Source organism: Perissodus microlepis, chromosome 4 (genome assembly GCF_051167445.1).
Source record: "Perissodus microlepis isolate ML-2025 ecotype Zambia chromosome 4, ASM5116744v1, whole genome shotgun sequence".
NCBI lineage: Eukaryota > Metazoa > Chordata > Actinopteri > Cichliformes > Cichlidae > Perissodus > Perissodus microlepis.
The window spans coordinates 22,568,915-22,629,862 of NC_140464.1; the positions used below are offsets into that span (position 1 = coordinate 22,568,915).

Here is a 60,948-nt window from a genome sequence, read left to right on the forward strand (position 1 = left end):
TTGAGGCACAGATAGAAGAAAGAGCAGACAAACCTGTTAAGAGGTGCTGGGACTCAAGGTCTGATGATTGTCGTTTTCTTTTTTTTGGTCTATATCCTGTAGTGGTTAGGTAACCTTTCTGTGATAAGTTAATTCAACAGTTTATTTAGTGAAATCAGATTTTTGTAGATTCACAGAAATGCAAAAAAAAAAAAAAAAAAAAAAAGTACCTTGAACCAAAAGTGCAGAGGAGCTTTCTTGTGGTAAATAGATGACTTCCATTTTCTACATGAATCTTTTCCTGCAAGCTTCTCAAACTCAGGTGGACTGTAAAAGGAGCCTTCAAACTCAATACAATCCTTACCTATAGTTATAAAGGAAAACTTAATCATTTTCATGAAAAATTATTTTTTTATTTATTGATTTACATATTTCACTGTATGTACAAAAATAGAAAAGGAAAGACTGGTAAGAAAGGTAAGACTGTACTTACCTTTTCTCAACTTCTCTACATCCATCCAACCCTTTTTGTCTCCACATTTTACACGCCAGAGGTCTGTTTTTTGCAACACCAAAAAAAGGAAGAAGTAATTTCTCCATTAAAAAGAATATTGTAAATGTATTTTCATGGTCAATTTACAATGTACTAATAATTTGCAATTGTAGAGGTTGTATAAAGAGAGATGCCAGTTGTGGGAGTATTTCCTACTTTCATTGTAATAGTTGTGATAATGCAAATATTTATAATTCAATTCAGTTTTATTTATATAGCACCAAATCACAACAACAGTCACTTCATTGCATTCTGTTGGAAGGTACAGACCCTGCAATAATAAAGAGAAAACCCCAACAATCAGATAACCCCTTATGAGCAAGCACTTTGGTGACAGTGACAAAGAAAAACTTTTTAACAAGAAGACTCGGGCAGAACCAGGCACAGAGAGGGTCAGCCATTCTGTCACGACCAGTTAGAGTGAGGGAGGGAGACAGGACAAAAGACATACTGTGGAGTTGGTTCTTGTCTGTCTTATTGTCACTTTGGATGAAAACTTGAAATACATCAGTTTGCTCCATTATCTAACAATCTTTTGGGGGGGTTTCCCCTTACATTTTACATTTTGATAAAGCCAAAAATATTCTCCAGTGAAGGTAGGATGCAATGCTAAGATCCTTGGAGAGAGTTTCCTAAACCTATATCTGCCAAAATCATGCAATCACGTAAAAATAATTTTAATGTAATTATGCATGTCTTTATCTGAAGGAACAAAAGACAGGCAGTTTCATTTAGACATATATATCATATATATGCATTTAACAACTAGGAGGACAATAAAGAATAGGAAGTACCCTCAAAACTGCCATGTCTCATTATAGCCTGCAACTTCAACAGCTTCAGAAAAATTCTAGTGCGTACACAGAAATATATTTTAAATAAATAGATCTTCAGGGTAAAATGACCCGAAGGACTTACTCTTGTCATCTTTATCATCCCCGACTCTCTTTCTTTTCTTCAGGCTAGTTCTTCCTTCTTCCATTTTGTGATTTTAATCTATCAACACAGATAAATAAAAAAGTTAAAAAAAATAAAATAAAATAAATATGCACCACACCATGTGGCATTTTTTATATGAGAAAAATCTTGCATTTTCTATTAGCTTTTAACATTTTAATTTAATTGTAAGTAATTCTGTTGTTCCTCTGTGGGTGACTGGAAGGAAGGAAAAACTGCCTGTCTAGGCAATGAGACTGAAAACATCTGAATACAAAGATGAAGTCTCGGTACTTTTTCCATATTATCCATATAGCTTAGCCGTTTAGACTTAACTGCTATCACTATCCAAATCAGAAAATCTACTGTATACACAAATTCCCCCTATATAGATATATGTTCTATATGCTTGCTTCTGTCAGTGCGCCCCAGGGCAGCTGTGGCTACAATGTAGCTTGCCATCGCCAGTGTGTGAATGTGAGTGTGAATGGGTGAATGACTGAATGTAGTGTGAAGCGCTTTGGGGTCCTTAGGGACTAGAAAAGCGCTATACAAATGCAGGCCATTTACCATTTACCATATGTGTGTGTGTGTGTGTGTGCATGTATATGTATAAACAAAGTTACATTCTGTAATTACAGTAACGCTAAGGTCTATAACATCAGAAACCACAGGAGAGCAAATAGAAAGCACATCTGTGCATAAGTTCTAGCAATCATACATCCGTTATCCATGTATAAAAACACTATATATAACTTTTAAAAAAAAAAGAACAGAGAGGCGAAACACCAGAATAGGGACTTACCTCTGTCGCCGACTAGATAGCAGATGATGTTCCAGAACAGGAAAATGAAACTTAACTTTTCAGTTACACTGGAAAAAATAAACCCTCCCAGTCGTTAAGGTGTGTACATTGACTTCCGGTAAAGACGGCAAGTTTTACAGGTAAGACGATTTAAACTGACATTTACAGTCGCTATTTATATATGGAGAGAAACCTAAAAACGGTCGCAAGTGCACGTACGGTATGATTTACAAATTTGTATAATATGTATAATTTTGAGACAAATTTCACACTGCCAGCTTCGCCGAGATCAGCAAACTTGAGCTGTGTTCATGTCCCAGTGTAAAACTGGGACATTTGAGTTTCCTCCTTCCTGCATTTTATTTATTTATTTATTCAAATAAAGTGGTCGTCCCTTTTTCTAAATACAGCAGAAAATATAATTTACCAATTACACACAGTACACAGTTGCCTATATAATAATCTGCTGCTGCATGCTGGACGATCTTCTGCTGGGAAAAGTCAGTCAATGCGCGGTTGCAGAACACAATGGATGCACATCACTGTGGATCATCCTCTGGAGTAAACATATGCTAACTAATCTCTTTATATTTCTGAATATAAATATAATCCAGGTAACGTGGAATAACACTGATGTTAATTGACCTTTCTCTAATTAAAGCAGGCTAACATTAATGTTAGCATAATAAATAACCAAGGACATTTGAGTGTGTAACAGGTTAGTGTTTGTAATTGGTAAATCTATGTTTTCTAGTAAAGTGGCCAAGAGCTATTCTGTTTATTTAGAAAAGAAACGTCAGGAAGCTTGTATGTCTCAGTTTTACACTTGGGCTTAAACGTTACGTTTGTGCCTCGACTACACAGTAGCCTATGGATATTTCTCTCCATATCCATGTAACAAGATACATCCACATTAAAGGAGTATGTATAGGTTTCAAATAAACTGAGCGAAAGTTTCTTCATCTTAACAACCTCTGAACTATAATGTGTTTAGTCCGGTTAAATTTTTTTTTTTATGTAAAATGAACTGTTGTGACCGGTCGGAATTAGCCCATGATAACTTCATAAATCTTGCCTTTTAGTTATTTAGGAGTTAATTTATGTAATAGTAATAGTAAAGGAGGGGCAAGATGTCTAGGCAGGGTGGCACACCTCTTCAGTGAAGTAGGTGAAATTCTCCTATATGTAAATGGAATTAACAAAATATCCACAAAAACACTTAAAAACTATTTATATGCATCATTGCCTCTTCTAAGAAAACAAAGCGAAGCTGATTTTTACAAGTTTTATAGTAGAAAAATTATTAAAAAACTGTGGCAGTACAGTGTGCTGATTAGAAATGATTGTGTGGTTCTTTCACCTATGCTGAGCCACTACACAGACTCACCTCCTGAGTTTCACTTTAAACCCTGACTGTACTCATTTTACTTTCACCCACAATCAGAACAGAAAATAGTTATTTTTTAAAATTCTTTTTCACTGCATTTAAAGTACATCCATTAGAATTAAATCAGAATATTTTTTATTATCATGTACTAATCGTATTTTAGTCATATATTAATATAATATACCATGGTTCAGTTACCTTTGTACAAATATGATTAGTTGAATTGTGCTTTAAGGAGATTATTTTTACTTTCATACTTTGAGTACATTTCAGAGCCTGTACGTTTTCACTTTTACATTATGGAACGCTATCACGTTAATACCAGAGGATGCTCGGTACTAGAGTTGGATGTCTCGAGACCGGTCTTGGTCTCTAGACCACTTTTTACGTGGTCTTGGTCTTGTCTTGGTCTCGACGGACTTTGGTCTTGGTCTTGGTCTTGTCTTGGGCTAGGATCCCTCGGTCTTGTCTTGGTCTCGCTGTCTTGGTCTTGCTGTCTCAGCTCGACATCGTGGTCGGGAGATTTGGAGTCAACAGTATCCATGACACACAACATAACGGTAGATAATGTGTCATGCGCAAAAGCATCACCTCTAAGAGCCGTGCTTACAGAGTGCTTTGTAGTGAATCAGAAGAGTCGACTCCCATTGAGCGAGAGCCGGCTCCTCACTTAATTTCCTTTCGCTGCTCAGCTCTCACACAGTGGCTCAGCTATGCTCCCAGCAATATATATATATATATTCAGCTCCAAGCTGAAAACATATATTTTTTTTTATTATGTTTTGTGCTGATATTTTATCTTCATAGTAGAGGAAAGAATAAGTTGTTCCACGCCCAAAAAACACTATCTACACCAGATGAGCAGCATCTGAAAGTCATCTCCTTAAGGAACAAGAAAAAAGCAAAGACCTGACACATGACCTGAGAGATCTACTGTTCATTGAAGCCACATCAGGAATGGTCTCGGTGGAAAAGATGGCTGTCAAGATGTCATTTTTAAAGAAGGAAAAAAATCTAAAAAAGACTGAGGTATGCCAAATTACACAAGAACTGGACAGATGGAAAATCAGTGGCAACTGGTCATATGAAGTGATGAATCCAAAAGTGAAACTCCTGAGTTGAGTTAAATCATTTGAAATTTGAACAAAGAAAAGTACCATCAGATTTGATCCATCATGTGTCAATGTGTCAATCAGTGCTTCATTTTATGACATGACAATGATCCCAAACACACTGTTATTCCAGAAAAAGCATACCCGAATAGAAAAACACAATAAATCATTATCAGTCATGGACTCACCTCCCTAGAGTCTGTACCTCAACATCATTGAAGCAGTGTGAGATCATCTTCACAGAGAGCAGAACAAAAAGCAGTCAGCATCCAAAGACAGTAAAATATAAAGAAAACGTGGTGGGCCGAGACTTTTGTGTAGTACTTTAAATATTGTTTTCATTAGCATTTTTACAGTTCTGTTATCTGATTAAATATGAGATTAATGAGATGATATTAGATGACAATATTTTCTAATTATGGACAGAAAAATTTGTATGAAAATTATTTTTGTTAATTAAATCAGTTCGATATATCATCTGTCACACATTTGAATGATAAATCACTAACACAGTAAACACCACATCTATTTCTTTTTCTTAGAAAGACCTGGTATTTTTCCTGGAATAATTGGAAATGTCTTAAAAGACACCACAATCAAAATGATTCCTATTCCACAAAGCCATTTAGCTGCTACCCCACGATCGCAACATAACAGTAGACACAATACAGCCAGTAACAGGATGCTCTTCATGAGGTAGGGCTTGCTGCCCAACTCCCCCTCTGCCTCTTTTCTTGCCCTTTCCTCCTCTTCTCTCCACAGCTTTGTCTTCATCTTCTTTAGCTCTTCATTCTTGTAATGCTCCCTCAGATATTCCTCCTTTTTGCTGATTTCTTCATGTCTCTCTGCAAAGATGCTTTCCTGTCTTTTTCTGATTTTCCTCTCCTTCTCAGGATACAGCTCTGTCTTGTAGTAACTACCTCCATTCAGGGCCACCAGGGTCTCGATCTTCTCCATAAAAGTTGTGACCTGCTTCTGGTCCTCCGGGGTTTTGTTGTTGAAGACGTGGAAGCCACCGCTACACTTGCGTATAAAGTTGCGGAGGTTCTCGTCACTCTCAGTAATGATGTTGTTTATTGTTTTGTCTTCCAGGCGATCCCCGTGGGTGAACAGCACGATGGTGTAGTCCCACACTCTTGGGCCAAACTTTGCTTCAATCAGCGTGTGGGTGTCTTGGTCTTCCTGAGTCAGCCTTCCTAAAGGAACAACATATGCAAAGACGTGCGGTCCTGGTTCCTGGAGTTTCAGGCGTTGAAGAATCTCTCGGATGATGTCCTCCTTGTTGCTTCCCTTCTCGAAAAGCCCAGGTGTGTCAATCACATGGACAGGTACATCTCCAACCACCCCGGACTCTTTTTCACAGTGAACAGTGATGCTGACCAGCTTCATCTCTGAACAGAACACCTTTTTATTGAGGATGGTGTTCCCACTCGAGCTCTTGCCTGCACCACATTTTCCAAGAAGCATGATCCTCAACGCCTCTGTCAACCCAACAAAAAAGCATTTTTAAACACTATTCAGAGTTCATGAAAGTTGTTGTGCCCTTCATTCTGACTTCTGATATTATTATTGTTTATTTGTAGAAATTCGTGGCTTTCACATATTAGCCCAGACTGTTGCATCCCAGGGCACAAACAGTATGAACTTTTTTATTATGTTGTTACATTGTGGCAAATACAAAGCATTTTGGATAGCATTTGTTGATGAATATAATAAAAGTAAAGATTAATACACTGTATGTTGTCTCATGTTACCATTTGGGGTTTGTTTTGTTTCTATATGCCTGTTGAAATATTTTTTCTTATCTTACGTTTTCAAAAAATAGGATTTTGTATGATTAACCAAAATGATCCAGGCATTAATGATTCTTTTACTGCAGAAATTGCTATTACGAAATTTAACTACTAATTTCAGTCATGTTATACTGTTATTATTCTGGTTATTTTCCAAAATTTGGTAGCTTTTTGGCAACAGATTCGCTACTGAGCAGAGATCCAAGAGACAACAGGCTCCAGGTGGCCAAGCCGAGACATGTAAGGCGAAAGTCAAAGTTCATTTAGAGAATAGAAAAGAGACTCAAAAAGTGACCTAAAACTATCAAGGTAAATATGTTGCAAAATGTGAGAGCTTGAAAATTTTTAGTTATATATAACAACCAGCTGTACGTTTGTGCCCTATCCTCTCATATAAAAGGCATAAAGAGAACTCTTATTTACAGCTGTGATTAGAAGTTTATATTCACTCATCGTGGGCATGAATATCATGGTAATTTGGGGGCATTTAACAATTTTTTAAATTGTTCTTTCTCCAAGGTGAAATGATTGTACAGCATACATATTTAAAGTTGAATTTCTTTTGGATTTTATCGAATATGCACAGGGTCAAAAGTTTACATACAGGGTCAAATATAAAGGTACATGCCTGCTAATCTTTTCTTAACAAGTTGCACCTCAACCAGAAACTTTTGGTAGTCATCAACAAGCATGTGGCATAATTCCGGCTGAATGTTTGACCGCTCTTCTTTTCAGAGATGGTTATTAAAATTATTTGGTTTGTTGGCAAAGAACCGGGTTTTAAGCACAGTCTTGTTGTTGCCGACCGAAAGTCTTTGATTGAGGTGCAACTTGCTCAGAGTCATTTAACCAAATATCACTGGGAGTGTATCTGTGTATATTTTAGTTTCTATGTATACTTTTCACACAGGGTCAAATATTTAGGTATATAAGCAGGACGCAGATGCAGGCAAAGCAGACAAAACAGACAAAAGTAAAAAGACGCCTTTGTTCCAAAGATATGTACACTTTTCACCCTGTGTGGATTGGAGAAAATCCCGAAGAAAATCAGACTTGTACACCTAACTCTTTGTTTGTTTTTAGGTCATTAAAGATGTACAATCATTCCACCCTTGGAAATGAAGGGTCCAAAGAAATCACTGAAAGCCCAAAATTATGAAGACATTCAGTAGATGTAAACTTGACCACAACTCTATCTGTGGTCTTGGGCTCACTTGCTCAAAAACCCATTGCATTTCTTAATACTTATCGATCCTACAAACCTTAATTAGTTAGCTAAGTAACTTATTAAATGACTAAGATACTAATCTAAGCTTCGCAACTTTGTAACTACCTAAAGTATTTATATTTGTAAAGTTTAATCACACATTTATAATGCTGGTGTACAGCTTAAAGAGTCTCTTGGTTTTGTGATATACCGTTAGATTTGCAATCAGTGATTGGTTTATTCTAAAGATACAAAGACTCTAAAGAGCAGATAAGTGGGAATAAGGAACACGAGAAACGAGATGCAGACATTAAATGAACATTACATCAACATTAGAGGCTAAAAGTGCACTTCTCAAAATCACTGTTTGCTAACTCAGTGTTTGTGTGTTAGTTAAACACACACACACACTTACAGGAAGAAGGCAGATAAAAATAGTCACTGCCATTTTGTTTTGTTTTTTTCTTTTTATGAAAGTACTGTAAAAAAACATCATAAAACTTATGTGGTTTTGTTTTCCCCCCATTGGAAGCTTATATTTTAGATAATGGCTTCAATCTTCAAACATCTGAAATAAGCCCTGTAAACTGCAGTAGCCAACAGCTCAGCTAAAGCACCAGGTTGAGGCACACTGCTTTCTTTTTCTTTCTACATGTATCAGCTGAACAAAGGAAGACACGTGATTAAGAACATGCTGTGACAGTAAGAAGGAAACGCCGTCCAACGACACCCACAGGGGCAAAAAAACATACAAAAAACTAAACAGAAAAACATTAAACTAAAAACTTTTAACTCAACAGCATTTCCATATTTCATACTGACCCTGCTCCTGCTCACTTTCTGCTGGACCAGGTATGCTATCAGCGTCCTGAGTGCTCATGGTGGACGAAGACAGAAGTATCACCAAAACTCAAAGTCTGTTAGGTGAAGCTTCTTTCACCACAGCTTCCTCGGTGCTTTCTGTTTTAAACTGAGGGTGGGGCTCTACAGCCAAGTCACATACTGGCTGCCCTACGAGAATACCGCATCCACCAAGTTACAGTCAAGTCCACATACGCTGAATAATTAGGTCAGCAGCGACAATCGGCCGCTCTGCAGGACATTATTATTTTTTCTACCTGTTTCGAGCCAAGACTATTTCCACCCAAATGTTTTAAATAAACCTCTGAACTTGGCACTCTACCCGCGTCTTATAGAGAGTCACTGGATGGGACACACCTTTGTGGTGTAAGGGGTCAAAGATCTGATGACTTCTTGCATAACAGCTTAATGTGGAATAAAGTTATGATTTCAAACGGAATATCATTACTTTCATTTTGACTGAGAAGTAGACTTTGATTCGTTGGTATTTTATGGTGAGGCTGAGAAGCAATGCAACGAGGAAACAATTAAACTATTACATTTAAGGATATGGCGATTTTTATATCACTGATCCTTTTACAAAACACACGAACCGCCTAAAGTGTGTTAAGACAATTGCGCTTTAAAAGTTTGAGAAGCAATACAATGAACGGTCTCAGCGCGCCATCTAGTGGTCAGTATACTTTAATGCTTCATAAAACGTCCTGATCAGGGATAAAGCTTCGATAAATTCACCCTGGATTGACAAAATGTAAAATGAAAATGTTTTAAAATGAGAGTATTTACTTTCAGCAATGAAAAATAATCAGCTACACTTACTCAAACACAGGACCTATGTAGTATTTTGAGAGAACATAAAGTAAATGGTTCATTTTTCAGCTACATTTCAATGAAATATTGTAGTTTTAACGGTAATACTTATCTGAACATTATGCTCATTATCCAAAATAAACCAAAGCCTGGCTCTCAGTCATTTATTCATTGTTAAATCTTAGAACAAATCCTCAACAAACATCGGCTGACTCAGACTCACACAGACTCATTGAAGGGTTTAACAGGATGCAACTAATCTTACTGGCTTGTACTTTATTTTAGGGTTGACTCTGTGATCATAACATTTGCTTTTAAGACACATACAGTTAACATCCTACAAGCCTACATGGAACCTGAGATTATCTGTTAGGTCAGTCATGAGGATTTCCTGTTAAAACCTAAAAATGAAAAGTAACAGGGATGATTCAGAGCCCTGCTTATGAAGATAAAACCTTGTTGTCATTTAAGATTCTTTATTAAATAAATTTTGGGGGATTTTCTAGGCCTTGATAATATTTTAATGGTTGATTTGATTGCATGCAAAGTTTATTGCAACTTTTTAGTAGTTAATCGGTGTTTTATTCTTGCAATCTGGGGACAAAGTGTTCAAATGACCACAGCTTTAAGGTGCATATCCAAAGAATCTTTTTATTTGATGTTAGTGAAGCAAACTAACATATTTACAAAGCACAACAATTTAAAAGCACGGAACAATGACTCACCTTTGCGCTTATCTATTATTTAGTTAAGAGTTTGTCAAATTCACATTTATATTAAATTATGCTCATTAAAGTAGCATTATAGTGCAGAGAGCTTCATACGGAGGATCTCAGGTGGGGAAAAAAAACAAGGTCAGGAGATTCTACTTTCCAAGCTTTCACCGTAGATTATTTCCGATCAGCCAGCCTCTGTAGGAGGGCGATGACTGTGTCCTGTTTGGAGGAGAGCAGCTCCAGGGCCGTGGCTATCCTTCCTAGGGACTCGGACATTCGCACCTCCCGCCTCTCGCGCCTCTTCTCTCTGGCTTCAACCCTGCGGCGAGCCACTCGATCGAGGTAGGTCTGCTCCTCCTGTCGCTTCAGAATCTCCTGGAACAAAGTGGAGCCGCCTTGCTCCGCTTTCGCCTTCTGGTTCTGTCCTTCAGTTCCAGACACAGTTGTTGTAGACAAAGAGGTGGCAGCAGAGGAAGTGAGGCAGGAGGACGTGAGGGGGAATGAAGAGGAGAGGCCGAGGAGATTCTGGCTTTGGGTGAGCGATGTTGTACTCAGGCGAAAAGGGATGACACCTGATGAGATGGATGGAGCTTTGCGGCTCGTGTAGCCCAGTGTGTTGAGGTCTGTGTTGCTGGCTGAGATGAGGGAAGGGGATGTGGTGGCTGTTTCTGTAAAACAAGGCGAGGAGATAAAAGAAGGAGCCGGCACAATGGTGGCTGGGTGAATACTAGTAGTAACAATGTCACCATTGAGGACGATCAGGGGCTTGAGGTCTGGGGCATTAGCTGAGCTAATGGTCGCTGCAGTCACCGACGTACTGGCAGCGGTGCCAGCACTGGAGCCCAGACCTACTGAGTCCACACCACCACCACCAGCAACAGCAGCAAAGTCACTGCTAGGACGGATGATGGTGGACGTCGGCTGTGGAAGCTGCAGTGGCTTTGCAGCGATCTTAGCCAAAGGAGCAGGCAGTGTAGAAACCGTGCTGCCGCCTTTGTTTCGTTTGTTGTTGACGATCTGAGTGCCAATGGTGTCGCAGAGGGTGGCGTCCATCAACTAGAGTGGAACAAGACACACACAAAGATATGGAGAAAGTACACCAATAAATACATCAAACAGCATTGTAATCCATGACTTACAAATACCAGTTAACAATGTAACCGTATGCTGTCTTAGGCTGACATTAAACCTTGTTACTTTATGTTATAATCCTAGTTATTTCTGCTGTACTTCCTCACAGTTGTTCAGATTAAACATCCCTGTACAAGAACTATTCATCATTTAACCCTGTGAGGTTCTTAAAGTCTTTCCATCTCTATATTGACTCAGTTCTCTTATGGTATTAAAAACTGTATAAATTCAGAACCACTCTTTATGATACAGTTTTTCAAATGCACAAGAGTAAGGATTTGGAGGGTGACAGGGTCACGGGCAGTTAAGGGGCACTGATCAGGTGGGGAACAAAAGCTGGGCCCATGTGGTCTGATCCAACAGATGAGCTACTGTAGCTCCAATTGCAAAAAAAAAGTTAATACTAATTCTGACAGAAAGGTGTCAGAATTCACAGTGCATCACAGTTTGGTGCACATAGGGCTGCATGGCCACAGACCAGAAGGTGCCCTTGTCTGAGAGGTCTAGTGGAGCCCATGCTTCGATGGGTCAGGGATGTTTTGGCAGCAAAAGGGGAAAAAACACAATATTAGGCAAGTGGTTATAATGTTATGGCTGGTGGTATATCGCCAACAGCAGAAGAATGCTTCTGATTTCTAGCCAGTAACCCTGAGTTTTGAATTTTGTAAGATAGACTAGGCCTGTACTCTACATCGACCACACCTTCCAAAATATATAAAGCAGCCGTTTCTTCTTTCTGCACAATTTTTATATATATACACACACACACACACATTATCCACAGATGCAGAGTGCAGCTGTTGAACTCTGACTGGATGATGATTATTGGTGGCCGCGTTTGAGGTCAGTTACATTTGTCCTGAGGGGAAATTCACATTTCTACAACTGGAAATTTCAAGCGTCTCACTCTATAGTAGACTGTGTAGTGTACAAAGGCAGACTATGCTAAAGCACTTGAAAAAGGAAAAGGAGAAAAGGAAGAGGGCTAAAAAATTTCATAGCAACTATGTCCAGCTGTGAGGTTTACTTAAACCAGTACTTAATGTCAGCAACTATTTTTTGTCCCCAGGTTTGTCTTCCCGTTAGACTCACATCAAAGAACTCCCAAGACGTCTTAGCATGTCCCGTCTCCCGGCTGCGGTCTTTAACCCTCTTATATGTCACAATGAGGTTGTTCCACTTGCGACGGATTTTCTCAACAGGCAGTATGTGCCCCTTGGAGGCCATCTCCTCTTGGACACTCTGGAAGAGCTGCGAGCGTTCCCGAGTCTCATAGAGACCCCAGCGACGCCCAACGGCCTCAATCAGACACAGAACGGCTTTGGAAGAGAAATCCGAGCCAGAGCAAAGCGTCTTCTCGGAAGGAGCAGGGGGCATTACTGAAGCTGGGAGAGAAAGAAAGCCACTTGTGGTGTCACTTCATATGTAAGATAAATGGGTTAAACTGGGGAAAATCTTATATACATACAGTTGTTATCAAACGTTTAGATCCACTCATCATGGGCGGGAATATCCTGGTAATTCTGGAATTTTAATGATTTCTTTGAACTACTCTTTTTCCAGGGTAGACTTACTGCACAAGATTGAATTTATTTTGGATTTTATCTAAAACACACAGTCAGTAGTAAACATACAGGTGCAAATATATAAATATACTCAATTAATTCTTTTAATAAGTGGAAATTCTATAAAGCCTTTAAACTTGAGAAGGCTATTAGTGATTGACTATAACTGGTAGTTTCTCTTTGCCGTCATAAAAAGGATTTGTTTAATAGCACTCACAGGTTTGAACAATACAAGACAGTTATGTACAGATACCAAATACTGTACATAAGTGTGAGTTATTTGGATGTGTCAGCACTTTGCTAAGGTCTGGAAAAAGACCCAAACTGTCACCCTCAAATGAGAGAAAAGTGGTCAGGATGTTTAGGAACAATCCAGGAACAACCAGTGCTCACACACCAGCATCACTGTCCACAGTGAAACGAGTTTTACATTGCCATGGACTGAGAGGGTGCTGACCAAGATAAAAGCATCTGGTCAAAAATCAGCACCTTCAAGCTTATCTGAAATTTGCAGCTGCCCACATGGACAATCCAAATGTCTTCTGGAGAAAAGCTTCGTTGCCAGACGAGACAAAGATTGAGCCACAATAAGGTATGTTTGGAGGAGTAAAGGTGAGGCTTTGAAATCTAAGAGCCCTGTGCTAGCTGTCAAGCATGGTGCTGGTAGATTCTTACTCTGGGGCTGTTTTGCTACCAGGGGTAAATCAGGATTTGAGGTAAAACTTGAAAATAGAATCTCCAGTTCTGTTTGAACATACAGTTGAAACTTGGACCCAGTTGGATGTTCCAACTGGACAATGATCCCAGGCACACAGATAAACTGGTTTTGGAATAGATACAGTAGACAAACATTAAGCTTCTGAGAGCCCCGACCTCAACCCTGCTGAACATCTGTGGACAACACTTAGAAGTTGAGTCTGTGCCACGAAACCAACCGATTGTACCAATTCTGCCAAGAAGACTGGTCAAATATCCAGCCAGAATTATGTCAGAAGCTTGTTGATGCTGGTCGAGGTGCAAGTTGCAAAGAGACATTAGTGGGGGTGTGTGTAAATATTTGAGCCCGTATGTAATGTTTGATCCTGTGTAGGTTGATGAGTGGATGTAAACCTATGACCACAACTGTGGTCCCCACAAAACAACAACAACAACAACAACAACAACAACAACAACAACAACAACAACAACAACAACAACAACAACAACAACAACAACAACAACAACAACAACAACAACAACAACAAAACATCCCACCAAGAGCAATGTCAAACACTTTGGGGGTGGCTGTAGCTCAGGTGGTAGAGCAGGTCATCCACTGATCGGAAGGTTGGTGGTTCGATTCCTGGCTTCCCCTAGTCTACATGCCAAATATCCTTGGGCAAGATACTAACCCCAAATTGCTCTCTGATGCATCCATCGGGTGTGGGTGAGTGTTACCTATGAAGCACTTACAAAGATTTGCTTGTGCGAATGGGTGAATGCACAAGTTGTGTAAAGCGCTTTGAGTGCTTAGAAGAGCACTATATAAAAACCAGTCCGTTTAACTGTATTTGCAGATACAGAAAAACTGCATTTTCTGTATCTGTAATTCCTAATGAGAGATTTTCAACATTTCTGTTTTCCCTCTTGTCGTTGGTTTGACGTGTGCGGGGGTTAGTTTCAACAGCCAGAGTCAGAATTTAGCAACATTTGATGATGCCGATCAAATCTGATCAAAACACACACAATCCCAGTGATGCAGAAAGTTTTTTAATTGTGAAGGATAAGAACTGAATGGCTAAGACTTGAACCCTAGTTTTTGTGGACCTTTTCAGGTGCGTGAAATAGGGAAAAAAAAAAACCCATGGTGTATCAAAAAGAATCATCTAATTTCAGAAGGCTATATGTTTTTTTAACTATTAGACATAGAAGCTTTCAGTAAATTTTAAAATACATGAGCGAATGTAAAGTTATACACACAAAATTTACAATGTTGACAAGGGCTTAATATGCCCACCTCCAGACCAGCATCCAATTTCAAAATGCTTTAATTCCACAATCATTCACCTAAAGAAACATGTACTGGCTGCAGTGACTCCAGACATGGTCATGGGATGAGTTTGACATATGCTGTGTATCCACGGGGGGACTTATTGAGCACTTGTGCACACTGTAAGTTTATATTTAGCCATTACTTGCATAAAAGTATAGCCAGAAAAAGCATACCCAGATAGAAAAGCCCAATAAAACACTATCAGTCATGGACTCACCTCCCTAGAGTCTGGACCTCAACATTGTTGAAGCAGTGTGAGATCATCTTCACAGAGAGCAGAACAAAAAGCAGTCAGCATCCAAAGACAGCTTTAAACATTCTTCAAGAAGCCTGCAGAACTATTCCTGAAGACTACTTAAAGAAATGAGAACAAAGCTGCATAAGCGAGTTTAGACTGTGTCGAAGAAAAAAGGTGGTCGTACCAAATATTGATTTTCAAACTCGTTAGGATTTTAAAACTCACTTCCTTGGATCTACTTTTTTTCCTAGTAAAATATAAAGAAAAAGTGGTGGGCCGAGGCTTTTGTGTAGTACTTTAAATATTGTTTTCATTAGCATTTTTACAGTTCTGTTATCTGATTAAATATGAGATTAATGAGATGATATCAGATGACTATATTTTCTAACTATGGACAGAAAAATTTGTATGAAAATTATTTTTGTTAATTAAATCAGTTCGATATATCATCTGTCACACATTTGAATGATAAATCACTAACACAGTAAACACCACATCTATTTCTTTTTCTTAGAAAGACCTGGTATTTTTCCTGGAATAATTGGAAATGTCTTAAAAGACACCACAATCAAAATGATTCCTATTCCACAAAGCCATTTAGCTGCTACCCCACGATCGCAACATAACAGTAGACACAATACAGCCAGTAACAGGATGCTCTTCATGAGGTAGGACTTGCTGCCCAACTCCCCCTCTGCCTCTTTTCTTGCCCTTTCCTCCTCTTCTCTCCACAGCTTTGTCTTCATCTTCTTTAGCTCTTCATTCTTGTAATGCTCCCTCAGATATTCCTCCTTTTTGCTGATTTCTTCATGTCTCTCTGCAAAGATGCTTTCCTGTCTTTTTCTGATTTTCCTCTCCTTCTCAGGATACAGCTCTGTCTTGTAGTAACTACCTCCATTCAGGGCCACCAGGGTCTCGATCTTCTCCATAAAAGTTGTGACCTGCTTCTGGTCCTCCGGGGTTTTGTTGTTGAAGACGTGGAAGCCACCGCTACACTTGCGTATGAAGTTGCGGAGGTTCTCGTCACTCTCAGTAATGATGTTGTTTATTGTTTTGTCTTCCAGGCGATCCCCGTGGATGAACAGCACGATGGTGTAGTCCCACACTCTTGGGCCAAACTTTGCTTCAATCAGCGTGTGGGTGTCTTGGTCTTCCTGAGTCAGCCTTCCTAAAGGAACAACATATGCAAAGACGTGCGGTCCTGGTTCCTGGAGTTTCAGGCGTTGAAGAATCTCTCGGATGATGTCCTCCTTGTTGCTTCCCTTCTCGAAAAGCCCAGGTGTGTCAATCACATCGACAGGTACATCTCCAACCACCCCGGACTCTTTTTCACAGTGAACAGTGATGCTGCCCAGCTTCATCTCTGACCTGAACACCTTTTTATTGAGGATGGTGTTCCCACTCGAGCTCTTGCCTGCACCACATTTTCCAAGAAGCATGATCCTCAACGCCTCTGTCAACCCAACAAAAAAGCATTTTTAAACACTATTCAGAGTTCATGAAAGTTGTTGTGCCCTTCATTCTGACTTCTGATATTATTATTGTTTATTTGTAGAAATTCGTGGCTTTCACATATTAGCCCAGACTGTTGCATCCCAGGGCACAAACAGTATGAACTTTTTTATTATGTTGTTACATTGTGGCAAATACAAAGCATTTTGGATAGCATTTGTTGATGAATATAACAAAAAGAAAAGTAAAGTAATACACTGTATGTTGTCTCATGTTACCATTTGTGGCTTGTTTTGTTTTTATATGCCTGTTGAAATATTTTTTCTTATCTTACTTTTTCAGAAAATAGATGCCTACTAATCTTTTGTTAACAAGTTGCACCTCAACCAGAAACTTTTGGTAGTCATCAACAAGTGTGTGGCATAATGTTTAACCGCTCTTCTTTGCAGAACTGGTACAGTTTATCAAAATTATTTGCTTTGTTGGCAAAGAACCGGGTTTTAAGCTTAGTCTTGTTGTTGGCGACTGAAAGTCTATGATTGAGGTGCAACTTGCTCAAAAACGCCCCTCCCATCTTCTTCAAATGCAACAAGAATGGTGTCAAACGTTTGCGCTGCAAAAATTTTCTTTTCTGCCACTATCATTTTAAATATATTAATAAAGGTTTCTAGAGGTCATCAGAGGTCAACCATTCATGTGATGAAAATCTCCAAAACATTGGAAATGTTTCTATGCAGGCCCTTAATGAAGGTCTTAAGGTCTGTTGCATCATCTTGTGTGGGTTAAAGGTATTCTGTTTATAAACAGCCTATAATTAAATGAAGTGTTTTTAGCTCAAATGAAAAGGCTGCGGATCACTAACTATCATGTTTCATAACATTATATTACTCCAGCAAATAATTTTTTTCTCTGACAGAATGCATACTTTATTCTAACTAATATATGTTAACCTAGTTTTTTAATTTTAAGAGTGTGATAATGATAAACAATATCCAATACTGACATTATGTTTCGCAACCTTTTCACAGGTTAGACCACCAGTAAAGAAAGGGGCTGGATGACCTTAGGTGACCTCTACAAAAGTGGGAATAAGGAGCACGAGAATGAGATGGAGACATTAAATGAACATTAGAGGCTAACAGTACTGTAGCTTAATTACGCATCTCAAAATCACTGTTGGCTAACTTGGTGTAGGTGTGTTAATTAAACACACACACACTTACAGGAAGAAAGCAGATAAAAAGAGTCACTGCCATTTTGGAATTTTATTTTTTATTAAAGTACTGTAAAAAAAAAATTAACATATCATATTAATTATATTATCTGGTTTTGTTTTCTCCCCATTGTAATGTCATATTGTATATATTGGCTTCCATCTTCAAACATCTGAAACAAGCCCTATAAACTGCAGTAGCCAACAGCTCAGCTAAAGCACCAGTATGACTCACACTGCTCTCTTTTTCTTTCTACATGTGTCAGCTGAACAAGGGTAGACACGTGCTTAAGAACATGCTGCGTTAGTAACTACAGCAACTACACCCACAGGGGAAAAATACATACAGACATACAAAAAATAGAATAAAAACATTAAACTAAAAACTTTTAACTCAACAGCATTTCCATATTTCATACTGACCCTGCTCCTGCTCACTTTCTGCTGGACCAGGTATGCTGTCAGCGGCCTGAGTGCTCATTGTGGACGAAAACAAAGGTATCACCAAAACTGTAGACGTCGGTTAACTTGTCCTCGCTGGCCTGACAGTCCTGATTGAATCTCAAAGCAAGTCTGTTAGGTGAAACTTTTTTCAGCACAGCTTCCTCGGTGCTTTCTGTTTTAAACTGAGGGTGGGGCTCTACAGTCACGTGACCTGCTGGGTGCCCCGCATCCACCAAGTTACTGTCCAGTCCACATACGCTGAATAATTAGGTCAGCAGCGACAATCGGCCGCAGTCCTATGTCCATAGGTGTTATTTTTCTACCTGTTTCGAGCCAAGACTATTTCCACCCAACCTGTTTTAAATACACCTCTGAACTTGGCACTCTGCCTGCGTCTTATAGAGAGTCACTGGATGGGACAGACTTTTATTGTGCAAGGGATCAAAGATCTGATGACTTCTTGCATAACAGCTTAATGTGGAATAAAGTTATGATTTCAAATAGAATATCATTACTTTCATTTTGACTGAGAAGTAGACTTTGATTCGTTGGTATTTTATGGTGAGTCTGAGGAGCAATGCAACGAGGAAACAATTAAACTATTACATTTAAGGATACTGCGATTTTTATATCACTAAAACACACGTGTGTTAACACACGAACCGCCTAAAGTGTGTTAAGACAATTGTGCTTTAAAGATTTAAGAATACAATGAACGGTCTCAGCGCGCCATCTAGTGGTCAGTATACTTTAATGCTTCATAAAACGTCCTGATCAGGGATAAAGCTTCGATAAATTCACCCGTTTAACAAAATGTAAAATGAAAATATTTTAAAATGTGCGTATTTACTTTCAGCAATGAAAAGTAATCAACTACACTTACACCGGACCTATGTAGTATTTTGAGAGAACATCAAGTAAATGGTTCATTTTTCAGCTACATTTCAATGAGATATTGTATTTTTAACTGCAACATTTGTCTGAAAGGTATAATCATTATCCAAAGATCAAATGATGCCTTGGTGGCAGTCATTTTATCATTCATTAATGAATAAATAAAGCACCTTGAGGCGACTGTTGTTGTGATTTGGCATTATATAAATAAAATTGACTTGAATTGAATAAATGAATTTTGTCTCCAAATCCTCATCAAACATCGGCTGACTCAGACTCATTGAAGGGTTTAACAGGATGCAACTAATCTTACTGGCTTGTACTTTATTTTAGGGTTGACTCTGTGATCATAACATTTGTTTTTAAGACACATACAGTTAACATCCTACAAGCCTACATGGAACCTGAGATTATCTGTTAGGTCAGTCATGAGGATTTCCTGTTAAAACCTAAAAATGAAAAGTAACAGGGATGATTCAGAGCCCTGCTTATGAAGCTAAAACCTTGTTGTCATTTAAGATTCTTTATTAAATAAATTTTGGGGGATTTTCTAGGCCTTGATAATATTTTAATGGTTGATTTGATTGCATGCAAAGTTTATTGTAACTTTTTAGTATTTAATTGCTGTTTTATTCAATCTGGGGACAAAGTGTTCAAATGACCACAGCTTTAAGGTGCATATCCAAAGAATCTTTTTATTTGATGTTAGTGAAACAAACTAACATATTTACAAAGCACAACAATTTAAAAGCACAGAACAATGACTCACCTTTGCGCTTGTCTGTTATTTAGTTAAGAGTTCATCAAATTCACGTTTATATTAAATTATGCTCATTAAAGTAGCATTATAGTGCAGAGAGCTTCATAAGGAGGATCTCAGGTGGGGAAAAAACAAGGTCAGGAGATTCTACTTTCCAGGCTTTCACCGTAGATTATTTCCGATCAGCCAGCCTCTGTAGGAGGGCGATGACTGTGTCCTGTTTGGAGGAGAGCAGCTCCAGGGCCGTGGCTATCCTTCCTAGGGACTCGGACATTCGCACCTCCCTCCTCTCGCGCCTCTTCTCTCTGGCTTCAATTCTGCGGCGAGCCACTCGATCAAGGTAGGCCTGCTCCTCCTGTCGCTTCAGAATCTCCTGGAACAAAGTGGAGCCGCCTTGCTCCGCTTTCGCCTTCTGGTTCTGTCCTTCAGTTCCAGACACAGTTGTTGTAGACAAAGAGGTGGCAGCAGAGGAAGTGAGGCAGGAGGACGTGAGGGGGAATGAAGAGGAGAGGCCGAGAAGATTCTGGCTTTGGGTGAGCGATGTTGTACTCAGGCGAAAAGGGATGACACCTGATGAGATGGATGGAGCTTTGCGGCTCGTGTAGCCCAGTGTGTTGAGGTCTGTGTTGCTGGCTGAGATGAGGGAAGGGGATGTGGTGGCTGTTTCTGTAAAACAAGGTGAGGTGATAAAAGAAGGAGCCGGCACAATGGTGGCTGGGTGAATACTAGTAGTAACAATGTCACCATTGAGGACGATCAGGGGCTTGAGGTCTGGAGCATTAGTTGAGCTAATGGTCGCTGCAGTCACCGACGTACTGGCAGCGGTGCCAGCACTGGAGCCCAGACCTACTGAGTCCACACCACCACCACCAGCAACAGCAGAGAAGTCACTGCTAGGACGGATGATGGTGGACGTCGGCTGTGGAAGCTGCAGGGGCTTTGCAGCGATCTTAGCCAAAGGAGCAGGCAGTGTAGAAACCGTGCTGCCGCCTTTGTTTCGTTTGTTGTTGACGATCTGAGTGCCAATGGTGTCGCAGAGGGTGGCGTCCATCAACTAGAGTGGAACAAGACACACACAAAGATATGGAGAAAGTACACCAATAAATACATCAAACAGCATTGTAATCCATGACTTACAAACACCAGTTAACAATGTAACCGTATGCTGTCTTAGGCTGACATTAAACCTTGTTACTTTATGTTATAATCCTAGTTATTTCTGCTGTACTTCCTCACAGTTGTTCAGATTAAACATCCCTGTACAAGAACTATTCATCATTTAACCCTGTGAGGTCCTTAAAGTCTTTCCATCTCTATATTGACTCAGTTCTCTTATGGTATTAAAAACTGTATAAATTCAGAACCACTCTTTATGATACAGTTTTTCAAATGCACAAGAGTAAGGATTTGGAGGGTGACAGGGTCATGGGCAGCCAAGGAGCACTGATCAGGTGGGGAACAAAAGCTGGGCCCATGTGGTCTGATCCAACAGATGAGCTACTGTAGCTCCAATTGCAAAAAAAAAGTTAATACTAATTCTGACAGAAAGGTGTCAGAATTCACAGTGCATCACAGTTTGGTGCACATAGGGCTGCATGGCCACAGACCAGAAGGTGCCCTTGTCTGAGAGGTCTAGTGGAGCCCATGCTTCGATGGGTCAGGGATGTTTTGGCAGCAAAAGGGGAAAATACACAATATTAGGCAAGTGGTTATAATGTTATGGCTGGTGGTATATCGCCAACAGCAGAAGAATGCTTCTGATTTCTAGCCAGTAACCCTGAGTTTTGAATTTTGTAAGACAGACTAGGCCTGTACTCTACATCGACCACACCTTCCAAAATATATAAAGCAGCCGTTTCTTCTTTCTGCACAATTTTTATATACACACACACACACACACACACACACACACACACACACATTATCCACAGATGCAGAGTGCAGCTGTTGAACTCTGACTGGATGATGATTATTGGTGGCCGCGTTTGAGGTCAGTTACATTTGTCCTGAGGGGAAATTCACATTTCTACAACTGGAAATTTCAAGCGTCTCACTCTATAGTAGACTGTGTAGTGTACAAAGGCAGACTATGCTAAAGCACTTGAAAAAGGAAAAGGAGAAAAGAAAGAGGGCTAAAAAATTTCATAGCAACTATGTCCAGCTGTGAGGTTTACTTAAATCAGTACTTAATGTCAGCAACTATTTTTTGTCCCCAGGTTTGTCTTCCCGTTAGACTCACATCAAAGAACTCCCAAGACGTCTTAGCATGTCCCGTCTCCCGGCTGCGGTCTTTAACCCTCTTATATGTCACAATGAGGTTGTTCCACTTGCGACGGATTTTCTCAACAGGCAGTATGTGCCCCTTGGAGGCCATCTCCTCTTGGACACTCTGGAAGAGCTGCGAGCGTTCCCGAGTCTCATAGAGACCCCAGCGACGCCCGACGGCCTCAATCAGACACAGAACGGCTTTGGAAGAGAAATCCGAGCCAGAGCAAAGCGTCTTCTCGGAAGGAGCAGGGGGCATTACTGAAGCTGGGAGAGAAAGAAAGCCACTTGTGGTGTCACTTCATATGTAAGATAAATGGGTTAAACTGGGGAAAATCTTATATACATACAGTTGTTATCAAACGTTTAGATCCACTCATCATGGGCGGGAATATCCTGGTAATTCTGGAATTTTAATGATTTCTTTGAACTGCTCTTTTTCCAGGGTAGACTTACTGCACAAGATTGAATTTATTTTGAATTTTATCTAAAACACACAGTCAGTAGTAAACATACAGGTGCAAATATATAAATATACTCAATTAATTCTTTTAATAAGTGGAAATTCTATAAAGCCTTTAAACTTGAGAAGGCTATTAGTGATTGACTATAACTGGTAGTTTCTCTTTGCCGTCATGAAAAGGATTTGTTTAATAGCACTCACAGGTTTGAACAATACAAGACAGTTATGTACAGATACCAAATACTGTACATAAGTGTGAGTTATTTGGATGTGTCAGCACTTTGCTAAGGTCTGGAAAAAGACCCAAACTGTCACCCTCAAATGAGAGAAAAGTGGTCAGGATGTTTAGGAACAATCCAGGAACAACCAGTGCTCACACACCAGCATCACTGTCCACAGTGAAACGAGTTTTACATTGCCATGGACTGAGAGGGTGCTGACCAAGATAAAAGCATCTGGTCAAAAATCAGCACCTTCAAGCTTATCTGAAATTTGCAGCTGCCCACATGGACAATCCAAATGTCTTCTGGAGAAAAGCTTCGTTGCCAGACGAGACAAAGATTGAGCCACAATCAGGTATGTTTGGAGGAGTAAAGGTGAGGCTTTGAAATCTAAGAGCACTGTGCTAGCTGTCAAGCATGGTGCTGGTAGATTCTTACTCTGGGGCTGTTTTGCTACCAGGGGTAAATCAGGATTTGAGGTAAAACTTGAAAATAGAATCTCCAGTTCTGTTTGAACATACAGTTGAAACTTGGACCCAGCTGGATGTTCCAACTGGACAATGATCCCAGGCACACAGATAAACTGGTTTTGGAATAGATACAGTAGACAAACATTAAGCTTCTGGGAGCCCCGACCTCAACCCTGCTGAACATCTGTGGACAACACTTAGAAGCTGAGTCTGTGCCACGAAACCAACTGATTTAAATGAATTCTACCAATTCTGCAAAGAAGACTGGTCAAATATCCAGCCAGAATTATGTCAGAAGCTTGTTGATGCTGGTCGAGGTGCAAATTGCAAAGAGACATTAGTGGGGGTGTGTGTAAATATTTGAGCCCATATGTAATGTTTGATCCTGTGTAGGTTGATGAGTGGATGTAAACCTATGACCACAACTGTATTTACAGATACAGAAAAACTGCATTTTCTGTATCTGTAATTTCTAATGAGAGATTTTCAACATTTCTGTTTTCCCTCTTGTCGTTGGTTTGACGTGTGCGGGGGTGAGTTTCAACAGCCAGAGTCAGAATTTAGCAACATTTGATGAGCTATCAAACACCCCAACAGACGCCCATCAAGTCTGATCAAAACACACACAATCCAGTGATGCAGAAAGTTTATTAATTGTGAAGTATAAGAACTGAATGGCTAAGACTTGAACCCTAGTTTTTGTGGACTTTTTCAGGTGTGTGAAATAGGCACAAAATACATGGTGTATCAAAAAGAATCATCTAATTTCAGAAGGCTATATGTTTTTTTAACTATTAGACATAGAAGCTTCCAGTAAATTTTAAAATGCATGAGCGAATGTACAGTTATACACACAAAATTTACAATGTTGACAAGGGCTTAATATGCCCACCTCCAGACCAGCATCCGATTTCAAAATTCTTTAATTCCACAATCATTCACCTAAAGAAACACATACTGGCTGCAGTGACTCCAGACATGCTCTTGGGATGAGTTTGACATATGCTGTGTATCCACGGGGGGACTTATTGAGCACTTGTACACACTGTAAGTTTATATTCAGCTATTACTTGCATAAAAGTATAGCCTTTTCTTTTCGATGCACCCTGTGTAATAGCATTTTTATGCAAATGATTAAAAAATGACATGTTTGAATTTTTAGGTTAAATTCCTTTTAACAGTCATGAGATTTAATGTGTATATGTGCGGATACATCATTCCATATCATCATTTTATATGAATTATTAAAAGAGGTTAATGTATCCAAGTGTTGCCAGTTATTACTTCTGCCAGAAAGACTTCAGTCAGTCAGGTTATGTGTTTTGTTACATTCTTGCTGGTGCTCTCCTCTCACTTTGAATCTTACTTACCTGGAGCTATCTTCAGGTATGTTTTTCCATCCCCAGATGTGGTGAAGAACCGCTCTGTGCTAACAGGGTCTGATGACAGAGCAGATAAAAGCTACATAATCTACTGAAAAGCAACAGATTCTGAGTGGCCATTAAAAAAACAAAACAAAAAAGGAAGCAAATAAACGAGGCCGAATGGCCATAAATCATCTCAGGTGAGCACTCACACAGTAGTACAGGAGTAGTTGTCGTGGCAGCTTGCAGCTCTGTGTCAGCCAGCTCCTCTGCAGTCTGTTCCCCTCCTCCTCCTCTGCATGCGGTATCTCCGCAGGGCGCAGGCGACTCCTGCCTGCCCAAAACCAGCGCAGATGCATTTTCATCCACCGCTTCAGTTTTCACATGCAGCGCTGCGACGTGGTTGCTGCCTCCTTGCAGATCTCCCTCCATGGCTGACACAGAAACAGAAAAAAAAGGGAAAAGGAGCAGGAGCTGAAGGGAGAGAGCTTGTATTGTCTGCGCAGGCGTTGAATTGAGGAGAAAGTTTGGAGATCTCGGCTGTTAATCGATGATGCAGACTTCAGCGTGAAGTCGTGCAGCCAAAGTCATGACTGATTTAGCTGTGCGCGTGATGGACAAATGCCACCCCCTGCATGTTTTTCCGTGAGGGGCACGGAAATGGCTGCGCTGACCACCTCAGCTCAGCCGACGGATGCGCAGAGCGGCTGCGCAGCTCTCAGCAAGGATTTGCTGCTGGCAACCGTGACGGTGACGTCAGCTGACCGCACGTTTGGCACATGTTTAGTAACAAAAAACCAAAAAATAATTTTCAAAATAAGAAAAAATAATCCAGATTTAGCTGTCAACGTGCCAACGTAGGGCAAAATTCTGCACGTTTTATTGCATTAATAATAATAAATATTAATAAATTAAAATAAATAATACTAAACGAGGAAGAAAAAAGGCATTTTATTCTTTTCTGTATTATTTCTGTACACCAACAAACATTTTATTAAAAAAAACCCCACATGTTACAGATAACAGTAAAAATAAATTGTACTGTAGTGACAATAGTCCTCTTTGGACCAACAGATTCAGATTTTAATGGTATATACAACATCAGTTATATGTGAAACAAAGTTAGGGCAAACAAATGAAACTGGGAGCAATATATACATATATATATATATAATGATAATTTTAACTTGACTTTTAAATAGGACTAGAGCTGTTTTTGGTTTCACTGCACAAACCTGGAGAAAAACATTATTACAATTCCCCTTTAGACATTTGTCTTTGTTTTCAGTGTGCATTTTATATGTAAACAACGCACACTATGGAACTACTCTATTTAATATTATACTGTAATGGGTTGTACTATGATGAGGATTATCCAATAATAGCTTTTCCATTAGTTGCCAGCACATGAACACAGAGTATACTGTATTTGACATTCATACTGTGTGCAAACACTGATATCTAGTTACATTTTGCTACAGTGCCATCACTGTAACACCCGTTTTTGATTGTTTTCTCAGCTTTGAAGTGTTAAAAACTGTCACACTGGTTCGAAGTCACTGATCTTGGATGTTGAAAGCCTTCTTAAACTCGCTGTCAAATAACTCCCTCAGTTGGTTGCCGATGGCAAGGATTTCTGGATTTCCCTGAAAAAGAAAAACAGCGATTGTCATTATGTTATTTTCAAAACTTCTATTCTGTTTAAAAAAGTTGTGTTTGTAATCCAACAGATGTGTCAATGCACTTTTAAGAACCTACAGTAATTGAGGGGGAAAAAAACAATGAGCAAACACTTGGCGGTGGTGGGAAGGAAGAACTCCCTTTTAACAGGAAGAGACCTCCAGCAGAACTGAGAATAAAAGACAGTAAGACAAAAGTTTTCTATTTGAGATCCACTGTGAAATTGCAGGTACCCATGAAACTGGTCAGACCAGGACCCCCAGGGACCCAAATGCAGAAGAAGCACTACATGGAAGCAAAGGTGAAATGGATGGTAGTTGTTTTTGATTATGCCTTGTAAAAGCTGAATAAGGCAATTTGACTAAACTTTGAATGGCAGTCAGAAGAAAGTGAAAGCTTAAAGTCCTGCAAACATTTAACAACACAACACACGGAGTCCCAAGTCCCAAAGGAGATACAGAATCAGATTTTTTGTCAGGATAAGGTGTAATTGAAGTTTCCAAAACTCTCAGTGAATGTAATCTAATTCTTCTTTTTTACATGCAGATGCAAACCTTTTAAAATCATATAAAAAAATAAAAACAAGCACTTAATAGACTATTGAGAGCACTGAATGCTATTATCACACTTTCACTAAGAGTTTCTTACCCGGTTGAATGTCGCACAGTTGGCAAAAATAAGCTGGATATCAGAAACAAACTCGCCGACAGTTTGATACTGTTTCTGCTGGAGTTTCTCTGTTACTTTGCCCAGCCACATCGGACTCTTGATAGAAGTGTTGTAGTTTGCCAGCTGTGGGTGAAAGCAGACATCCAGAAAACCAGAGTATTCTAGTCAGAGTTTTACACATACAGTGCTGTGAAAAAGTATTCGCCCCCTTCCTGACTTCTTAGCTTTTTGCAAACTTGGTACACTTACATGTTTTACATCAAAGCTAATTTTAATTTTAGGAAAAGATAATACAAAATGCTGTTTTTAAATGCAGAATTCAGGTTCACTACTGTTCCAAATTTTCAATTTGTGGATAATGATTCTCACAATGGTTTGCTTGAGTCCCAAAGCTTTAAAATTGCTTTGTAACACAGACTGATCAATGTCGATGACTTTGTTTCTCATCCGTTTCTTTAGATCGTAGGATGTTTTGCTTTTTGAGATCATTTTTCCTACTTTTCTCTTTCAGACAGGTTCTATGTAAGTGATTTCTTGATTCGACAGGTCTACCAGCAATTAGTCCTTGGTGCTGCCAGTGAAGCTGAACTGGTTAGTTACTGATTTAACAAGGGAGAGCGGTTACTTTTCACACAGGGCCAGGTAGGTTTGGATTGCTTTTTTGCCTTAATAAATGAAATCATCATTTAAAATCTGCATTTTGCGTTTTCTGAGCTTATTGTTGTCTAATATGAAACTCTAACTGATGATCTGAAGTGTGACCAATATGCAAAGGCTAAGATAGCTCATGTTTTCAGTGCACTGCACTTTATTTTCTATGAATGTTTTAAAACTTGATTCAAATGAATAAAAATTTCTTGCTTAAAAAATACTTACATAGCCCACTGGGTCTGGAGAAAACATTTGCTCCTCGTCAGCACTGCGCAGACTCAGGAGGAGATACTGGCATTGCTGTTGATGAAACAACAGAGGGGCAGGTCACAGCAATGTCACAGGGAGACGGGTAGTTAGAGGGTTACATGGACAAACTTGTAGACAGAGAAAATTCTCACCATCATGTGTTGAGATATTTGCTGAGACATCACTGCGTTCACTTCCAGCTGGTCAAGGCAAACGTGATTGGCTCTAAAAACGCAGAATGTGCACAACCAGGGGCTGTCGTCGCTGCACACACATACACACACAGATATATATCAGTCTTAAAAATATAAACCCTTTTGATTTTTGTTTCAATCAGCTATATCCTTTTTATTTTTATCATACTGACAGCTGAATGTCTTAGCTTCATGTTATCACATAAAACAGGTACATTTTAAAAAAGCAGAACGTATGCCAGGATCACATACAGTAGTGTGTAATTCAATACAATATACGTGGATAATAGCAGCACAAATGTTGTTTTAGTAGAAACTACACTGAAAATGATGTCCACCTGACTTTAGCTAGTACCAGTTTTAATGTGAAGGTGAAAAACATTAAAACAAAAATCAAATGAAATGATGTTAAAATTTAACGCTGAGCTAGAATTTAGTTTACAGAACTAGAAGATCTGGAGTAACACTCCACTTATTTGGACTCATGGTACAGGTCAATTTGCAAATGTCCTGTTTTGTTATCTACCAGGTCCAGAAGGAAATATCCTTAGCTCCTTCACTCTCTTTGCCAGCTGGCACCTAACTTTGTCTTTTCATTATAAGACTGTCAGTTTGTTTGGGAAAAAGTACTTCTACTTAAACGATGGAAAAACAATTAAGCAAGTGTGCTATTTTACACTTGCTTAATTGTTAAGAAGTTCACAGACAGCACTGTGCAAAAGTCTTCAGCCAAAAAATTATTTTTCTGGGAAATAAAGGGAAATAGGGCACGGTGGTTAGCACTGTTGCTGCACAGCAAGAAGGCCCTGAGTTCAATTCCACCATCAGGCCGGAGTCTTTCTGTGTGGAGTTTGCATGTTCTCCCCGTGTTTGCGTGGGATCACTCCGGGTACTCCGGCTTCCTCCCACCGTCCAAAGACATGCAGCTTGTGGGGATAGGTTAATTGGATAATCCAAATTGCCATTAGGTGTGAATGTGCGAGTGAATGTGAGTGTGAATGGTTGTCTGTCCCTGTGTGTTAGCCCTGCGACAGACTGGCGACCTGTCCAGGGTGTACCCCGCCTCTCGCCCTATGACAGCTGGGATAGGCTCCAGCACCCCCCGCGACCCTGAAAAGGATAAGCGGAAGCGAATGGATGGATGGATAAAGGGAAATAGATGCAGAGATTTGGAGAATAATTTTTGACTGTCTTTAATTCGGTTTTCTGTCAAGCTGATCACACACTGCTTCACTAATGTTGAAGTCCGAGCTCTGGGGAGGCCAATCCATGACAGACAGTGTTCCACTGTGTGTGTGTTTTTTTGTTTTGTTTTGTTTTTTATTCAGGTATGCTTTTACTGCATTGGCAGTGTGTTTGTGATCACTGTCATGCTGAAAAATGATGCTGCTCCTGATGAGATGCTTTCCAGATTCCATCTGACCGTACTTTTTTGTGTTTATAATTCCTCATTTTCACAAGATTCCCAGCACCACTGGATGAACTGCATCCCCAGAGCCTCCACCATGTTTTACATTTAGCTGTAGAATCAGTGTTGGACCCTCTCATCCTCCTCCATAAATATGACAACGATTTGGACCAAAAATATCAATGACATTATTATATAAGACTTTTTGCCACTAAATTTCAATCCAGTTCTTGTGTAAACTGGCATACCTCAGCCTTTCCCCCATTTTCCCTTTGTTTAGTGTGGATTCTTCAGTAAACCTGGAAAACTGTTGCTCCAGGCCAATTTAAAATATTACAAGAAAGTCTGGTTCATTGAAAGCAAATCATACAGAAATGAGAAGTGACTCGAGACTTTTGCACAGAACTGTAGGGATATTCATTAGCGCTGCTTTAAAATGCTGAGTTCAGTTCAGTTGCAGGACTGTATAATGGGAGCATTTCTTTCACCCTGTTAAAGCTGATTAGGTTTCTTTCCTGCCAATGCATTCTGTGTTGATACGACAAATTCATGCAGGTTTAAAATATAAGAGACTCAAGCAAAACATACAAAAGGACAAAAGAGAAACAGCTGATTTAAAAAATCTTTTTTAAATGGCTGCTCTCCCAGTAAGGCTCACTTCAGAATGATGTCGTCCACGTGTGGCAGGTGGCATTTCTGGTGGAAGGATCGTGGGCATCCCTCGCACACTACCAGCTCTTGGTCTTCTTCTTCGTTTTTACAGATGCAACAGTCATCATCATTTTTCTCATTCTCCTGGCAACACAGACAATAAATCACAGAAAATCTGTTTGTACACAAAACTGCTCCAAAGCGCCTTTCAGACCCAGGAGATGTAAAATAGCTGACTTCATCAAACGGTAACTTGTAACTGCCATCTATAAATTAAGAACACAGCACAGCCACAGCACACATTGACAATAGGCATGTTATTACTGTTACTTTTGAGAGGCCACATCTCACGTGTGGTTACAGTAATGCATAATCATAAACACTTTAGTAGATTTCAGCCAGTAGGTGAGATCAGACTTTTACTAATAGCTAAATTAAATATCTTAAGTATTGTAATGGAGAGTGATGGCTTCATAACAAATTATTTTTCATCTGCGTAGTGACAGTGTAACTGCAGATCTATCTGAAGTGAAGATGAGACTCACTGTCTTTTACTTTTTTATTAATCCTGTAGAATTTAATCCACCTCTGCTGTGCCTTGTTGGTAAATGAGCTCTCTTTCTTTGGAAGCACTCATGGATTGATCTGTAGGTATATAAAAAACTCAGAGGAAGGGACTACTGCAATCGGCTGCATCAAGCTTCAGCTGCTATTAAAGTTTTGTCAAAACCAGGATTAGGTTGAATCCATTATTGGTCAGACTCATTAATCTGACCTGTCACAGATTTTTCGTTTAATGCGGTAAAGGCTTTGCCACGTAAAGTCCATTTTTAAGGCCCTTCAGTCTCTGATGGATGTGAAATTGCACAGCAGAGTGAATAATGAAAAACCCAAAGGTATTTTGGAGATGTCTGCGTGCTCCTCTGGTCAGCGTTGGTGTGGAAATGTAGAAAGGTCTTAATTTTTAGACTTTAATCCATTTGCAAGCATTTTTTTACAAAGTTGTGCTCTGTTAAAAGCAACAAGTAAATGTCTGGTCTGACCCACTGAATGTACAGTAAAGTGACCGAGGGCAGAGAATATCCATTGCTGTCAGAAAGAGAAGGAGTCCCACTGCTGTATGTGATGTTAGGCTACAAATACAACTAAACTCTAAATTGGGGTTGGAATCGCATATTTCTGCACCAGAACAAGACAACTGAGAGAGGAAAAAAGTTTCTTGTTTGTGGAATTATACCACAGATTTAGAGAGACAGATTTTGTACTATTTAGAAAAAACAGCATTGTGCAAGAAAGTATTTTTCAAACCAGTGTAGCACGAGGAAATGCCACTTGTCTGAAACTTACCAGGTCTTTAGGATCTGGTTTACACAGATGGCAAGCACACAGAAGGGAATGGATCTTCAAGATCTCTGCCTGAAAGAGACAAAGTAACAATGTATTCATTTTTCAATCATAAGTTCTCACTTTTGGTTTAACAAAGCTTGTAACGCTCATATTGCCTCCAGACTAAAGTTGCTATTGGGTTTACAGGTGAGACACAGTTTCATGCAAAAGTCCTGTAATTTTTTGGGCACGAGTGGCAACTTCAAAGTTATAATTCAAAAAGATCCTACAAAACCAAACTGGCACTGACCCAATTCATTTTTCCTGAAATAGCCCCTAATTGTCTTTATATTCTTTATTACTTGTTCATTCTCTATAGCTGGTGTTAATAGTAACAGAAGAGTCTTTGGTTCTGCTGTACGGTGCTGAAACATTGATGTGCATTTGGTGTGTGCTTAGGGCTAACTGTGGTTGTTCATCAAAATGTCACCACATGTTAGCTTTCTGCATTTGGATATATATATATTTTTTTTACCATATTAACTGCTTGAAGATTGATGACCGCAAATAAATACGAGTGAAAATGTAAAGATTGTAATCTTGGAGTGTAATTTTCCTCCCTCACTCTCACAGAGTACCTCACAAAAATACCCAAAGGCGTAGAGATAAGTTGCAGTGAACTAGGAACCTGCAGTGTAAACACACCTCCATGAGAGCACTCAGAGGTTTTCCATCCCATCTGATGTCTTTCTTCCAGGAAACATTTGTCAGACCAGATTCCTTACAAAAGTCCACTGGGGTCATCCAGCTTGTCTCAGTACGAATACTCTTGCCAAGTGTCCCTGGTGGGGGAAAAACATTTTGAGAAGAAAATTCCCTCAGCTTAACTAAAATCTTTCCATTTAATTCAATTCAAAGTAGCATTTAGCAGCACCTGGATGCTACTTATCCTCTTAATTCCAATGGAAGTAATCAGAGTGTACTTTGTTTTTTTAAAGAACTGTTTAAACTTTTTTCAAATGACTGTATCTGTATCACAGTACTTTCTTTTTTTAAGATACCTGATGCAAAACGTTTTTTGTGTAACGTCCCAGCTAAACCACCACATGTAACTTTGAACACTTTGGTGTTGGAAAGACCAGCCTCTGGCTGCGGCACCGTCTGCTCTTCTGCCTCTTCTTCATCTAAAACAGACACGTTATGAAGATAATACGTAACACAACCATGCGTAACTAAAAGAGCTTCCATCATAAATATTACACTGTAGAAACCAGCACCTGTGGTGGTTTTATCGCTTGATGAATCCTGGTCTTCCTCGTCATCTTCTTCTTTCTCCGACTCTAAAAAAGAGGATTTTATCCATGAAAACAAGCGGGAAAAAAGCTTGCCTTGCCTGTGCATGTTTGTCTTACACATGTATATTTTAAATTCAGAGTTTTATGAATATAAATATGTGCACAATATTAATAGAATGGGAGAAAAGATTTTAGTGACAATCATTATGCTCAGAGAGAAACTAGAATCACTGCCTCGCGGCTGTATGCCTTCACCCATTAATATTCTTGTTTTTCATTTTGGATCTTAATGGTAGCTGTTCCTCATCCAAGTTGAGGGTCTAAGGAGAAACAATGTTGTTTTCTGTACAGATTGGAAGCTCCTTGAGGCAAATTTCAGTTTTCTGATATAAGGATACACAAATAAAATTGTTTTGACTTCAGTTCGTTGGGCTTTTCCTGTTCTGCTCTATTTCTATTATACTGGAGCATAAAGGGGGGGGGGGGGGGGGGGGGGGGGTTATAAATATCTGCAGTGCCTGCCTGCCTCAATTGATGCCATTAGTTTTAAATGCTTTAATATTTAATGTGAGATAACAGAAGCTCTTGTAACAGCTAGTGGGAAAGTGGGCTTATATGCTGTTAGGAACACTCGAGTTTGATAAAAATCGGTGTTTTTGCAGTAATAGAACAAACCTGTGGTTGCTTCTTCGAGTGAGAACAATTTTTTCTTAGCCTAGCAGCAAAAAAAGAAGAATGTGGCTTAGATTAGAAAAAAAATAAAACAAACTAATTTACTTCTGAGTAAGAAATACTCTACCAGTCAAAATCTGGATACACACTTTTCATGTAATGGTTTTTCTTTACTTTTACTACTTTCTACATCATAGATACAAACTGAAGACATCAAATATATGAAGCAAGATCAATGGGATTATGTAGCAAAGAAAAAAGATAAATAAGTCTAAATATGATTTCTATTTTAGATTCCTCAAAGTAGCCACCCTTTGCTTTGTTGACAGCATTGCAAACCTTTGGCCTTCTCTCAATGAGCTTCATGATCGAGTCACCTGAAATGGTTTTCATTTCACAGGTGTGACTTGTCAGGGTTCATTTGTGGATCAGTTGTGTTGTGCAGAAGTCAGGTTGGTACACAGCTGACAGCCCTATTTGACAACTGTTAGAACTGATATTATGGCAGTGTCCCCAAGAGCAGTCACAAAAACCATCAAGTGCTACGATGAAAGTTGCTCACATGAGGACCGCCCCAGGAAAGGATGCCCAAGAGTCACCTCTGCTGCTGAGGATAAATTCATCCGAGTCACCAGCATCACAAATTAGAGCCCAGATTAATACCACACAGAGTTCCAGTAGCAGAGACATCTCTACATCAGCTGTTCAGAGACTACATTAATCAGGCCTTTATGGTCAAATAGCTGCTAAGAAACTACTACTAAGGAAAATCAACAAGCAGAAGAGATTGTTTGGGCCAAGAAACACAAGGAGTGGACATTAGACCAGTGGAAATCTGTGCTTTGGTCTGATGAGTCCAATTTTGGGATCTTTGATTCCACCCGCCATGTCTTTGTGCGATGCAGAAATGGTGAACGGATGGTCTCTACATGCATGGTTCCCACTTTGAAACATGGAGGAGGTGTGATGGTGTGGGGGGGGGGCTTTGCTGGTGACGCTGTTGGGGATTTATTCAAAATTTAAGACACATTGAACCAGCATAGCTGCTACAGCATCATACAGCGACATGCCATCCCATCTGGTTTGCGTTTAGTTGGACCATAACTTTTTCTTTAACAGGACAATGACCCCAAATACACCTCCAGGATGTGTAAGGGCCATTTGACAAGAATGATGGAGTGCTGCACCAGATGGCCTGGTCTCCACAGTCACCTGACCTAAACCCAATCCAGATGGTTTGGGATGAGATGGAGCGCAGAGTGAAGGCAAAAGGGCCAACAAGCACTCAGCATCTCTGGGAACTCCTTCAAGACTGTTAGAAAACCATTTCAGGTGACGACCTCATGAAGCTCATAGAGAGAATGCCAAGAGTGTGCAAAGCACAAAGATTAAAATAAATTATAAAACAAGCTTTGAGTAATTTCACACTTTTTTGTTTACTACATAATTTCACGTGTTCATTCATAGTTTCCATGCCTTCAGTGAGAATCTGCAATGTAAATAGTCATGAAAATAAAGAAAAACATTAAATGAGAACGTGTGTTCAAACTTTTGAGTGGTAGTATATATATCTGTTTTTACTTTTTTATTTCCTCCTTTGTAGGCCACAGTTTTCAGGTGACCCTCCTGTGAAAAATGACAAAAACAAAATAAGTGAAATTCACACTGGAAACTGCCGGAACATTGATCAAATAAGTTCAGATTTTCTTTTTGACAAACCTTTATAAGTTTTCCCAGCGGCGTCCCCCCACATCGAATGCTCAGCTTCCAGTTCTTGCAGCTCTGCTTTCCTGCAAACCTCTCAAACTCACCTGGAGCAAACCACTGCTTATTAGCCAGAATGCACTTCTCTCCTAAGAGATGCAGAAGAGGAGGAATTCAAAGAAATGTTTTACACACACAGAGTTTAAATCTCAGTCATAAATGATCTCTTGTTATCTCCCAACTGCCGCTTTTTCTAGCTTGTACATTTTTCTATTATTTCACAGCTGTTGAACAAAGAACATGCAGCTACAGTAGACTGCAATGTAACAATGAAAAGACTTTGCTTATCTGACCTTTAGCCAGTTTGTCACGTTGTAGCGTTCCCGTCACCTGTCCGCACGTCACAGGCAGCTGGGACTTGTAGAGGGGCCAGGTCCAAATTTCACCCTTCTCTCCCTTCTTCATGGGAGGAGCTGAGAAATACAAAATTTTATAAATGCCGATTCAAACATGCTGCAGTGTAGTCAATATACATGTTGTGGCTTTGGAAAAGACTTATGACCACATTCCCTCAGACATCTTGCAGTGAACGCTGCAGGTGTAGAAGCAAGAGGGGCTGTAGCTATGCTCCAGTTTTATAGAACTGAGTGAGGCCTGTATCCATCTTGGCAGGGAGTCAAACATGTTCCGGTTCATACTGACCACTTGGGAGGTACCTTTCCACGGATTCAGGAGAATGATTGGAAGAACCAGAGTTCCTTTTTAAGGGACCTCAGTTCTTTGCAGGTGAAGTTGGTCCACTGAAGGTTAATGTAGAGCTTGATTAATGTGGTATTCTCCACCTGCTATAACACTATTTACTCAGATGGAGTAGAGGAGCTGTAATGGTGTAGCTTTGTACAAAACATCAGAGAAGAATTCCGCTTCCAACATAAAGAGAAAGTAATGAACATACGGCAAGTTTTCACACAACTCTATGCAGTCCTGTGAATAACTCGAGCCCACAGTTCATTGAGGTTTGCGGGCATTTGTTTATGCACAGCTGTCTTAATTTCCCACCACACCAACATTTCAATCACGTTGAGGTCTGGACTTTGACCAGTCCATCGCAACACCTTCATGCTCCGCTATTTTAGCCATTCTGTTGTATATTTGCTGCTGTGGTTGGGATCATTGTCATATTGCATGACCCAGTTTCAGCCAAGCTTTAACTGTCAGACAGATGGTCTCACATTTGACTCTAGGACACTTTGTTATACGAAGGAGTTCATGGTCGACTCAATAATGGCAAAGTCCTGGCCCAGGTCCACCAAATGATCGTCCCTTCACCACATACCAACTGTGATTGACAGCTGGTATGTGGTGAGTTTCGGTTTTCTCTAAATGTGCATTATGGTCAAACATCTCCATTTGGTCTGATTTATCCAAATGACATTGTTCCAGAAGTCATGTATTTGTAACCTTTCGAACCTAAGTCATGCTGCCATGTTCTTTTTCAAGAGAAGAGGCTTTGTTTTTGGTTGGGTCTGGCCTGGGGTAGAACCAGGGCACTTTACCCCAGTGAGAGCTGCTAAAGTTTAGAGGATTAGAGATGTCTTTTTAACTGTATAACTCCTGTTGGCATATAGTCACGCTGAGAACAGTAAAGCGTAAGTGAGGAGTAACTTACTGAAACATATTTTCTTGGACTTCTTCTGAGCCGAGGTAGACAGGCCTGATGGACCAGGCTGCTCATCCTCCTCATCACATATGCTCTTCCTCTTCTTTTTCACTGAGTTTTCTTTCCTCGCCTCTTCTTCTGAATGTTCAGTTTTTTCCTTTTCACCGTTGTCTTCCGTTTCAACTTTCTCAGGCAATTGTGTGTCAAAATGGTAAGACCCTGAAATTACATTGAAGTCCAAGAACATAATAAATATCTAATAGAGGCCAAACAACTTCTAGGGGTCAATTTTAAAGTCTCAGTACATAGCACGCCCACTTGCCAAAAAGGTTTTATATAGTCTAAATTACAACATATTAGCTGTTACAAGATGAGTCTTCACATAGACACAGGTTCTCTTTGACTGGTTACAAGCCTATCAAATTATTTTTAGTCCTGCAAAGGCATTAATGCCACCACAAAACTCTCATCTTAAAGTAGATGACGTATTATTCCGTTCAGATTTCTTTGGCCAATTCTTTGTTTTATCAATTAACTTGTCAGAGACACAAACATACTTATTATACAGTCATTGAGAGCATCATGAAATAGAAATATCTTACCGTCCATGAGGCTTTTGCGCAGCATTTGCAGTTTGGGGTTGTGGCTCAGGACAGTTTCCTTGAAGGCACACTTCCAGAACAGTTTGATGTGCTCTGAGTTTTTTTCCTCGAACCAGTCCAGGATATCATAAAGACCCTTCTCTTTTTTCTTCATTCGACTCACCTTCTGCACACACAGTATCGAGAAAATTATTATTGAGCTGTTTAAGTAAATACCAACATACTGTCCTTTTCACAAAGTGTCTATGATAGTAGATTTAGAAAAAACTGCCCCTCTAAAACAGAAGGTATGAAAAAAGTATGATGTTTATGTTTGCCACTCCAATAATGGTGATTGGATTGATTATATGTGAGGGCGTATTATAGGAGAGGGCGTTTCCTTCTCTGAATAAGCTGGTGTTTTTTGCGTCACAATGGGGAACTATATTTACGTAAGGTGGAGTACTGTGCAAAAATTGTGACCCACCTTTCATTACTTTATATTTTATTTCCAAGGAGATGGTCTTTCTTGTTTTTTTTTTTTAACTGGCCTTGATCAATAGTTTCAAAAATTATAAAGTTTTACTTTGGACATTGCCTCCTTTCTTGCTAATTTTCATTCCAGTTCTTGCATCTGACCTTTTTCAGAGGAATGCTTTTATTATTTGTTAAGCCACTTAACACTGACCCATGAATCATTCAAGCATAAAAAAATCCACCTAACTCAAGGGATGAAGCAGAGTTATGTCTGTACACAACAGAAAACTTAGCAAAGAACTAATTTTAAATTGTGCTGTGCAATATGTCCTTAAAAGATTTGACAAAACTGACCAAGTGGAAGAAAATAAAGGAAGCAGCAGGTCTAAAGAACTATCTACAGCAGATGAACCTGAAAAACTATAGTTTGGGAAAAACATTTCAGTCAGTGGTGTTTGCAGTCTTGCCAAAATTGATGGAATTACTATGGCTTCATTTTTCAGGATGATAATGATCCCGAACACACTGTCAGTGCAGTAAAAGCGTACCTGGATAGAAAAACACACAGTGGAACACTGTTAGTCGTGGATTGGCCTCCCCAGACCCTGGACGTCAACATTATTGATCATCTTGACCGTTATACTCGGTGTATTTCCTTTTATGTTTGCACATTCAAATAAATCTACAAACTTATTTTCCATTTTCCCCGCAAAATTTGGAAAAACGACGCGTGAATTAAGACTTTTCCAGACTACAGATTTTATTTCATTTTAATCTGTTTTTAAAAACTGCCTCTGGTTGTGGAAAATGCCTTCTTTTTTAGTAAACAGCAGTGTGAGTTACAGGCGAATGTCAATTCGCAGTGTCTTGATGCTCAATCATCCGGTAAGTAAATCCCAAAAAGCTGATTCTGTTCATTCCGTGTTGCTAGTCTCAGTCAGGCAAAGGTAGGCTACTAAGGTTGAGAAAACCTGCAGTCAGCTGAGACTGAAGAAGTTGTTACGTCCAGATAAACAGAATCAGCTTTTTGGGGTCAGTTCGCCGTATTTCCCTTGTTTGAAATCGACGCTTCCTGTGTACCAACAACTCTGATGTACTCATGTATCACTTCCGCTATTCACTTCCCGCTCTCTCATTAACGCCCTATTCAAATAGCACTCGCCTGAAATGACTGTAACGAGGTTGATAACAAATGCGTAACCTTTCCACTTGAGCTCCTCACCTTGAAACGGTCTTCCGGGATCAGGTTGTAATCCTTGAGCTTGCAGAGGAAGATGACCGGGTTTTCCATGCAAGAAATTTCTGTTTTATTGCAGTGTAAAAAGCGCAGCATTTCCTCCAATTCCAGGAAATCCAGCGGATCCATCTATTGTCTGTTCTCCCTACTTTTCTACAAAACTGTGCCAGTTGCCAAGAGATCGCACTCACTTATCATCCAGATGTGATATTAGAGCTGCAGCACAGAAATAAAGCGCTGCATTCGTGGACCTTGTGCCGTTTAACAGGTAACAATTAACTCCTCACAGGTCTCCTCACCCTGCTCCACCGTTTACATGCGCGCACAGTGAAACTCAATCCAAGTTTATGTAAAACAAAAAATCACAATGTTGAGTAGATGCAGACATAAGCGGAAGTTTTCCCTCTACGGGTCAAAGTGTCTGATCTGGGAAAGCCGAATACTGGTTTCTCGGTTCCTCCTCTCAGTGACGTTTGGAAAGTGAAACCTTTTTCTAGAGCTCTTCTGTCGGCTCACCAAAAACTGCAGACCGTGCGCATTGCTGAGATTTATTATCCCCCCTTTAAATTATAGCCATGCTTATTTTTAAAGTAGACCTGAGACTTACAGTCTGTGGGCGAAACAAATCAAACTCATTCCTGAGCGTCTGACACAAAGAGACAAAAGGGGGATTCATTAAGGTCGCCCACAGTGAGTAACAGTGCGAAATTCAACAGCCTCTTTGATAAAACAATGAGCATTCATGTCATGGTTGTAAACAGCTCGGCCCAAATATGTTCAGTGCTTTCTGCGCTATGCGCGCTCCCGCTTGGGGCATTATTTCAGCAGGGAGACAGAAATGAGCATAACGTCATAGAGAGGAGAGCATTTCACTAGCACGGCTCCGGTCAGCGAAGTCATCTGCACAGAACATACGTCACTAATCTAGTGCAAAAACAGCACGAGGACATGTCACATTTTTTTCTTTTCCAGTAACAACAACATAAAATAAATCAATAATTTCATAGTTGGTTTGTATTTGTATATGAAAATAATTCCTGCATGTATATCTTTAGTTTTTGTGATTATTGATACACAAGCACTTCAAAGAACAACTTTTTTTTTTTTTTCCAAACTTAAAAGAAAGTCAAGTGAGTCAACACGAGAAAACGAGTACAAGCTGGTTGAGAATCCCTTTGGAGATATAGGAACAGGTTTTCACATTGCTTGGACAAAGCTAACCACAGCATGACCACAGCACTCTGTTCCATTTGTTTATGAAGTAATTCAAGTCTTTTATTTTTGTAAATATTTCTGCCTAATAAGATAAACGCCAGCTTATGAATAGCAGGCACTGATTGAATTAATGTTTTTATTTTTTCACGGTGTGGTTGGCGTTTTGATTAAGAATACATGTCCTCTTTCATACTGATGCTTTTTAGGGGTTTTAATTTATATGTCTGGTGTTTGTTCCCTAGAGTGTCGACCATCTGCTCTTGTACCTCATGATAAACTCTCTGTCACACCTCTCCATGTTGTCACCTTTTGTCATTGTCTTCATAAACGCCTACATGCGAACCACTGCCATCCAACTGACGGTCCTACATACCTTCCCAGACTCACTTATTGTGTCTGTATGCTCGCCCAAAGCAAACATACAAATATCCGCATGTGCAGGTCATTTACTTTTTATGTTTATGTCATAACAAGAAAATGATGAGTTACTAATTATGCTATAGTCTATAGTGTGTTCCTCTTGAGCGACATTGCACATGTGTCTGTAATATTCAATCTAACTCATTTGCAAAGTTGAAATAAATAATTTGATGAAAAATATGACATTAATAATCTAAACAGAGATTTCGAGATCAGCTGTAACGTACACTCAACCATAGAATACAGGCCTAATATTAATATTCGGCTATGCAAACACTTTTAACACCAAACGGTTAAAATAAAAATATAACTGACATATGCACTAAATGCACAGTTTCATTATGTTTGAGAGTGCAGAGCAATGAAGAGATCACAGCGATGCTAGAAAATGATTTCAAAAGAAAATCCATAAAACTCCAAAGTTATTGGTTCTTATATCCAGAAAAACTTAATTGTGTGCAATAACAATAAACGAACATTATTATTTCTCATTATTTAAGCATTGTTTTGGGAGTGGAAAACACCCCATTGGATAGAAAGTTGTACGCTGGAGAAGAAAAATGGTGTCAGACCTAAAAGAATGAATAATGTCTACAGTGAGATGGTTTGAGGACTCCTTTATTTAAAATTTTGTAAAAGACATAGATATATAAAAAAAACTTTAAGTAAACATCAAGTGTGTAGTTTGCTGCACGTTTTCTTTTTTCATGTAAATTTGAACATTTTGATTTGTGTATTTGTATTTTTGCATATGTTTGTTGGTTTGATGTTTTGTTGTAGTTTGTCAAAAATATGAAAAAGAGTATTGGTAAGGTAACAGTGGGACAATAATCTATATGTCAGGTATAATTGAATGTTTTTCTATATTCAGTCAGGCTGTAACAGCTGACCGTGGTCCTTGATCGTGTCCCTCTATGTCATTGTAAATGACATCATCATGTTTTTCCTGACACGCCTGCACTACTTGCAGAACTTTTGCAAGGCGCCGGTCCAACGCAGACAGATGTTGTTCTGAGAGGAGAGGGGCCACTTGTGACAAAGGATCCTGAGTCAGCGATTCCCGCATGATGTCGCTCAGTCGGAAATCAGGAAGAGACAGCAGACGCAAGCGGAGGAAGGTGGAGCGACGGATCCTGTGGAGATAAGTTGTGTAAGGGGATGGAGAAAATTTTGGAAAAGGAAAAAAGAAACTGGGAAAGAAAGATATGTGAACTAAAGCATCTAATTTTAAAATCTTTTAACCGTATGCACCATGTCGTTTCCACCTTTGGTTGTCTTTTGATCATTTATTAATAAAAGAAGTAGTTTGATGCCATGCTGTGGGATCATGTAATATTATTTACACCTCTGGTGACTCAGGTACAAATCCTGTTCCCAAGCAATATGTTGTTTTAACCTTTTAGCCGTGTTACACTGAGATTATGTAAATGTATTCTAACAAACTAGATAAAATGAACACTTGCTAATGTAATGTTAATTGCCCACTTACAATTTAATAGCTTGATTACCCATAGAGCTACAGCAGCTAACATCACTGTGGTCAAAGCAATCACATTAAAATTCCTTTATGAGTTTTTTGAATGTTGTTGTAGTATTTCTGTATAAAACAGCTCGGGAAATGCCATAAACAACTATGAGATTTTACCATGAATATCATATCTTAAAGGCCTTGTAGGAATTGAATACAAATATAGGGTGTACGTATGTTTGGCAACTAAAGTCACAGCCTTAACAGCAGACAAAGCCTCAGAAACAGAAGCTGCTGCTTTAAGCTCGCAGCCTCTGAGTGCTGTACACCTGCTTTCATTTCAAGGTGGGTGTCCAACATTAGCAGCCCATAGTTTCATTACTTCCACTGCATGATATCTTGTGGCCAGAAAATACGTTTTAGCATAATCTCATCATGCCAAAGTGACCTTTGACCTCTGCATTGCCATCTTCTATTAAACATTCCTGAGGCACATTTTGTGAGGTTACAGGCTTGAAGAATTTCCTTAAGCTGAGGCGTAAATTTCAGGGCGCTGGCAAGATGGACTTTTGGCCATTTACAATAGAAATGTGCTTAGAAAGGCTCATTCTATTATTAACTGTGTGAACCATCCACTTCACAGTGAGTTTTAGTTGTTGCCTTCCGGCCGCCGTTTTAGAGTACCTCCGAGGAGGACTAAAAGACTCCAGGTCTCTTTTATCCCTACTGCGTCTTGTCTCCTTAATGGCAAATAATTGTCCTTGAACTTTCTATCATTATTATTGTTATTATTATTTTATAGTATTGTTCTGTTTATTTTTATCCTGCTGCTAAACTAATTTCCCCTTGTGGGACAATAAAGAAATTGAATTGAATTGAATTGAATTAAAGGACATATTAGATTGATGAGAATTTGACGTATGAGAGGTTGACTCATAACTTTACCTTTGGGGACCAAAATCCAATCATGTCATCTTAAATTTGAAAATAGTCTCTCAAGCTGTTTCTGATGTATCAAGATCATGAGAATGGTGTGATGTGAGGATAATATAAATCCATCAGGCAACAAGTGGCATTAGCTTAGTTGTTTTTAGGTATCTTAATGCAGAAATGTTACTAATGTGATGTACTTCTTCGCTAGAGTTGAGAAATTCTACCACACCTTGTGGGTTTATACACATTTGAAAACTTGACACTGACTCTTTTCTTACACCTGTCCTCCTGTCCTTCATTTTTCAGCGCACAGATCAGTAAGCACACATCTTTTTTCTTGTTTTACCTGCAACACTGCTGCAATGGAGCTAGAATGGATGGCTCATCTTGAGAGTGACGCCCAAACCTAAAAAAACAAAAAAACAAAAAACAGGATCAAAAACATTTATTGACGAAAAACTAACCAAACACCTGAGAAAATGAAGTGTAACACGAGATAAGAAGGATCAAAGTTTTGGTACTCACGCCCGTCCATTATCAAGGTGCAGAAGAAAAGTGTTGTTGCCAAATTGCTCAAACGTCTCATAGTGATGTCGGTCCATGTTGCCTTCAGATGGAAAACAATCAAGTATTACTAAAGGTTTGTGACACTGGGAATGTTATAAATACTGTTTAAAAAACTCTTAATGCTACTGAAGGGAACATCACACTGCTATTTTACGGACTCACTAATTTTATAGTTAAAATTCCTTTGGAAAAAAAGAAAATAAGGAGCGTTATACAGATGAGTGACTCCTATCAACCAGCAAACAAGTGGCCTAACTGACTCATGAGGAAGTCCAGGACAGCCATATCTATGAGATCCACCAGTCTGGTTCCTTGATTGTAAGAAGGTGTCTGCTTCACTGTATCACAGTAAGCTGGGTCTTTTTCCCACCTGGGAACAAAAGAACAGAGACACTCAGACAGACAAAGGAAAACAGATCATGACCTTCCTGTTAACAGTTTTTATTGTTTCCCTTCATATTTTTCTGCTTTTGGGGTTCGAGTTAGTGCAGTTCACCTTTGCTGTCACCTCATTTTGTAGTTTAGGTTAACTCAGATGTTTGAATTCAAAACTTTATCATTAAAAAGAATGCAGATTCTGGATATAGTGCCTATTTATTTTAAGATTGTTTATATCTTGCAAGTCGTCACAGATACCACTAGAGGGCAGCAAACACCCACGATTCTCTAAACGCTTTAGACCAGGAACGTCAAACTTGTTTAACATCATGGGCCACATACAGCCCATTTTGATCTTAAGTAAGCTGGACCAGTGAAACTCCCCAGTGCAAAGTAGCTTAACTGCACATTTAATCCCTGAGACATCTCAATATAAGAAAAAGAGGTGCAACGTCTCAGTATTTCTACGTGTTAAAGAAATGCTGAAACAAGTCAGCACAACTCTTTGGGCCTAAATTGTAAAAAAAAAAAAAGTGTAAAATTCAACAACATTCTGGTAACTCATCGCCCAGACTGTCCTGTAATTATAAAGTGGACAGATTTGTTAATTAACAGAAAATGTTAATTTTTTTTTTACTTTTATTTTTGTTTTTTAATGTGGTTACATTGTAAAAAAAACATTATTCTATAGCAATAGTGAAAAAACAGTAACTTTCTTCTCATGTTTCTTTATCTGTTACATTATTTTTGTAGTATGAGATGTTTATCAGCAGGACAAGCTATAAAATTTATGAAAATACCATTAAAAGTCCAAAATGTTTGCAGGGCCAGTTCTGGCCCAAGGGCCTTATGTTTCACACCCCTGGTCTAAATCTAGATCTTTATTTACACTCTATGGCACACACTTATCAAAAGTTCCATGAGAGCTGCTTAATAGACAGTATTTTACTAATACCTAAAATACACGCAGGAACTGTTTCTATTATCTTGTACTGTCTGTATTAGATTGTAAGCAATATTACTACAAGGTTAGTAATCATCCTTCTATTGAGCAGGGGTTCAGATTGTTTAAAAGAAAGGCACTGTGATCATTAGAAGTGACTCATTAACAAAGCATTCCAATATTTTTAGCTTTAAAAAGAAAAACCATTAACAGACGACATCCAACGAAACTCCTAGACTCCTAAAAGTCTCGTTTCAAAACAGGCCACTCAATATAATGTCATCAGTCCATCCATCCATCCCCACTTACACAATTCAGGGTCGTGGGGGGACTGGATGCTAGCCCAGCTGCAATAAGGTGAGAGGTGGTGTACACCCACAGAGAGACAGACAGCCTTTCTCACATTCACAGCTATGGACAATTTACAATCACCAATTAACCTAATATCACTAAATATATAATTCCATTCAGGCATTTTCCCGCTCACAGTTAGGACGTTTCTAAACATGTACTCTGTTCAGTTGTATTAAACTACAGTCTGTATGTTAGTCAGAGGTATGATCAGTGAACCCACTGTGCAAGCTTGGTGCGGCTGTAAGATCGCCTCCATGGGGACCTCCAGGACCTGCGAGGGGCAATGGTGAGGTCAGGCAGCATGGTAGCCAGGGAAACCTCCAGCATATGTGGCTGACCGCACACCGGGTGCTCCACTGAGCAGTAGTATTCACACTGCCCATAGAAACACACGTTCCCAGCTAGAGAGACAGCCATATATTAAAAATAAAGATTTTAGCAGAATTCAGTCCAATTGTTAGTTTTTGTTAAATAAACTGAGTGCTGGCGTGAGCCAACACTTACCCACATGCACCTGCACACATACCAGGGGAAGTGAAGAAGGTCTTAGACAGCCTGCGGTCGGTGGTAATCTCTTTGATCTCTGTGGTAACATTGATGAGCCGTCCAACCACTGGAGGGATTCTGTTAAAGCCCAGCAATCTGAGAAGGAGGAAAATACAGAGCGAGATGAAGAGATGGAGCGAGTACAAAGAAAATACATTTAAAAAGGGAACACAACGTGTCAGCAAGAGCACAGGAAGTGTTTTCTTTTTTTAATCTTTATTTGTGTGGAGCATTAACGTCCTGTTTACTGGAACACCATCATCACATTCACGCATTGCACTGTGACACCAGAAAGCTGCCCAGCGCTATGACCCTCTGACCTCCTGGAAACTCTACAACTCCACATGTACACCAGGATCAAGACCTTGCTCAAGGGCACGACAGTGGGGTTAGTAACCACAGAAGAAGTGCTGCTTTTTCTCTTTACTTATCCAGGAAAGTGCAAGAATGAAACACTTGGTCAGGTTTTATTTTTCAGCTACCACTGAGTGCTATTAAAACCTTTTCACACTTCTACACCCTGCGACATCTTCATGAACAAAACTCTCAAGTGCCTGAAGTGTCACCTGTTGTGCGCCTGCCCTCAAGGACGCCTGCTACCTGCTGATCGGATGTGTAATGACGCGTACCTGTCAAGGTGAAAGGCAGCGATCTCGGCGTTGTGTCTTTCAAAGTCAGAGAAGTAAAAGAGGTTTACATCAGTCTCTGCATGTCTGGATTGCCTGTGCAACAAACAAAAGCGAGCACATAAACATGCTGCTATAAGCGCATCTTGTCATTTACTAGTCAGCATCACAAAACACGGCAACAGGATGAATGTTTCTCAGACCGCTGCATTGCACCGGTGTCTTACTTCATGGGTTTGAGCAGAGCTTGTCCATAATTTGGGAACGATATGAGCAGTTTCAGTTGGGTGCCTCCTTTCTTTTGAACTAAAAGATACAAAGAGGATAGATATCGGGAGCACAGCAATAATACAAAGGCAGATCATTGCTTACACAAGCACTCTTTATCATATTGATCAGCAACTGATAAGAAACGCATCACTGAGATGCATACAATTTAGATTCACTGCAGTGCATTACATCAGTTCCTCCACATGGTGGCCTGTTTTATAGTCAGAGCACCAACTGCCACCTCCATTTTGAGCATTACTCCAAGAAAACATGTATAAAATCGATTTATCTTAGTGCTGAGGCCCAATATTATGCATCATTATTTTTAATACTAATGCTTATGTTATTCTTGTAAAGCCTTTGCATATTTATGATACCTTAAAATATTCCCGGCTGCTTCTAAACAAGCAGATTAGAGTATCATTTACATGCTTTGCCAGTAACGTCACCCCGTTTTACCTTCACAGAGGTCTGCATCGGACGGTTTCGATTTTTTTTTCTCCCCCATTCTTTCATCCCATCAAACCTGACCCACTTTATCCACACTTCAGACAACTGGGCAATGTGAAGCATGTGTTTATTCTCTTTCAAGTGAACTAGTTCAAATCAAGGTTTCAGAAAAAGAAACAGCTTTTATTTGCTGCAGACCACGGCTCTGTGAGGAAATCCTGTAAATGAATAGAAAGAAATTGTTAATATAAACCAAGCTGTGCCACATTTTGATCCATAATTCGTATTTCTGATTCTGAATATGTACCCAAATTTACACAAGATATAGGTACATGCAGGAATGAGAGCTAAATGTGGGGGAAAAGGGATGACACAGTGAGAAAATTAGCCTGTAGCTGAGATTAGTGCTTAATCTGCACCATATAACACAAATCTCAATGCATTATTCATTCTGCAGCATGCTCAGGATGGGTTTGCCTGTCTAAGAGAACCAACCACAAAATGAACATGTAGACATAGGCATATGTTGATGCAAAGGAAGGTGCATGAATATTTTATGCTTATATTTTTTGCTTATGGATAGTACATCCAGTCTTTATGTAGGCACTTGTGCATAGTGGTGGGCCAGCTTGCATGTGATTTTATAGCCTTGTTCAGTTATGCACCCTTTCCATTTATCTAAGAGTTTCTCAACAGATATTAATAGTAGGTAGGATCTAAAAACATCTCTTTTAAAGTGGCACAAGTCTGAATGCCTGCAGTAACATTTATGGAGAAGCATGCGAGAGAATATAACAGTCTATGTCTCTCATGTACATGTGAGCTGCACAGTTTGCTGTTTTGTTTTTATGAATGTCTGAATATCTACATAATGGCACTTTTGTATCTCAATTCTGCTTCTCGTTTGTAATATAATTAAAACAGTAATCCGCAGTGCATTTTGCTATATGTGAGGCGGTGCATCATACAGCCACACACACACACAAAGATTCGGTTGGTCCCTCCCAAGTTTAATGATGCTTGGTTTCATATTTGAACATGCTAGTCCCTTTTTAGCATCATTTTTCAGCATGCAGTGTATATCCCGCTAATGATATGAAAAAGGTTTTAATCCATTATCTGTTTTGGGTTTGATGTCTAAAGCCAATAAACAGCAAGTGAAATTGAAAAGAAAATACACGAAGCATCAACAGGGAAACCACAGTTATATCGATAAAGGATTTTCAAGACTGATACTAAGACCAATATGTGGTGGCTTATAAATCTGATATATTCAGTGATTTATTTTACTTTCAGACACACAAAACAGAAAAAAGATTTCCCTAAATTTGTTTTTGTAGTCATGTATGAGTCCTTACTAAGACAATGGCAAAGCTGTTTGGAAATTGTCCAGTTTTATCATCTCAAGAAATAGTGGATTACTTCGCTGTAAAAGAGGTGTGTTTGGAGGAGTAAATTTGAGGCTTTCAAACATAAGGCCACCGTAGCAATTATCAAGTATGGTGGTGGTAGCATCAAGCTTTGGGGCGTTTTAGCTGCCAGTGGTACAAAGTGGACAGAATCATGAAGGACTACCTTCATGATGGTTGAAACTTGGACACAACTGGGTGTTCCAACATGACAGTGATCCCAAACACACATGGAATGGCTTTCTTAAAGCCCTGATCTCAACTCTATTGAAAATTTGTAGACTATGTTTAAAAGCCTGGTCCATGCCAGGAAACCAACCAATTTAAATGAAACCACCTCCACCAATCCTGCTGAGAAAGTGGTCAAATATCCAGCCAGATTTATGCCAGAAGTTTGTTGATCACTGACAAAAGCTTCTGGTTGAGGTGCAAGTCAGTAAGGGACATTTAACCAAACAATGAGGGTGTATATACAACTCTGAGCCTGTACTGCATGTATAATTTTATATTTGAAATCCTAATTAAATTCAAATTCTTGTTTTTTAAAGTTATTAAAGAAGTATGCTGTACAAATATTAGACCCTGGAAAAAGAATAGTTGAAAGAAGTCACTAAAAACCCCAAATTACAATGACGTTTATGGTCATGTTGATTGGGTATAAACTTTTGACTATAATCTGTGGTGTATAGGAAACCTATACTGACAGGTTGAGATGTCTGAATATCTGAATAACTTCTATACACTGGCCTTCTGTTTATAATTCTACTTGCATGTTATTCCATAGTTTGTTTGTTCCAGAGCATGTATGCAGTTCTTCTGGGGCCTGTAAGAAATCTATATACCTTCACACATCCACCTTCCTCATCCTCTCACTTTGTGTCCACAAGGAGTTGTGAGTTATATAACAGTATACCTAATCCTCCTGGGTTTGCTCTTCCATTCTCTCTAAATGTGTTTTGTCGTTTTATTTGCATACATCAGTTTGTGCCTTTATCATCCCATATATGTGTCTTGTTTCCCCAAAGACAATGCTCACTGCTGTAAATATGAGCTTTGGCACACTTTATTCTATTCACTCAGTGAATACTCAGTCTTGCCTACGGCTCTCTTACAGATTAGCTTGTTTGTAATAACGGATCAGTTAAAATGAGAAAGCAGCAGGGTTGTGACTTTGTAGCTGCTAAGAGGAATCCAAATGAACATAAAGAAGAATTTACCACAAGTTCAAAACGCAAGGTAATGACAAGCTCATTTTTTAAGTAAAGAAAACTTGCTGTATCAAACTATGCAGTCCTTAGAAGTCCCTCTTTTGGTCACCCTAAAAGCAGTACAGATTACAGATGGATGTTTTGGCAGAATATTTATGAAGGACTATGGCCTGAGCAGGTTTCCTAATTGACTCTCCTCATCGTGGCATTGCAAAACAACCTAAGTCTCATTTCAGGATGTAGTTTGTGGGAGTAGCAAGATAAAAAGGAGGTTCATTAAGAAAATTGTACCTGCCCCCCTTCCTCTGATCTTTCTGTGTCTGGCACATTTCCCAGGCCCTGTCCTTTCCTTCCAGTCTCTTTGGCCTGTTAACCCTGCCTACCTCCCTTATGTGCTCACCTGCGCCAAGGATACGCTGTGTTGCCAAATAGTGAGTCAGCTGAGCTAGGTTGGGGTCTTTCCTGTTGTACAGCTCCCAGCGAGAGATGCCCAGGTGGAACCGCAGCCAGGGAGGGTGGGTCTCCACATCAGTTGTCCATGTGACTTTGTCATAGCCTTCCTCGTGACTGTTGCTTTGCCTTCAGGAGAGTATGTAGACATAATACTATAACACCTGCAGAACTGTTTAGTTATGAACAGAAATTCAGATATGAAACAAACTGCAGTTTTAAAATAAGTTAAAAGTCTAAACACACCAATTCTGTGGAAAGTTGAGCAACACAGTAATATAAAAAAAGAGCTTCCATTGCATAATATTCATTTGGCAGCATGAAGTGACACAAGCCTCATGGCGAGGAAATAATGGGATGCTGCATTCCTTTAATAGTTATTTCTAAGCATGAAAGTGTGTTTCAAAAGTAATCTGTTGTATAGTCTATTCCAATTTAAAGACAGTCAGGTTTCTGTGGCAGAATGAAACTATATACCGACGGTATGCTAACATGCTTATAGAACAAAATCATGTGAAATAGAAAATTACATCCTCTTTCAATTCTAAGGTTTTACATATCAGGATTTATTGAATAAACATGAATTCCTTACCAGGTTCTACAACTATTTAAACTTGACATTAACAACAACAACATGCGACACATTAAACCATGTGATTATTCATTAACAGTAGCCTCGAGAATCACCTTCAGCTGTAATAACTTTAAGTAATTTGTGCTTGGGATCATTGTCCTGCTGCATGACCCAGTTTTAGCCAAGCTTTAGCTGTTGGAGGGATAACCTGATGTTTGACTCTTGAATACTTTGGTATACAGAAGGGTTCATGATCAAAACAGACTGCAAAACAAGCCCAGAATTATCACCCCTCCATCACCATGCTTGACAGTTGGTATGAGGAGTTTATGCTGATATGTTGTGTTTGGTTTTCTCCAAACATGGCGTTGTGCATTATAGCCAAACATCTCCTCTTTGGTCTGTGCAAAGGATGTTGTTCCAGAGGTCTTGCAGTTAGTTTGGCTATAACTTTTCAAACCTAAGCTGTGCTGCATGGTAATCCTTTCAAAGAAGATATTCTTGTTCACTCTTTTTCTCATCATACTGTCATGACCTTTAACATTTAATAGCTAACTGATGCTTGTAGAGTCTTATGTTGTCAAGACGTTTGTCAATGAACAAGATTGTTTTGAATGTTTTCCACTTGTGAATAATCTTTCTCGCTGTAGAATAATGGACAGCAAAGTGGTTGGAAGTGGCATTACAAGCCTTCCCACATTGATGTTTTACGTCAGACCTGCAAACCTCTGCATTTATAGAGGCGCCTCAACTTGCTGATGACCAGTTAATAAAATGCATTTGATTAGCAGCACCGGGCTGCTACTTACCCTCTTAATTCTTAAAGTAGCAGCAACTGTAAATGAATTTTTTTGTTAAAAAATAATGACATGGTGTCATATGTGGCATGGTGTTTGAGGTTGTATTTACTGCATTTTAAGCCCACTAAGAACCAGATAATTTTTATGGTGTCCTGTGTGTAAAACCTTAGAACTGAAAGAAAATGTACTTTCTATTTCACATGATTTTAAAATTCTCAGGGTTAAAACATTAATTGTTTACTTCTAATCAGTTTGTGTTAGCAGTTTAGTTTTGACTATCTAGCTAGAAAAACAGAATATTGTTTTTTAATTTAGTTTACAAAATTTACAGATCAACAAAAATCTAATTTACTATTATAAAATGAATAACAATCAAATCGTCATTTTACACTAAAGACATGCATGGTGTCGCTAGCTGATGAGCATAAAGGTCTGCTGGATGGGACTAATATTTCATAGCTACATCAGTAAAGAAAGTAAAGTAAAGTAACCTTTGAATGTTACCAAATGAAAAGCGGGCTACTGTAATTAGGGCAGCTTAAAGAAGAGCTAATCTTTTAGAAACCAGTGTTAATTATTCTAGGGGAGCTTCACAATGATGCAGAACGTAGGGCAGGTTATTTTCAAAGCCCTTCATGTTTCTATGTTATTAAAGTGTTTTTGGCATCTTTTTTACTCACCACTCGCTATCATCAGGGAAGATGTCTTCGTTCTCTTCTTCCTGACTTTCCGTATCCTTTGCATCTTCTTCTGTTTTCAGCCTCATTAGCCAATCATCTTGCTGCAGCTCTGGCTGTGGCAGATTGTAAAGCGGATGCTTGAACAGTGCCTCAAGCTTAGAAGGACCATTGACTTTCTGAATTATTTTTCCAACTCCAATCAGTTTCTTTGACTTCTCAGCGACCTCATTTAATGAGCCTCGGACTTTATGGTGTAACATGTTTGCAGTCGGTTTGTGACGCACTTCATCGTGGGGGCGACTCTGCAGTTTGTTTGAGGTGGCAGCATCAGAAGCAGGAGACTGGGAGACAGACTCGTGATGCTGAGTATCTGTTCTGGGAATGGAGGAGGAAGAGGAAGAAGTGGGGAAAACACAGGCAGTCTGGAGGACTGAAAGGCAAAAAAATGCCAGAAGGACATGGAGACTGAGGGACAGACAAGCCAGTCCCAGATAGATGGAGCGAGTGGACTGACCCAGGTTCCGTCTAACCATGCTGGAAGATAAAAGGATAAAACAGACCAAGGAGGCCTGTCAGCATTTCAGACTTGCACATGATAAAAGATTTCCTACATATTGCATAATACACAGACACCCAGATAAACAGCAGCATGTATTTCATGCTTACTTGTAAAAACAGACCTACCATATACCAGATTTCATGGTAACATGCTGTAATGCAGCTGGACTAGGCAAACTGCTGGTGCTTGCAACATCAGTGTGCTGCTTTGTTTGGTAGGTATGAGATTTACAACTCAAAACAAAATGACAGCCTCGTGGTCCGTGTAGCGAGAGGGAAAGTTGGGTGATCATCATCTTCATTAAAATCTGTCATTTTGGAGCCACGAGGATGGTAAAATCCCTGCGGAATTGGGAAAATGTGATAGTTCCTCTAACCATCTGTTGTCGGTGCTTAATATGAGAGCCGCGTTAGAAGTCATTAAGCTCACTCAATGTCTGTGTGGTTGCTTCCAAATATGGCAAACTGACACCATTCAAAGTGTAGTAAATGTTTTTACAGCATTATGAGCCCATTCACTGCACATGGACATTTAAAGAAAATAAAAGAATTAGAAGGATATCATAATGTCTCGAATTGTAAAAGATTTCATCATGATTTATTTATGGCTTTTGCTTCTTTCATATTAAACATGATACTTGCTTCATTTATGGTAGAGTCATATATTTATGCTGTATAAGAGTAAAGTAAAAGTAAGACAAATACACTCACTGGACACTATATTAGGTAACGGGTTGAGTCTCCTTTTGCATTCAGAACTACTTTAACTCCTAATTTCAACAAGATGCTGGAAACATTATTCAGAGATTTTGGTCCATATTAACATGGCAGAATCACAGAGATGCTGCAGATTGTAATCTCCAGTTTCACCAAATCCCAAAGGTTCTCTATTAGATTGAGATCTGGTGACTGTGGGGGCCACTTGAGTACAGTGAACTCAATGCCATGGCCAAGAAACTAGTTTGAAAGGATATGAGATATGATGTGTTATCCTGCTGGAAGCAGCCAACAGAAGATGAGTAAACTGTAGTTATAAAAGGATGGACATGGTCAGCAACAACACTGAGGTAGGCTGTGAGATTTAAACTATGCTCAGCTGGTGTGAAGGAGCTCTAAGTGTGCCAACAAAATGTCTTCCAAAACCATTACACCACCACCACCCTGAACCATTGGTAGAAGGCAGGATGGATCCATGATTTCATGCTGTTAATATCAAATTCTGACCACACCATCCAAGTGTGTCAGCACAAATAGAGACTCATCAGACCAGGCAACATTGTCCAATATTTATTGTCCAATTTTGTCGATTCTGTGTGAACTGTAGCCTTGGTTTCCTGCTCTTAGCACCCAGGTGACCCTCGTGTGGTCTTCTGCTGCTTATCACCTAAAAGCAGTTTGGTAATTCTCCTCTGCCCTTCGGCATAAACAAAGCTTTTTCCCCATTCAATGAATATTTTCAGTTTTATGGACCATACTTTGTAAACACGACAGATGGTCATGTAGGTAAATGCCAGTACACAGCAGTTTCTGAAATACTCAGACCTTCCTGTCTGACATCAACAAACATGCCACGTTCAAAGTTACTTAAATGACCTTTCTCCCCCATTCTGATGCTCAGTCAGAACTCCAGCAGGTTGTCTTGACCATGTCTACATGCCTAAATGTGCTGAGTTGCTGCCATGTGATTGGTTGCATTTCCAAGCAGCTGAAACAGGTGTACCTAACAAAGCAGTTAGTGATTGTAAGTCATATAAAATGTAGAAACCAAAAGTATTTACTAAGTTTGTTCTTTTTTTCTGTTCGTGTTGATACTACCAGAATAATACTGAACTTTTAAAAATTCACGAGCACAGTCACAGTCATCAAGATGCTGTTAGACATCTGCCTGGGTCTTCTAAGTTTAAACATAATTGAAATAATTGTGATATGAAGGAAAAGGGTGTGAAGCACATTTTACACACAGTAAATTTTTAAAAATCCCAGCAAACCCTAAACACAGCTTTTGTGAGGCCAGCTATTCATCCTACTTATTGTCACCAACAGTCCTTAATGCACAGCTCTTACTGAATGTGTGACTGAATAGGAAAACAGGTTGAGAGAGACATGCGTGCATGCGTTCACACAGCAGTAGTTAAGCATGAAACTACCAGGCAATCATTCGCATAAAATTCTCAAAGAAAGAAAAGTTCACTAAGAAAATCAATATATTATTGATCAATTTGCTGCTCCCAAATTCTTTATGTGGAGCAGCAGACTGGAGACTTACATCTCTTTCCTGTCAAGACCTTTTTTCTTCCCACTCTCGCTCCGTTCCACTCCCCTGCATGTGTGGACTAGAAAGAATTTAGTAGTAATTTTCTGGTCCTGATCTTACCCAGTAAGACTGCATTTGTGTGTTTGTTTGCTGTCATGCGGTCACTGCAGCGCAAACAGAAAACTGGCGTGTTGCGGTGACCCGTGTCTCTGTGACCCAGAGTTACGATATTTTACTTTGGATCAATGCAGATTGCATAATTAAGTCAATACTAAACACAAGTCCTGTTAGAAGTGGCTCCGAATCAGGATGTCACTATTTGTGATTGGTAGGTATCACCACGTATTCAAAAACTATGGATCCATTAGTTCTTCCATTGTAGCTCACCTTGCTTCTCTTTATATTTTCTTCTCTTCTCATAGGCCCTGACTTAAAATGATAATCATTTTTGCCCACTGGATTTGACTTTCAAGAGGACACTTGATGCAGTTTGTGGTTTGTGTTTGAGGAGATACATATATATATATATGTGTGTGTTTATATACATATACTCCAAGTGATGTCCAATGCAGCAGGCTAGATCCACTTTAGATTAGATTCTGGCAGCGCAGGTGCACACACCCACATAATGAATTGGTATTCTGAAAGAGCTCAGATTAAATCAAATATTCATTTTGTCTTCTTTCAACCTGCCTCTGTCCTTTATCATAAGCCATCCATCTTGTATTTCATTCCACGGCTTTAAAATCCTTTTCTACGACTTTCGATATTCGGTGCCTTATGGGAATTGAAAAATTGTTCTCTCCTGCAATCTAATTAGCTAACGAAATGTTCCTATTAATTAGCTCACTTTGCTCTGAGAGACAATGTATTATTTATGTTGAGGCAGGTCCCAGTAGAACAGATTGATGTTTTCCAAGCCTGCGGCAGTATGCTGTGGCATTATAAGACGGTTCCTGTTGTTTCATTACTTGCAAACAACTCTTAAACGTCGCAAATCAGGTTACAGTTAAAACACACATGCATAAACACTAGCATATAGAAAGGGAGAGAAAGAGAATAGATGACTAGTTACAGTTCTCATACTTTAAAATGCATGACGAATTTATTCCAATTACTCATCGTGATGATAATGTCTCTGCAGTCGTAAACTGGAATAATACTTGGATGTAATGTGGACTGGAGCCATTGAAGCTTTAATGATTCATGGCCTGATGTGCTAAAGTGCGGTGATGTTTTAATGCATTTTCAATGAAGCATAAAAGTAAAAGTGTGACGAGTGCATCAGAATCTATTTGGATGCATTTTCAGTGTTTGGAGGAGGCTTGTGCTGCACGCTGTATGAGGTTTTGCAGATTAGCAGGGAAACAAATGCTCTGTTTTATTTTTTGAGCTTAAAAGTTCCTCCAGTTCATCCAGAGGGAAACATTACTTATTATAATTCACGGCTTTTTTTGTAGTGCTTTTATTTATGTAGCAGCAAATCACAACAACAGTCACCTCAAAACGCTTTATACTGTAAGGTAAAGACCCCACAATAATAGAGCAGAAACGCCAACAATCAAATGACCCCCTGTGAGAAAGCACTTGGCAACAGTGGGAAGGAAAAACCACCTTTTAACAGGAAGGAAGCTCCAGCAGAACCAGGAAGATGGGTTACAGCAGCAGAAGACCACACCTGCCACTCCTGTGAGCTAACAACTAAGACTACCATTCACATAGGTTTCACCAAATCTGGACAATAGATGATTGGAAAAATCCTGCTGTGATGAGTCTTGTTTTCTGCTGCAACAATCAGATGATGGGTTTTAGAATTTGACATAAACAACATAAAAGCATGAAACCATCCAGCCTTGTATCGATGGTTCAGGCTGCTGGTGGTGCTGTAATCGTGTGGGGTAGGGGAAGGGAACTCCAGGCTTCGAGAGAGGGCCGGTGTCCTGCAGGTTTTAGATGGTAAATGGTAAATGGACTGGTTCTTATATAGCGCTTTTCTACTCTTCTGAGCACTCAAAGCGCTTTACACAACTTGTGCATTCACCCATTCACACCTGCCACACCCATTCGCACAAGCACATTGTTCTAAGTGCTTTCGTTTTTGAACTACATTAGGGGTCAGCAACCTTTCACATCCAAAGAGCCATTTGGACCCGGTTTCCACGCAAACGAAAACACTGGGAGCCGCAAATACTTTTTGACATCTAAAATGAAGATAACACTGTATATATTGTTTTTTACCTTTATGCTTTGTGTGAACAACTAAGGTGTGTTGCTTATGAAATCCTTGAAGTGCTAATGAGAAAATTACATTTTATTTATGTAATTAACACATTTTGAACTCTTAAAGAAATATAACAAAAGGAAAGACACCCAGCTGAACTAAAATGATCCATGTAGCAAACAAAAACTGTGAGCTGCCACCCTTATATTGCCTTTGGGCTTTTGGAGCCTTGACCTGACCGAACTTCTGCTCCTGAACCTCTGCGCACAGCGTCTGCAAATCCGGGCTGTACGAAGTCACTTTCATCTTTACGCAGGACTGTAAGCTGTCATCTGTGAGGCGTGAGCGGTGTTTGTTTTTAACATAGTTCACGGTGGAGAACAGCTGCTGACATAATGTGGATCCGAAAGTCCATAATTGGCCTACCTGGGGTTGAAAGTCTTGATAAATGCACGGCGTTTCGGCAGGTACACCGGCTTCCGCGAGTGTGACGCTTAATACCAACTGAACATTGTTTAACTGTATCACTGTATACCTGATTATTCTTGCTGACCAAGTCCTTTCCTTTATAACCACAGTGTACACATCTTCAGATAGCTGCTTCCAGCACGATAACACACTATGTCACGAATCTCAAAATATCCCAGCTGGATTCTAACTGTTTGATGCTATCATGTCAATATGGAGCAAAATCTGTGAAGAACTGCTTCCAGCACTTTATGTCGAATGCTTCCAACCCAGTATTAGCAGTAGCATGTAACGAGACATAGTCGTCATGCTCCAAATTATGTTAAATAGGCCATTTGTTTGAAATGACTTGTTTGAAATTATTTTCTGAATGGATGCTAATACATTAGTAAGTATTGAAAGGATAATTACAGTGTATTCCATCATGCTGCACTTCTCATTGATATAGTTAGTGTGGTTCTATTGGTCATGCCAGCTTTTTACAGGGGCCTCCTGTGTAGCAACTTGCTGACTGCCCTATTCCTCTGCAGACAATGGGGAGAGAACATTTTATAAGATTTTTAAGACTTCAAAACAAGAAAAACATACAACTTACAAAGCACCACTGAAGAGGTTTTTCCAAACAGCAAGAGCGCCTTTTAAAGTTTGGATGCTGAGCTGTTTCACCAAAGACATATGTGGAGTGCAGCACATTATGCCTGCGCCCCCGTGCCCTCTTGTCCCCATCAAAGGTTGCAGGGTCTGCTGCTTTTAAGGGAAGATTGCTGATGTTTTCAAAGCTGACACAATTCACTGAAATCCAGCACACTCGTTCTAACGGCGCTCTGATCACAGAACATCAGCAAATCCATTTTAACACAACATATTTTAAATTTGTGTTGCGTCCACCGTTTTTTATTTTTTTATTGCTTTTCTCTCACTCACCCTCACATAAATCACACCCAAACACTCCCATTCAAACAGTGAAAAACATCCTTCAAAGCTTTGAAGCCCCGTTTCCCTCGCAGCAGTTGCGGCTTAATGTAGGTTGCTTGGAAACAACCCAGAATTTGGCACCTAATTGGAGCGTGCGTGTGCTCCATTCAGCGGGCAGGCGGCTGGCGACTCTGTTGTGCAAACTCAGGATAATTAGACAAAGTGAATTCTAGATCACATCTGGCACAGTGGAGGGAGAATAAGCAACAGAGGGCCTATTGGATCATGTGGAGTGTTGACCGCTGAAGGCCTCAGAGATTTAACGGCTCTGTTTTTTTGTCTATGCTTGCGTGCACTTGCAAGAGTACTTGCAATTTTATTTGCCTGTGTCCTTATTTGTGTACTAGAGATAGCACATGTGTGTAAATTAGTGTTCTGTGGCACTACTGGCTGAAAAAACTGCTCGACAGGCCTTTTGAACACGCAAGGGTGCAAGAGTTTGTGCTTCTTTTTTTTTTGAAGTACTGAGTACTGAATACAAAGAGGGTGATGTGTTTAATCACGTCAGTCGATGTCTGAAGTGCTGGAGGCGCTATATCTCCCTGTGGTTTTCTTTGTCTTTGTGCTTAACCTACACAATCTGTTTTTACGAGTGTGTGTCTGTGTGTGTGTGTGTGTGTGTGTGTGAGACAAATGCGAATGATACGTTTCATCATGTGTTTCCCGGTGTTTGATGTGGCGTAGGAGCTCCTTAGTCTTTCACTCATCATTCTACTCCCTCTCTTCCTTTCTCACTCCGCCACAGCTCATCTCTCCACCGCTCTGTCTCCCACCTGCTTTCTTTCTGCCTTCACCTCTTCTCTCTCTTCCACCCACTCCTCACTCTTCCTCCCCCACCACCTCACTTTCTTTCCTCCCCCCCCCTCTCTGTAAGCTCAGAGGCCCGGAGTCTTTGAAAGCTTTGACTCCTGTGGCTCTGGCTGCTGCTGCTGCTGCTACACTCCCAGTATGGATGGGCATGAATATTTCATCTCTGGAGTAAAAGAAGGGAGTGAGAGGTGGTTGGGGGGCAGGGTTGGTTGGAGGCGAGGAGTGAATAATGTGTAAGATGGAGGAGAAAGGGCAGGGGGGAGGGGGGAGACGTCATAGAGAAAGACAGGTGAGTGCAGCAGGTACAAATTATTACAATGATGAAGAAATGCAAATGTAGACGAGATGAAAAGCTGAAAACAGGAAGAGATGGGAGTAAACACATGTGGAATACCAACTTGTGTTAGAGCAGAGTCCCTCTGCTATCCAGCCGTTTTTGTATTTGTCTCGAGTAACTCTCATCATTGTCCTCATCTACATTCCTTCGCTCCTCTTTCTTCCTTTCGGTCTCTCTTTCTCTCACTCCACATCTTGTCGTCATCCATTTCAAGGTGACAGCTTGTAGGATAATCTAATCTTGCATCTCTCCACATGGGACAATCTGTCACTGGCTCAAACAAAGCATGTAGATATGTGTTGAATATTTGTGTGCATGCTATTGTGTGTGGATGAAAGTGAGAAGAAGAAAAAAGGAATTTGACTTCACAGGAACACGATTTTTAATTTAGGGGTTTGATTATGCTAAAATGTTAATTCAATTCAATTTTATTTATGTAGCGCCAAATCACAACAACAGTTCCCCCAAGGTGCTTTATATTGCAAGGCAAAGACCGTGTGATAAAAAGAAAGCAGAGAAAACCCTAATAATATGACCCTTTATGAGCGAGTGCTTTGGCGACAGTGGGAAGGAAAAACCCCGTTTAACAGCAAGAAACCTCTGGCAGAACCAGAGTAAGACAGGACAAAGACATGCTGTGGAAGAGAGTGAGAGAATAATAATAAGTAATGCTTTGAACAACACGATTCATTTATAACTGTAAAAAAATTGCTCTAGGGTAGTGATGTCACATACATGACAATCTCCTGATGCAGATATCGTTCCAATATTGTCTTTTCTACATTTCTTTAAACACATGACCCGTTTGTAAAAATTCATCATCGTCTGTGTTGCTCGTTACTCTTCTCTCTTTGTGCCAAGTCACATCACATGTTTACAATATAATTAAGTCTAACACTGGCATCAGTG

The 60,948-nt window shown here is 39.6% G+C and overlaps 6 protein-coding genes across 6 annotated transcripts; all 6 read right to left on the reverse strand.

The window, feature by feature from the left end:
* Nucleotides 1–3,331: 3,331 nt before the first annotated feature.
* LOC146388917 (GTPase IMAP family member 7-like) lies at nt 3,332–8,945 on the reverse strand. Its single transcript, XM_084926494.1, has 2 exons — nt 8,595–8,945; nt 3,332–6,253 (listed from the first exon to the last, which is right to left on the reverse strand). The coding sequence occupies exons 1-2, from the start codon at nt 8,650–8,652 to the stop codon at nt 5,298–5,300; spliced, it is 1,014 nt and encodes a 337-aa protein (XP_084782620.1). The 5' UTR covers nt 8,653–8,945; the 3' UTR covers nt 3,332–5,297.
* A 1,205-nt stretch (nt 8,946–10,150) lies between these two features.
* Nucleotides 10,151–15,220, reverse strand: LOC146388918 (uncharacterized). The gene is made up of 3 exons (XM_084926491.1): nt 15,105–15,220; nt 12,383–12,675; nt 10,151–11,215 (listed from the first exon to the last, which is right to left on the reverse strand). The coding sequence occupies exons 2-3, from the start codon at nt 12,665–12,667 to the stop codon at nt 10,334–10,336; spliced, it is 1,167 nt and encodes a 388-aa protein (XP_084782617.1). The 5' UTR covers nt 12,668–12,675; nt 15,105–15,220; the 3' UTR covers nt 10,151–10,333.
* A 395-nt stretch (nt 15,221–15,615) lies between these two features.
* Nucleotides 15,616–18,579, reverse strand: LOC146388919 (GTPase IMAP family member 7-like). The gene is made up of 2 exons (XM_084926492.1): nt 18,214–18,579; nt 15,616–16,578 (listed from the first exon to the last, which is right to left on the reverse strand). The coding sequence occupies exons 1-2, from the start codon at nt 18,269–18,271 to the stop codon at nt 15,623–15,625; spliced, it is 1,014 nt and encodes a 337-aa protein (XP_084782618.1). The 5' UTR covers nt 18,272–18,579; the 3' UTR covers nt 15,616–15,622.
* Nucleotides 18,580–19,796: 1,217 nt separating this feature from the next.
* Nucleotides 19,797–25,378, reverse strand: LOC146388920 (uncharacterized). The gene is made up of 4 exons (XM_084926495.1): nt 24,884–25,378; nt 24,678–24,746; nt 22,128–22,420; nt 19,797–20,942 (listed from the first exon to the last, which is right to left on the reverse strand). The coding sequence occupies exons 1-4, from the start codon at nt 25,101–25,103 to the stop codon at nt 20,061–20,063; spliced, it is 1,464 nt and encodes a 487-aa protein (XP_084782621.1). The 5' UTR covers nt 25,104–25,378; the 3' UTR covers nt 19,797–20,060.
* A 228-nt stretch (nt 25,379–25,606) lies between these two features.
* Nucleotides 25,607–39,254, reverse strand: sp100.1 (SP110 nuclear body protein, tandem duplicate 1). The gene is made up of 16 exons (XM_084926496.1): nt 39,111–39,254; nt 37,433–37,598; nt 36,840–37,049; nt 35,524–35,643; nt 35,186–35,319; nt 35,048–35,092; nt 33,470–33,509; nt 32,777–32,839; nt 32,561–32,683; nt 32,205–32,341; nt 31,521–31,589; nt 30,181–30,317; nt 28,073–28,184; nt 27,897–27,971; nt 27,000–27,143; nt 25,607–26,317 (listed from the first exon to the last, which is right to left on the reverse strand). The coding sequence occupies exons 1-16, from the start codon at nt 39,252–39,254 to the stop codon at nt 26,228–26,230; spliced, it is 1,809 nt and encodes a 602-aa protein (XP_084782622.1). The 3' UTR covers nt 25,607–26,227.
* Nucleotides 39,255–41,368: 2,114 nt separating this feature from the next.
* Nucleotides 41,369–55,328, reverse strand: LOC146388922 (extracellular serine/threonine protein kinase FAM20C-like). The gene is made up of 11 exons (XM_084926497.1): nt 55,241–55,328; nt 52,417–52,950; nt 50,313–50,491; nt 46,803–46,881; nt 46,579–46,671; nt 45,930–46,045; nt 45,624–45,804; nt 43,989–44,098; nt 43,687–43,768; nt 43,508–43,567; nt 41,369–41,893 (listed from the first exon to the last, which is right to left on the reverse strand). The coding sequence occupies exons 2-11, from the start codon at nt 52,947–52,949 to the stop codon at nt 41,632–41,634; spliced, it is 1,695 nt and encodes a 564-aa protein (XP_084782623.1). The 5' UTR covers nt 52,950; nt 55,241–55,328; the 3' UTR covers nt 41,369–41,631.
* Nucleotides 55,329–60,948: the final 5,620 nt, after the last annotated feature.

Excerpts from the sequence above, each read along its gene's own strand:
- LOC146388919 (XM_084926492.1), bottom strand. The coding sequence starts at position 18,271 with ATGAGCACTCAGGCCGCTGACAGCATACCTGGTCCAGCAGAAAGTGAG. Across the intron at positions 16,579-18,213 it reads AGAAAGTGAGCAGGAGCAGG|AGGCGTTGAGGATCATGCTT; the intron begins GTCAGTATGAAA and ends TTGGGTTGACAG.
- sp100.1 (XM_084926496.1), bottom strand. The coding sequence starts at position 39,254 with ATGGATCCGCTGGATTTCCTGGAATTGGAGGAAATGCTGCGCTTTTTA. Across the intron at positions 31,590-32,204 it reads CTCTGAGTGCTCTCATGGAG|GCAGAGATCTTGAAGATCCA; the intron begins GTGTGTTTACAC and ends TGTCTCTTTCAG. Across the intron at positions 27,144-27,896 it reads CTCCAGACCCAGTGGGCTAT|CTGGCAAACTACAACACTTC; the intron begins GTAAGTATTTTT and ends TTTCACCCACAG.
- LOC146388917 (XM_084926494.1), bottom strand. The coding sequence starts at position 8,652 with ATGAGCACTCAGGACGCTGATAGCATACCTGGTCCAGCAGAAAGTGAG. Across the intron at positions 6,254-8,594 it reads AGAAAGTGAGCAGGAGCAGG|AGGCGTTGAGGATCATGCTT; the intron begins GTCAGTATGAAA and ends TTGGGTTGACAG.
- LOC146388920 (XM_084926495.1), bottom strand. The coding sequence starts at position 25,103 with ATGGAGGGAGATCTGCAAGGAGGCAGCAACCACGTCGCAGCGCTGCAT. Across the intron at positions 22,421-24,677 it reads ATACCTGAAGATAGCTCCAG|CTTCAGTAATGCCCCCTGCT; the intron begins GTAAGTAAGATT and ends TTTCTCTCCCAG. Across the intron at positions 20,943-22,127 it reads CGTCTTGGGAGTTCTTTGAT|TTGATGGACGCCACCCTCTG; the intron begins GTGAGTCTAACG and ends GTTCCACTCTAG.
- LOC146388918 (XM_084926491.1), bottom strand. The coding sequence starts at position 12,667 with ATGCCCCCTGCTCCTTCCGAGAAGACGCTTTGCTCTGGCTCGGATTTC. Across the intron at positions 11,216-12,382 it reads CGTCTTGGGAGTTCTTTGAT|TTGATGGACGCCACCCTCTG; the intron begins GTGAGTCTAACG and ends GTTCCACTCTAG.
- LOC146388922 (XM_084926497.1), bottom strand. The coding sequence starts at position 52,949 with ATGGTTAGACGGAACCTGGGTCAGTCCACTCGCTCCATCTATCTGGGA. Across the intron at positions 50,492-52,416 it reads TTCCCTGATGATAGCGAGTG|GCAAAGCAACAGTCACGAGG; the intron begins GTGAGTAAAAAA and ends ACTCTCCTGAAG. Across the intron at positions 46,046-46,578 it reads GCTGCCTTTCACCTTGACAG|ATTGCTGGGCTTTAACAGAA; the intron begins GTACGCGTCATT and ends CCTCCTTCTCAG.